Here is a 72,089-nt window from a genome sequence, read left to right as displayed (position 1 = left end):
TTAATTTACTAATAACTTTAAAAAGGTAAAACCCTTAAATATATAAACAATTATCTTTTAACAAAAATTAAAGTTCAGAAATCTAGTAAATAGATTATTATTCTTTTCTGCTGGTGACAGGAAATTTTAGTTAATACATACACAAGTAACAACATTGCTTCATTCACTCAATATTTATGGACTGCCTATCATGAGCCAGAGACTGGTCTAGGTGTTGGAATAAAGCACATAAGAAAAATAAAATATATGCTGGTTCTCCTGCTGCTTATAATCTGGAGAGCAGAAATAGAGAAAAGAAAAACCCCACAAATATTTTGTAAGATAGTGAAAGTGGTATTGAAAAAAATAAAACAAGGGAAGGACACAGAGAATGACAGGATAATAGAGAGTTCACCAGAAACTTTCTTAAGAATTTAAAGTATTGCAACTCAGTAAAAGAAAGCATTTTTTTCAGCTATAAAGATAAATTATTTGGGGTCATCCCTTTCTACGGAGCTCAGAGCAAAGTGTACATTTTCAGTGGAGGGTTGTAGTAGTAGTTGCCTTGCACCAAAATATGCTCCATTGAACAGCTAAAAAATGCTGAAAGATTTTTATTCATGCTTTTAAAGGCATCAGAGATCTGTGGAAGCAATGAGTACTAGGTGAACACCAATGGGACACATCTGTATAATCACCACCCAGGACAAGAAACAGAACATTCCAGCACCTCAGCAATCATCATGTGTCCTTCCAGTCGTCTACTCTCTGTCAAAGAAAACCACTTCCAGTACCTTTTAAAAGCACTTAAGTGGTGGCCCTTTGTGGACCAGGAATATTAGAGGGAAATCCTGATTTTGAAATAGTTTCCTGATTTCAGTGGGGATGAGAAGATTCAAAGGTATCAGAGGTCAAGAAGATGCAATTAACTGCCAGAGATAAAATGGGCATGATTTCCATAATAAGCAGCAGGGCCACCATGAAAAATGAAGTGACCTGACACACAATGATCTTTGACTATAGTGGACTGATCATGGGGTCTGTAAGACTGAAATGGATGGTTAAATTGTCATACACCCAGATCTGGCCACCACAATAGACCTTCATCAAAGTCTTTGATCTGAGCCAGTAAATAGACAGAGGGCTCCTTAAATGGCAGGTAGGTTGAGGAAAAATCTTGAAATGTCAACAGCATGCTCAAAATGTGGACATATGCTGAGTCTTTGTTCTGTATTTCCCAAAGAGATCTGCAACTATTTAACAAGATTCGATTGCAAATGAGAATGGGAAAGACCCAGACCGAAATATTTCAAGGACTGGTGAATATGGCTCAATGCTAACCCATTGACTCCAGGTAAAACTTATGCGGATCAGGTGAAAAATGGAAATATAGCTTGTTAATCTCTGCAATAACACCCAATTTTTTCTAGGTAATTTTTCTGGTTTGAGTTTCCCTTCAATTCCTAAGTACATTATTGGACTATACTTCGCTTGTAGGCAATTTTGGCCATGTGACTGAGTTGTGGCGAAGAAAATATGAGTATTCTATTCAAGTCCTGAGCCACAAAAACTTCTGGCACAATCCCAAATGCCAGCTAAATCAAAAGAGGGTCTAAAGGAGAGTAAAGTTGGAAAAAGCCAAGGTGTTAGGGTCTCATAGAGGCCCTACTGACAGCCACACCGGACTGTGGCATATGAGTAAATACTTTCCGTGTAAAGCTGCAAGATTTGGCACTCACACTTTATCATGGCTAGCACTCCATCACTTGACTACTGCAATACAAATATCTAAGTGGAAGTACTTGATGTTTCTCTTTCCCTATCAAAAATGATGCAAAAGCAACACCACAATCATGAAGACAACACCATTAGTGTCACCATTTTACTGTAAGATTCAAAGATTATGCTATTATACCCTTGTTTAAGTTTTCACTTTGATCATTGTAAAAGGGGGACATACCTTGGAACTAAGGGTAGATGACCAGAAATTCAAGCAGGAGTTACACATATTAGCTGTTATTGGAATCCAGGTGTTCTAACTCCATAGCTCCCATGCTCATTAACTCAATAGGTCAATATTATCACTGAATGTTTGTGACCCCTGCCTTCAAATTCATATGTTGAAATCCTAAACCCAATGTGACGATATGAGAGGGTAGGGCCTTTGGGAGGTAATTAGGTCTTGAGGGTGGAGCCCTCATGAATGGGATTAGAGCTCTTTAAAAGGGATCCCAGAGAGCTCTCTAGCTCTCTTTCTGCCATGTGAGGATACAATAAAAAATCCATCTGCAACTGGAAGAGGGCTCTTACCAGACCCCGGACCATGCTAGCACCCTGATCTCGAACTTCCAGCCTCCAGGACTATGAGAAATAAATTTGCGTTGTTTATAAGCCACCCAGCCTATGATACCCTGTTAAGAGCAGCCCGAGCTGCCTAAGGTACCTTCATAGCAAGGGATCACTAAGTTCAGAAGAACAGAATTGGAACTGTAATTAACAGCCTGGTTGACACTTATATGTAAAGATTATCATCCCCCGTGACTTGACTTTTAAAGGGATGGAAGAGAGTTGCTGGGTTAAGGATGGAAGAAATCATACTATCTCCCACTAAAAGCTTTCCATAAAAGAGTGTAATCAGATGTTACAATAATGATAATTTGTAACATTTAAAAAAATTTAGCAAGTGCTTCTACCTGTATCATCTACCATGAAGTTGACCTAAAATTAGGTACTAAGGATAAAAATACAGACAGTTTGCAGGAGTGAATTGAGTGTGTGAAATGTAGACCTAAGTGACTATTTTGACTTCCAAAAATGTGTTCCAAGTAAGTTGTTTTAAGCTAATTTTCTGGGTGTACAATAGATATTATATATACTACATTTTTGTTATATACCTTTAATTGATTAAAGATGATATCTGTATCTGAAGAGAGTTCTATAAACAAATATAGAAACATGGCCTAATAGTCCATTATCTAAATAATAATAATAATAACTAATAGAAAATATATGGATTGGATTCCCTATGAATATTTCCTAGGGTCTTTTTGAAACCCGCTACTGACTAAGGACAAGTATATATATCAAATATAGGGCCTGCTTGTGCAGTATAGGCAATGACCAAAAACACTGTCTCAGACATACCTTATCTAATAAATATAGTTTAAAGAAATAAGTTGTAAGCTTGATGTAAAGAGAATATCACGACAATTTAATGGCTAAGTAGACACATCCTATTTACACATGCAACTTTGCTCCTGAAATTCCACCAAGTTATTTCAAACTGTATCTTAATTTTTTTAAATGCCACTTTGTAATATGGTTATGTCTTATCACATCTTCTAAACCCAAAATTAGTTCCAATTAACACTGTAACCCCAAAACGCCTAGTATCTTCCTCCATCTTGTGCATACTCAGTAAATAGTTGTAGCTACTCAATAAATAATTTTAGTATTAAACAATTAGTTAATATATTTCAAGGCCTGCATCCTCTTTAAGTTTTCTCTAGTCTCTAGACTGACTAGAGAAAGCTTAAAGAGGATGCAGGCCTTGAACTATAGTCTGACCTACAGGGTTCTCCATCCCTTGTTTTCTGTTGACACAGTCCTGTAGATTTCTAAGTGTAAACTGATCCAGTTTTGCTAAAGAACCCTACTTCAATATATTGACAGACATATCTGTAAGGAAGAATCAATTTTGGAAACAGATAAAACAAAGTTGTACAAAATTTGACTGCTGTACTTTCTCAGGTATTTGAAAATACTAATGTAAATTGTAAATCTCTAACATGAGGATAAAGTATGTACAGTTAACCCTTGAACAATGCAGGGGTTAGGGGAGCCCACCATCCTTGCAGTGGAAAATCTGCATAAAACTTAAAGTCATCCCTCAGTATCAGGTGCTCCTCCATGTCCAAGATTCTGCATCCACGGATTCAAATAACCAAGCATCATGTAGTGCTGTAGAAGGTAGTCAGTGAAAAAAAAAAAAAAAATCTGTGTATAAGCAGACTTGAGCAGTTCTAATCAGTGCGGTTCAAGGACCAACTCTATTGTTTTCCTAAACTATTTGACCTTCAAATAGTATTTGAGAGAACACATCTAGATTGAATACATTACAGCTCATAAGGTGTCTACAGACACATATTGCCCTTTATTATATACATATATATGTCATTATATACATATGTCGTATATATATAAATGTGTCAGGGACGAATGTTACTATGTTCCTTACACCTTGGTGAGACACCCTGGCCAAGATCTCAAGACTAATCAACAATGACTCCAACACTAGCACCTTCTGTTCTCCTGATTTCTATGATTCCGTGCTCTTGATCATTTCTCCATGGGTGAAGTGTGTTGCTCCAACTCTTCTGTAAATCCTTGAAAATATTGGCAATATCTTACTCTGCTTTGCATCTCGAATAATTCCTAATCCATAGTGGACATTCAGAAAAGCTTATAATTTTAGTCATCAAAAGTCCAAGCACCAATTCTAGAAGGAATTATTGTCTTTGAAGAAATTACTTTATGACTCTGGGGGAAATGTATTCCTTTTCAACTAAAACTAAACAAGGAATAAAAAACAACAACTGAGTCTCAGCAGTCTATTTTAAAATTCAGGGATGGGGCTAATTGCGGACTTCGGGAGGGCTCACACTAAGGAGTATCTCCCAGAACTTCTGCTGCCAGTGTCCTTGTCCCTGTGGTGAGCCACAGTCATCCCCCGCCGCTACAGGAGACCCTCCAACACTAGCAGGAAGGACCTTCAAGATGGCGGAGGAATATGACGTGGCGATCACCTTGCTCCCCGCAAATACACCAAAAATACATCTACATGTTGAATGACTCCTACAGAACACCTACTGAACGCTGGCAGAAGACCTCAGACTTCCCAAAAGGCAAGAAACTCCCCACGTACTTGGGTAGGGCAAAAGAAAAAAGAAATAACAGAGACAAAAGAATAGGGACAGGGCCTGCACCAGTGGGAGGGAGCTGTGAAGTAGGAAAGGTTTCCACACACTAGAAGCCCCTTCGCGGGCGGAGACTGCGGGTGGTGGAGGGGGGAAGCTTCAGAGCCACGGAGGAGAGCGCAGCCATAGGGCTGCGGAGGGCAAAGCGGAGTGATTCCCGCACAGAGGATTGGTGCCGAGCAGCACTCACCAGCCCGAGAGGATGGTCTGCTCACCCGCCAGGGCAGGCGGGGGCTGGGAGCTGAGGCTCGGGCTTCGGAGGTCGGATCGCAGGGAGAGGACTGGGGTTGGCGGCGTGAACACAGCCTGAAGGGGTTAGCGCACCCCAGCTAGCTGGGAGGGAGTCCGGGAAAAGGTCTGGAGCTACAGAAGAGGCAAGAGACTTTTTCTTGCCTCTTTGTTTCCTGGTGTGCGAGGAGAGGGGATTAAGGGCGCCGCTTAAAGGAGCTCCAGAGATGGTCGCGAGCCGTGGCTATCAGCGCGGACCCCAGAGAAGGGCATGAGACGCTAACGCTGCTGCTGCCGCCACCAAGAAGCCTGTGTGCAAGCACAGGTCACTACCCATGCCTCCCTTCCCAGGAGCCTGGGCAGCCCGCCACTGGCAGGGTCCCGTGATCCAGGGACAACCTCCCCAGGAGAACGCACAGCGCGCCTCAGGCTGCTGCAATGTCACGCCGGCCTCTGCCACCGCAAGCTCGCCCCGCATCCGTACCCCTCCCTCCCCGTGGCATGAGTGAGCCAGAGACCCCAAAGCAGCTGCTCCTTTAACCCCGTCCTGTGTGAGCGAACAACAGAAGCCCTCAGGCAACCTACATGCAGAGGCGGGTCCAAATCCAAAGCTGAACCCCAGGAGCTGTGCGAACAAAGAAGAGAAAGGGAAATCTCTCCCAGCAGCCTCAGGAGCAGCGGATTAAATCTTCACAATCAACTGGATGTACCCCGCATCTGTGGAATACCTGAATAGACAACGAATCATCCCAAATAGAGGAGGTGGACTTTGGGAGCAACAATATATATATATATATTTTTCCCTTTTTCTTTTTGTGGGAGTGTGTATGTGTATGCTTCTGTGTGTGATTCTTTATAGCTTTGCTTTTACCATTTGTCCTAGGGTTCTGTCTGTCCGGTTTTTTTGTTTGTTTGTTTGTTTTTTAGTATAGTTTTTACCGCTTGTTATCGTTGGTAGATTTATTTTTTGGTTTGGTTGCTCTGTTCTTTTTCTCTTTTTTTTTTATTACTTAAAAAAATTTTATAATAATTATTTTTATTTTAATAACTTTATTTTATTTAAATTTATTTTATCTTCTTCTTTCTTTCTTTCTTATTTTTTCTCCCTTTTATTCTGAGCCGTGTGGAGGACAGGCTCTTGGTGCTCCAGTCAGGCGTCAGGGCTATGCCTCTGAGGTGGGAGAGCAACTTCAGGACACTGGTCCACAAGAGACCTCCCAGCTCCACGTAATATCAAATGGTGAAAATCTCCCAGAGATCTCCATCATAATGACGAGACCCAGCTTCACTCAACGACCAGCAAGCTCCAGTGCTGGACACCCTATGCCAAGCAACTAGCAAAACAGGAACACAACCACACCCATTAGCAGAGAGGCTGCCTAAAATCATAAGAAAGCCACAGACACCCCAAAACACACCACCAGATGTGGACCTGCCCACCAGAAAGACAAGATCAGGCCTCATCCACCAGAACACAGGCACTAGTCCTCTCCACCAGAAAGCCTACACAACCCACCGAACCAACCTTAGCCATTGGGCTAGACACCAAAAACAACAGGAATTACAAACGTGCAGCCTGTGAAAAGGAGACCCCAAACACAGTAAGTTAAGAAAAATGAGAAGACACAGAAACACACAGCAGATGAAGGACTAAGGTAAAAGCCCACCAGACCTAACAAATGAAGAGGAAATAGGCAGTCTACCTAAAAAAGAATTCAGAATAACGATAGTAAAGATGATCCAAAATCTTGGAAATAGAATGGAGAAAATACAAGAAACGTATAACAAGGACATAGAAGAACTAAAGAGCAAACAAACAGTGATGAACAACACAATAAATGAAATTTAAAATTCTCTAGAACGGATCAATAGTAGAATAACTGAGGCAGAAGAACGGATAAGTGACCTGGAAGATAAAATAGTGGAAATAACTACTGCAGAGCAGAATAAAGAAAAACAAAATGAAAAGAATTGAGGACAGTGTCAGAGATCTCTAGGACAACATTAAACACACCAACATTCGAATTATAGGGGTCCCAGAAGAAGAAGAGAAAAAGAAAGGGACTGAGAAAATATTTGAAGAGATTATAGTTGAAAACTTCCCTAATATGGGAAAGGAAATAGTTAATCAAGTCCAGGAAGCACAGAGAGTCCCATACAGGATAAATCCAAGGAGAAACACGCCAAGACCCATATTAATCAAACTGTCAAAAGTTAAATACAAGGAAAAAATATTAAAAGCAGCAAGGAAAAAACAACAAATAACATACAAAGGAATCCCCATAAGGTTAACAGCTGATCTTTCAGCAGAAACTCTGCAAGCCAGAAGGGAGTGGCAGGACATATTTAAAGTGATGTAGGAGAAACACCTACAACCAAGATTATTCTACCCAGCAAGGATCTCACTCAGATTTAACAGAGAAGTTAAAACCTTTACAGACAAGCAAAAGCTAAGAGAATTCGGCACCACGAAACCAGCTTTATAACAAATGCTAAAGGAACTTCTCTAGGCAGGAAACACAACACAAGGAAAAGACCTACAACAGCAAACCCAAAACAATTAAGAAAATGGTAATAGGAACATACATATTGATAATTACCGTAAATGTAAATGGATTAAATGCTCCAACCAAAAGACATAGACCGCTGAATGGTTAGAAAAACAAGACCCATATATATGCTGTCTACAAGAGACCCACTTCAGACCTAGGGACACATACAGACTGAAAGTGAGGGGATGGAAAAAGTATTCTATGCAAATGGAAATCAAAAGAAAGATGGAGTAGCAATTCTCATATCAGTCTCAAAATAGACTTTAAAACAAAGACTATTACAAGAGACATAGACGGACACTACATAATGATCAAGGGATCAATCCAAGATGAAGATTTAACAACTGTAAATATTTATGCACCCAACATACGAGCACCTCAATACATAAGGTAAATACTAACAGCCATAAAAGGAGAAATCGATAGTAACACAATTATAGTAGGGGACTCTAACACCCCACAATCACCAATGGACACATCATGCAAAATGAAAATAACTAAGGATACACAAGCTTTAAATGATACATTAAACAAGATGGACTTAACTGATAATTATAGGACATTCCATCCAAAAACAACAGAATACACTTTCTTCTCAAGTGCCCATGGAACATTCTCCAGGATAGATCATATCTTGGGTCACAAATAAAGCCTTGGTGAATGTAGGAAAATTGAAATGGTATCAAGTATCTTTTCCGACCACAATGCTATGAAACTAGATATCAATTACAGGAAAAAATCTGTAAAAAACACAAACACATGGAGGCTAAACAATACACTACTTAATAACCAAGAGATCACTGAAAAATCAAAGAGGAAATCAAAAAATACCTAGAAACAAATCACAATGAAAACACGATGACTGAAAACCTATGGGATGCAGCAAAAGCAGTTCTAAGAGGGAATTTTATAGCAATACAAACCTACCTTAAGAAACAAGACACATCTCAAATAAACAACCTAACCTTACACCTAAAGCAATTAGAGAAAGAAGAAGAAGAAAACTCCAAAGTTAGCAGAAGGAAAGAAATCATAAAGAGCAGATCAGAAATAAATGAAGAAAACTATAGCAAAGATCAATAAAACTAAAAGCTGGTTCTTTGAGAAGATAAACAAAATTGATAAACCATTAGCCAGACTCATCAAGAAAAAAAGGGAGAAGACTCAAATCAATAAAATTAGAAATGAAAAAAGAGAAGTAACCACTGACACTGCAGAAATACAAAGGATCATGAGAGATTACTACAAGCAACTTTATGCCAATAAAATGGACAACCTGGAAGAAATGGACAAATTCTTAGAAATGCACAACCTTCCAAGACTGAACCAGGAAGAAATAGAAAATATAAACAGACCAATCACAAGCACTGAAATTGAAACTCTGATTAAAAATCTTCCAACAAACAAGAGCCCAGGACCAGATGGCTTCACTGGCGAATTCTATCAAACATTTAGAGAAGAGCTAACACCTATCCTTCTCAAACTCTTCCAAAATATAGCAGAGGGAGGAACTCTCCCAAACTCATTCTACGAGGCCACCATCCCCCTGATACCAAAACCAGACAAAGATGTCACAAAGAAAGAAAAATACAGGCCAATATCACTGATGAACATAGATGCAAAAATCCTCAGCAAAACACTGGCAAGCAGAATCCAAGAGCACATTAAAAGGATCATACACCAGGACCAAGTGGGCTTTATCCCAGGAATGCAAGGATTCTTCAATATATGCAAATCAATCAATGTGATACACCATATTAACAAATTGAAGGATAAAAACCATATGATCATTTCAATAGATGCAGAGAAAGCTTTCGACAAAAGTTAATACCCATTTATGATAGGAACTCTCCAGAAAGTAGGCATAGAGGGAACTTACCTCAACATAATAAAGGCCATATATGACAAACCCACAGCCAACATCGTCCTCAATAGTGAAAAACTGAAACCATTTCCACTAAGATCAGGAACAAGACAAGGTTGTCCACTTTCACCACTATTATTCAACACAGTTTTGGAAGTTTTAGCCACAGCAATCACAGTAGAAAAAGAAATAAAAGGAATCCAAATCAGAAAAGAAGAAGTAAAGCTGTCACTGTTTGCAGATGACATGATACTACACATAGAAAATCCTAAAGATGCTACCAGAAAACTACTGGAGCTAATCAATGAATTTGGTAAAGTAGCAGGATACAAAATTAATGCACAGAAATCTCTTGCAATCCTACACACTAATGATGAAAAATCTGAAAGTGAAATTAAGAAAACACTCGCATTTACCATTGCAACAAAAAGAATAAAATATCTAGGAATAAACCTACCTAAGGAGACAAAAGACCTGTATGCAGAACACTATAAGACACTGATGAAAGAAATTAAAGATGATACAAATAGATGGAGATATATACCGTGTTCTTGGATTGGAAGAATCAACATTGTGAAAATGACTATACTACCCAAAGCAGTCTACAGATTCAATGCAATCCCTATCAAACTACCAATGGTATTTTTCACAGACCTAGAACAAAAAAATCTCACAATTTGTATGGAAACACAAAAGGCCCCGAATAGCCAAAGCAATCTTGAGAAAGAAAAACGGAGCTGGAGGAATCAGGCTCCCTGACTTCAGACTATACTACAAAGCTACAGTAATCAAGACAGTATGGTACTGGCAGAAAAACAGAAATATAGATCAATGGAACAGGATAGAAAGCCCATAGATAAACCCACGCACATATGGTCACCTTATCTTTGATAAAGGAGGCAAGAATATACAGTGGAGAAAAGACAGCCGTTTTCAATAAGTGGTTCTGGGAAAACTGGACAGCTACATGTAAAAGAATGAAATTAGAACACTTCCTAACACCATACACAAAAATAAACTCAAAATGGATTAAAGACCTAAACGTAATGCCAGACACTCTAAAACTCTTAGAGGAAAACATAGGCAGAACACTCTATGACATAAATCACAGCAGGATCCTTTTTGACCCACCTCCTAGAGAAATGGAAATAAAAACACAAATAAACAAATGGGACCTAATGAAACTTAAAAGCTTTTGCACAGCAAAGGCAACCTTAAACAAGACAAAAAGACAACCCTCAGAATGAGAGAAAATATTTGCAAATGAAGCAACTGACAAAGGATTAATCTGCCAAATTTACAAGCAGCTCATGCAGCTTAATATCATAAAAACATACAACCCAATCTAAAAATGGGCAGAAGGCCTAAATAGACATCTCTCCAAAGAAGATATACAGATTGCCAGAAAACACATGAAAGAATGCTCAACATAATTAATCATCAGAGAAATGCAAATCAAAACTACAATGAGATATCATCTCACACTGGTCAGAGAGGCCATCATCAAAAAATCTACAAACAATAAATGCTGGGGAGGGTGTGGAGAAAAGGGAACACTCTTGCACTGTTGGTGGGAATGTAAATTGATACAGCCACTATGGAGAACAGTATGGAGGTTCCTTAAAAAACTAAAAATAGAACTACCATATGACCCAGCAATCCCACTACTGGGCATATACCCTGAGAAAACCATAATTCAAAAAGAGTCATGTACCACAATGTTCACTGCAAATCTGTTTACAATAGCCAGGACATGGAAGCGACCTAAGTGTCCATGAACAGATGAATGGATATAGAAGATGTGGTACATATATACAATGGAATATTACTCAGCCATAAAAAGAAATGAAATTGAGTTATTTGTAGTGAGGTGGATGGACCTAGAGTCTGTCATACAGTGTGAAGTAAGTCAGAAAGAGAAAAACAAATACCGTATGCTAACACATATATATAGAATCTAAGGGGAAAAAAATGGTCATGAAGAGCCTAGGGGCAAGATGGGAATAAAGACGCAGACCTACTAGAGAATGGACTTGAGGATATGGGGAGGGGGAAGGGTATGCTGGGACAAAGTGAGAGAGTGTCATGGACATATATACACTACCAAATGTAAAATAGATAGCTAGTGGGAAGCAGCCGCATAGCACAGGGAGATCAGCTTGGTCCTTTGTGATCACCTAGAGGGGTGGGATAGGGAGCGTCGGAGGGAGGGAGATGCAAGAGGGAAGAGATATGGGGATATATGTATAACTGATTCACTTTGTTATAAAGCAGAAACTAACACACCATTGTAAAGCAATTATACTCCAATAAAGATGTTAGAAAAAAAAAAATTGCTAAGAGTAGGTAGTGTGGGAACAGTGAAGATGAGGCTATGAGGTACCAAAGGGCCTGAGATACTTAGGTCATATCCAGGCTCCCCTTTTTGTTCATCTTTAATAGAAATGGATACTTATTAAAAGGATTGAGTAGGGGAATGAATGTATCAGATCAGCTCTTCAAATCACTACAGCTGCTGTATGAATCATGCCTTGGAATGCTGAATGTTTGGACACTAGGTAGTAAGTGGGGAAAACTGGAGAAAATTGTTCTTTATGCTGAGATGGAACAGGAATTAAGAAACAGGATGGCTTCAAGAGATGTAGTCAGGCAGGAACTGCATTCCTCTTATTTTTGTAGTCTCATGATCTAGCAGGGTACCTGACACATAGTTATTACTAGCATGCCTCTTTCGGGTTTGTTTTTGTTTGTTTGTGGGGTTTTGTTTTCTTTTCTTTTGTTCTGTTTTTTGGTAGTAAGAACTCTTAATGTGAGATCTACCCTCAACCAATTTTTAAGTGTACAATACTGAATTGTTATCTATGGGTACTGTTATACAGCAGACTTCTAGCACTAATTCATCTTGCATATCTGAAATATTTTTTGAAAGCTAGTTGTGATGCCCTCATTACCTAAACCTTCTCCACAAATACACTCTGATGTGCGACTCTCTGCCATCCTTCTTTACTGTTCAGGGTTTTTGGATTCTCCATGTTTCCACATATATTTCAGCTTCCTTTTTGTTCATATTACTTTACCTTAGTACCTTGTATTTAGGAACCATGAAATTGAAAATGGATCCGTACAATGGTTTTACTGGTACAGAGCCCAGTGAGGCTAATGTGACCATATCTCCCTTTGTCCACAAAGAGAGGCCCGCATCGCAGAAAACCCCTCAGTCCTGGGCAAACCCAGAGGGTTGGTCAACCACATGTGAGGCTATGCTTTAAGTCTTCAGCATCTGTGTCCTTTCTCTATTATAATCCACTCTTTCATGGCCATGAATGTAATGTGTTGCAAAAGTTAGCTTTTATTCTCAACACTTTATAAGGCACTTTCACATGTACAATTTCATTTTCTTCTTAAAATTTCTCTGTGAGGCAAGATTTATAACTCAAGCTTCAGAGATGAGAAAAATGAGAATTGGAGACGTTCAGGGATTTGCTTATGTTTGCTTCGCTTTAATAATGTGAAAGCCACGTAGTTTCATCTTCCTTCATCTATTTAAACAGTCATACACACAGGCAGAAAATATATTCAGATATTAATTTGTGTCATATTTTCCTTCCCTTTCCTCCAAAAAGGGAGTCAGGCCTTACCCTCAAGGACATTGTAGGTGTTTGAAGAAAGCAGAAGATGAAATTCTCTTTTGTGAAAATAATCTACTCATTAGCTTACTATTTTCACAAATATTTTTTGAGTATCTGCCATGAGCCAAGGCCATTTCTGGAACTGAATGGAGGGAAATGAGAAAAAAAGGAGGACAAACAAACCAGTATTGAGAAGAACATAAGATAATGCTGAATGTTATACAAAGAATAAAAATAAAGTTATAGCTAACAACCATGAGGCTATGTTAGTTTAGGTGATTGGAGAAGGCTTTTAGGAGATGACGCTATTCAAACTGGTATTTGAACTATAAGATGAAGGCAACTTTTCCATGCCAAGTGTGGGGGAATAGCCTTCCTGGAGGAGAGAATCATATTGCAAAGTTCCTGAGCAGGAATGAACTACTGTGTTTGAGGAACGGAAAGAAGCATAATGGTCAAGAGGTAGACTGACTTAAGATGAAGACACAAAACAAAGCAAGGACAAGATCGTGGAGGGTCAAGTAGGCCAGGGCAATAAATTTAGGATTTTCTCCTAAATCTGATAGACCTTTAAGATTTTAAGCAAGGGAGAGTCATGTTCTAATTTCTGCCACTCTGGCTACTGTGTAGAGGATGTGATTCAAGTAGTTGAGATTAGGTTTAGGTTTTAGAGGTAAAAGTGATAACACTTGCTGATATACTGGATAGAATCCAGGATTGAAGAGTAAGGACAAAAAGGAACAAATAATTTCCTGGTTTCAGGCATGAGAAATTCAGTGTTTGGGACTGGGATTGGGGTGGGGTGAATGGCCAGGCCATCTGGGAAAAAGTTGAGAATGAAGGAGAATTAATGAAGTTTCATTTTGCCCAAGTGACATTTAAGAAACTTAATAGACAGAGATATATCAAAGAAGCAGTTTGCACATAGAAGTCATTCAAAAGATTTTGTCAGATGTCCTGGATGATGAGTGCAGAGAGAAGAGGTGTATGGATACTCCAGAAAGAGGAATAGGTTACCTGAACCTTAGGGAGGGAACATAGCTCTGCAAGACCTGCAAATAGTGAGGAACTGAGAGCTAGACCTACTTCTTTGTAGCACACTGGCTGGGTGTGAGGAGTGTGGACTCAGGGACACTTTTTGTATCTAGTAAGGCTGGATCCCAGTTTCGAGAGCTCCCAGCCCTAGAATATAACTTGCATGCCCATTAAGCAGAAAGAAAGCAACAGAACTTCCAGACCCCAGGTACCCATGTGGACGTAGAAAAGGGGCCTCTCAGAGATAATTTGTGTAGATCAAAGAAAGAATCAAGGGACATTCACAAATGTTCTGAAAAAAATAAAGTTTGAACAAAAGAACATATCACCTAGTCAGAGCCAAATAACCCTTAGAGGGGTCTGCAGAGTCAGTGAGTCCTGATGTGAAAACCAGTGAGCCTTGGTGTATCAATGATATCAGAATAAATAGGACACAGGAAGGGCTCAGGCACAATGTGCCTCATGACCATGACCTATCCCCTCTACCAGCAGGTGTCATGAGCCACATTCCTATGCCCAATTCAGTAAAATAAGCTAAAGGGCAAAGAAATCTGGGAGACCGAGTAGTCATACCTTACAGACTATTAACACTTCTCAGTCACACTAAATTTCAAAGCAAATATAACTAAAATATAATTTCCCTCTAACCAGCAGATGGGAGCCTGGGGAACTACAATTTCTCTGCACACCTGAGGTGTAGGATGAGTGAATTTTATGACCCTGCAACCTGAATAAAGTATATAGAGAGGAAAACTGTGAACTAAACCAGGAAAGGCATACATTTAAGAAGTAGATGGAGGAAAAATAAAATAACAAATAGAGGGCTTAGAGTGAACACAATTTTTATCTTCCAAAAAATAAAAATTAACTTAAGAAAAACGTTAACTATTATGCCCTATGTAATACAGAGACTAAAACTTTATGAAGAAAATTCCTGATCATCTCCGTAGTGCAATGAACCTGTTGGTCTGTGCTTCCTTCCATGAAAAGTGTCATTTAAAGTAGAGTATTAAATTGAGTGGAAAACAAATTAAGCCTAAAGAGAAAAAAATAATAGCTTCAACTAAGAACTTGGTGAATAACTCCATAATCTCATTCTTAGAAGGGATGATGATGCATCAAATTTTAGCCCCCACTTCACCCTAACTCTCTTTCATTCTCATTTTTAGGCACTTTGGCAATGTGTGTGTGTGTGTGTGTGTGTGTGTATATACACATATATATGATCAAATTTGAGTAATCCATCCTTGGAGCTTACTTTACTTATATAGGTTTAGCACACAGAGGGGGCACTTTATCACATATGGCAACAGCTGAAATTTAATAAAACATTAATTAGGCCTAATTTTGTCTTTTAAAAATCCTTAAGCAATTATTTCTATATATGGGAATATAAAGTTATTGGCAACTTAAAAAATCATTTTCTCATAAATCATGTACTTTATTTTCATAACTATTTATATTGTTAGCTCTATGGAATATAGACATAACTACATTTTATTATAGATTCATAGGAAAATAAATTCAACCACTTGTTTTTACTCCCCAAGACCTAGATTTTATATGGAAACATGGAAATAATAGCACTCCTTTTTAAAAATCTCTTATTTAAAAATTTCAGTTTTGTTTCTGCTAGTATATAGTCAGACAGAGAAAGCCTGGCTCAAAAAATAGCCATGATCTCTTTGTATTCAGATAAAAATGTGACCGTGTATTCTTCCTGGAGGTATTCATTCCAGAGTGGCTACTGACAAGTCAGAGTAGCTCTTCAACCAAGAAAGCATTTGCTCAGTGGCTTCTTTCTCTGCCACCTGTGACATTCAAGGCTCTTAGCAGAAGAAAGCCACTTGTGATCAGATGCCTGATACGCCTTTTTTCCCTTTCTATCCATCTGTCCTTGTTAACTTTGCAAATATATACCTAGATTTTTCCTCCCACCCCTACCCTACACTCTTTCTGATCAAATTCACAATCTTTTCTTTTAGGATTTTAGTTAGTATTTGAGGAAACTGTAAAATAAAAAAGAGCTCAGAGAAAATAATGGAAAAACCATTCACAGACAAATAAATGCACATGGCTTTATCACTTCAAAAAATACTCATTCTCACTTATACTGAGATAAACACACTATGGCAAATATCAAAAAGTTGACTAACACAGTATGTTTAGGAGGATATGGGGAACAGGTATGGCTGGTAGAAATGTAAATAGGCACAGCCTTTGTGAACATAATTTGGCAATTCCTATCAAACACAAAATGCACATCAGGGGGACGGTCCAAGATGGTGGCACAGGAAGATCCTGAACTCTACCTCTTCCCATAAGCACACTGAATCTGCAGCTATGTATGGCACATTCCCTCTGAAAAAGACATGAAAGTAAGATGAACAGCTCCTTCACAACAAAAAATAAAAGGGCCACATAGAGACGAGTAGGAGAGGCAGACATAATCTTGCCCAAAACCCCACCCCCACTGTGGCAACCCACAATCAGGAGGAACCTCACAAATCCAGAGCTTCTTCTTGGGGAGTGAGCACTCTGTGCCCCCCACTAAGCATCCCAAACCTTGTAACGTGCACCGGAAAAATGGGCCCCCAAAATGTCTGTCTTTGAAAATCAACAGAGCTTATATCCGAGAGATCCAGAAGGCCATAGGCAACTAAGATACTGCTCTTAAAGAGCTTGTATGCAGATTCACTCACCCTGGGACCCAGTGTAAAAGCAACAGTTTATAAAACACCTAGACTATACATGAAGGAGATTCATTTGCTAATATTAACATGTCTATGGAAAGGGAAGGGGCTTGTTGGGAGTCTCTCTGGGGGTGGAGGCACAGACAGGCACCATTTTTGGGCTGTCTCTCTACTTTGCTAACTCTGACGTGTGCTACAGCCCTGCACTCTCCCAGTGCCTTGCTAATGCTGGCAGCCATGTGCAGTCCACACAGAGGACACTATTTGATCATCTGGCTCCGGTGGCCAGGAAGCATTCCTGGGTCCCATGGGACTATAACAATTCGGAGCAACAGTTCATGGCAGGCTACCACCCAAGGGCACTGCACAGACAGCAGACTGAAACACACCCCCAGGCTTTCTGTGAAAAAGTTCTATTTACTTGTTCAGGACCTTCAGCCTGAGGGGAAGGCCTCAGGTTTGCAACACATCTAGAGGCTACTGGGAAATATGGAATGTAGGCCAGGAGATGCTATCTTTGCTCTCTCCCTCGATCTCTCTACAGCATGCCGGTACCTCCCAGAAAGGCATTTACACACTCATCTGGAGCCCTGATTTTTGCAACTGTTGCCCAGGGGAAATCTACAGATGGCCTGGTCTGCAGGCCAGCAGAGTTCACAATTGCAGTCCCACAGGACTGTATATATTTACCTACTTTAAAAACTGCAGCCTGAGGGTCTGGCTTCCAATCAGCCTGAAACGAGGTGTTGACTGACATTCCTCACTTTGGAACACTGAGAAGTCTTGGAACACCCTCAATGGGTAACTACCAAGAATAAATCTAGCTGCTTAGACAACCAAAAAGATTTGAGAGATAAGCAAGAGCTAGGGCAAGTTTGAACAATAAGGTTCATTTCCTTCAAGGCTGGGAGACGGGCTGTTTCACCTAATAAATAGAAAAGCACAGAAAGTCAAGAAAAATAAAGAAACAGAAGAATATGTTCCAAATTAAAAGAAGAAGATAAAACCTCAGGAAAAAAAAAAAAACAACAAACTTAAGGAAATGAGGATAAGTAATTTACCTGATAAAGAGTTCAAAGTAATGGTCATAAAGATACTCACCAAACATGGGAAAAGAATGGATGAACATGGTGAGAACTTCAACATAGAGATAGAAAATATAAGAAAGTACCAAAGAGAAGTCTCAGAGCTGAAGACACAATAAATGAGCTGAAAAATACACTTGAGGGGTTCAACAGCAGACTAGATGAAGCATGAGAACAAATCAGTGAACTCAAAGACAAGGGAGAGGAACTTACCAAATCAGAGCTGCAGAAAGAAAAAAGGATTAAAGAAAGTGAAGATAGCTTAAGGGACATATGGGAAACGTCAAATGAGCTAACATTCACATTATAGATGTCCCAGAAGAAGAAGAAGAGAGAAAGGGGCAGACAAATTATTTAAGGAAACAATGGCTGAAAACTTTCCTAGCCTGGGAAAGAAAACAGATATTCAGATCCAGGAAGCCCAGAAATTCCAATTATGATGGACCTAAAGAGATCCACACCAAGACACATTATAATTACAATGTCAAAGTTAAATAAAGAAACTTAAAAGCAAGAGAAAAACAACATGTCATATACAAGGGAACCCTCATAAGACTATCAGCAGGTTTTTCAGCAAAATTCTATAGGCCAGAATGGAGAGGCACAATACATTCAAAGTACTAAAATGAAAAACTTCCAACCAAGAATACTCTACCCAGCAAGGTTAACATTCACATTTGAAGGAGAGATAAATAGCTTTCCAGACTAGCAAAAGCTAAAGGAGTTCATCACCACTAAATCTGCCTTACAAGAAATGTTAAAGGAATTCTTTAAGCTGAAAAGAAGGGGCACAAATTAGTAACAAGAAAACATATGAAAGTATAAAACTCACAGGTAAGCATTACCCTAATATCAAAACCAGACAACACACACACACACACACACACACACACACACAATTATAGGCTGATATCTCCAATGAACATAGATGTGAATTCTATGCAAAATCCTTTAAAAAATATTGGCAAACCAAATTCAACAATACTTTAAAATAATCATACACCATGATGAAGTGAAATTTATTCCAGGGATGCAAGGTGGATCAACACCTGCAAATCAATTAATGTCCTTAAACTGCATTTAAAAAAATGAAGGACAAAAATCACATGATCATTTCAATAGATGCCAAAAAAGCATTTGACAGAACTTAACATCCATTCATGATAAAAAAAAAACTCAGTAAGTGGATATAAAGGGAATGTACCTTAACATAACAAAGGCCATATATGACATGCCCACAGCTAACATCATACTCAATGGTGAAAAACTTAAAGTTTTTCCTCTAAGATCAAGAACAAGACAAGGATGTCTACTCTTACCACTTGTATTCAACATAGGATTGGAAGTTCTAGACAGAGCAATTAGGCAAGAAAAAGAAATAAAAGGCATCTGAATCAGAAAGGAAAAAGAAAAACTGTCACTATTTTCAGATAACTTGATATTATATACCAAAAAAAAAAAAAAAAACCCTAAAGAATCTACCAAAAAACTGTTAGAACTAATACATGAACTCAGTAAGGTTTCAGGATACATAAGCAATATACAGATATTTGTTGTGTTTCAATACACAAATAATGAACTACCAGAAGGAGAAATTAAGAAAATAATCCCATTCATAATATCATCAAAAAGAGTAAAATACCTAGTAATAAATTCAACCAAGTAGGTAAAAGACCTGTACACTGAAAACTATAAGACAATGATGAAAGAAATTGAAGACACAAATCAACAAAAGGTTATTCTGTATTCATGGATTCAAAGAATTAATATTGTTAAAATGTCCATACTATCCAAAATGATCTATAGATTCAATTCAATCCCTATCAAAATTCCAATGGCATTTTTCACAAAAATAGAACAAACAATTCTAAAATTTGTATGGAACCACAAAAGACCCAAATGGCCAAAGCGATCTTGAGAAAGATGAGCAAAGCTGGAGGCATCATGCTTCCTGACTTCAAACTATATTACAAAGCTATATTAAACAAAACATTATGATATTGGCATAAAAACAGACACAAAGATCAATGGAACAGAATAGAGAACCCAGAAATGAACCCACATTTATAAGGACAATTAATCTATGACAAAGGGGGCAAGAATATGCAATGGGGAAAGGACAGTCTCTTCAATAAATAGTGTTGAGAAAACTGGACAGCCACATGCAAAAGAATGAAACTAAACTACTATCTTACACAATACACAAAAATTAACTTAAAATGGAGTAAAGACTTGAATGTAAAATCTGAAACCATAAAGCTCCTAAAAGAAAACATAGGTGTTAAGTTCTTGACATTGGTCTTTTTGATGATTTTTTTGGATCTGACTCTAAAAGCAAAGGCACAAAAGCAAAAATAAATAAGTTAGATTCACCAAACTCAAAAGCTTCTGCACAGCACAGAAAACCATCAACAAAATGGAAAGGTAACCTACTGAAAGGGAGAAAATAGTTGCAAATCATATACACATTAAGGAGTTAATATTTAAAATATTTAAAGAACTCATATGACTTGTTAGCAAAAAATAATCTGATTAAAAAATGGCCAGGGGACCTGAATAGACATATTTCCAAAGGAGACATGCAAATAGCCAACAGGCACATGAAAATATGCTCAACATCACTAATCATTAGTGAACTGCAAATCAAAACCACAAACATCACTTCACACTTGTTAGAATGGTTATTTTAAAAAAAGACAAGAAATAATAAGTTTTGGCGAGGATGTAGAGGAAAGGAAACCCTGTACACCATTGGTGGGAATGTAAATTGGTGCAGCCACTAAGGAAAACAATACACAGGGTCCTCAAAAAATTAAAAATAGAACTACCATATGATCCAGCAACTTCACTACTGAGTGTCTATCAATAGAAAACAATAACACTAATTCCAAAAGATATATGCACCCTTGTGTTTGTTGCAGCATTATTTACAATAGCCAAGATATGGAAACAACCTTAGTGCTCATCAGTGAATGAATGGAAAAGATGATGAGGTCTGTGTATATAATGGATATTACTCAGCCAAAAGAAAGAATGAAATCTTGCCATTTGCAACAATGTAGACTGAGACTGAGGGTATGATGCTAAGTGAAGTAAGTCACACAGAGAAAGATGTATACTTTATATTTCACTTAAATGTGGAATCTAAAAACAAAACAAAACAAATGAACGAACAACATAAAACAAATAAAATAGATACAGAGATCAAACTGGTGGTTGCCAGAGGGGAAGGGTACTGGGGGCTGGGAAAAATGAGTAAAGGGGCTTAAGAGGTACAAACTTCCACTTACAAAGTAAGTCATGGGGATGTAATGTACAAAATAGTGACTACAGTCAATCATACTGTAGTGCATGTTTGAAAGTTGCCAGGAGAGTAATTCTTAAAAGTTCTCATCAGGCACACAAAAAATTGTAATTTTGTATGGCGATTGATGGTAACTAGACTTTCTGTGGTGATTATTTCACAGTTTATACAAATACTGAATAATTGTATTGTATACCTGAAACTAATATAATGTTATGTGTCAACTATACCTCAATGAAAAAGAAACCAAAAAAATTCTTTAATGCATATATTTTTGGCAAGTGTACAAAATGACACATGCAAGGCTGTTTGTTGCAACCATGTTTGCAACAGGAAAAGACTGGAAACAACTTGAATCAGTTTTTCACTAAATGAACTACTTTACATGCAACGATTTTACATTACATTATAATGGAACACTATACCACTATCTTTTAAAACATGATTCAGCTCTCTCTATATAGATTGAGATGAATGTATTTCCCAGATAGATGGTTAAGTCAAGGTGTCATGAATCAAGACAGTGGTATAGTGTTCTATCAATTTTGTTTAAAAAAGGAAAAGAAAATATACAATGAATATACCATGAAGGATACTGAGAGCAATACTGAAAAACCATGTGGAGGTGGGTTAAGAATCTGGGGGTTAAAAAATTGGTGGAAGGGAAGGTTTATTTTTTTCCCTAAAGTATATTCTTTTGTACCCTTTGAATGATTTATTATGTGTAAATAATGTCTATTAAACTTATTAAATGAGGGGCTTCCCTGGTGGCGCAGTGGTTGAGAATCTGCCTGCCAATGCAGGGGACACGGGTTCGAGCCCTGGTCTGGGACGATCCCACATGCCGCGGAGCACGTAGACCCGTGAGCCACAACTACTGAGCCTGCACGTCTGGAGCCTGTGCTCCGCAACAAGAGAGGCTGTGATAGTGAGAGGCCTGCACACCGCGATGAAGAGTGGCCCCCACTTGCCGCAACTAGAGAAAGCCCTCGCACAGAAACGAAGACCCAACACAGCCATAAATAAATTAATTAATTAATTAATTAAAAAAATTATTAAATGATTTAATGAGATATACAGAGCACTAACAGTATGCTAAGGAATTTTGTTTACCTGAATGCATTAGGGAGTCACTAAATAGTCTTAGGAAAGGGGATAAGATGATCAGGTGTACATAAATATCATCCTGACAACATCACTGGCATTCGAGTCACAAGAGTCTGGGTGCACAGGGGCTGCTTAGAATAGTGATTCTCCACCTTTACTTCACACTAAAATGCCTGAACTCCAACCCATAGATCCTAATGTAATGGTCTGGGGTGTTGTCAGGGCATCAGGGATTTTTAAACCTCCCTAAATTATTATAATGTATAGCCAAGATTGAGAACCATTGACATAAAAGGCCGTTTAAGTAATTAGGTAATCTCTAACGAAGAAGACTTAGTTAAATAATGCCACAGGGGATGGAAAAGAAAAGACAAATTCTAAAGCTATTAAGAAGAGGAATCTTCAGAACTCATCAACTGATTGGATGAAGGGTGTAAAAGATAAAGGGAGGCAACAAAGACTTAGGCAAACAGGTAATGCCACTAAATGAAACAGGAAAGAGCTGCTTTGTGGGTGGAAAAAAAATGAATTTTGCTTTGGACTAAATGCTCAGTTAAATGCTTGTGAGATATGCAAGTGCAGTGTCACAGGAGAAATTCACTATGACTCCAAAATGAGCATATTGGAGATATGAATGTTACAATTAGTATCAAAGGCTGCTATCTGAAATGAAAAGACAGAAGGTAGTATAGAAAAAGTTACAACAATGGAAGTATCAACAGGGATAGAAAAAAAGGGATTGAAAAAAAGAAGACAAGCATTCAAAGAAGAATGAGGTTTAAAAAAAAGGCCAGAGAGGTAAGAGTAAAAAACAGAAAAAAAAGGGGTTTCAATAGGTCAACAAAATAGTAGCCACATGAAAAGAATTGTTAAAAAAAAAAAAAAGAAAGAAAGAAGTGAATTGTTAACGGGGTTAATCACTATAAGGAAAGACTGGAAAGTCTTTTATAGATTTAGCAACTAGAAGCTGACCTTGGTGAGAACGGTGTCCATGGAATGTGTGGATAGCCCACTGTGTAGATTACAGTGGAGTCCATGGAGTGTGTAGACAGATGACAGTTTGCAATAGAAAGTGGGCGTGACAGGAGGTGAGGAAGGGAAGAGAGCAAATGTCTCCAGAAGATGGCATCTTTCTAGAAGATGGCTACAAATAATAGGGGATTGATAAGATCCGATTACTTTTTAAGACTGAAGAAACAATCTTAATATCTTTATACTTTATACTAAGGAAAGAGTTATTGTGCAATGAAGCTGATGACCCAGGAGAACAATGAGAAAACTGATAGAGAAATTTCCTCAAGGAGGCTGAAAAGGATGGGACCAAGATCTCAGCTAGGAGGTTTTGCCTTGAGCAGGGGTATTGACATACCCTCTTCTGAGGTTGAAACAAAGAAGATTTTAAAAGAGGATGAAGATAAGTTTGTTGGAGTTGAAAAAAAAGGAAGTCTTCCCCTTCTTTTGTAGCCTCTATTTCTTGATGAAGCAGGAGAAGAGGTTGGCTGCAGAGAGTGAGGGAAATGTGTTAAGGAAAATGAAGAAAAATTTAAGTTTAAAATAGCTGGGGTAGGGAGGAGGCTGGGGAGGAAAGATGACCAAGATCCTGCAAAGGAACTTTGAGGAAGGAGTAAAAACCATGCTGGTGTTAGAATCCATCAGACACTCTGTTATCTCACTGAAAACTGAGTACTCATCTAGTTGCTGTTGGCATAAGCAGTGGGAAAGGCAGAGAGAAATCTGAGCCTCAAGAAACTTGAACTGCAATTAGTAGGGCACCCAGACCTGAGGGATCTCCAGGGACACTAACATAGCACTATGTGGCTGTAAATTATAGTAAACCACAAAGAAAAAGAACAGGTGAGGGAAGAGAAAGAAACATGTGATCAGGGAAAGCCTAAAAAAAGAAGGAAGAGTTTTATGAAGAGCATGATTGACTTGGATTAACTGGTAGCACAAAGCAAAGCAATAAAAAAGGGATCCCAGAAACAAAACATGATATTGAAGAATGTGAGCTCCAGAAGGATACAGTGTTCACCACTGTGGACCGAGGACCATAGCAGAGCCTCAACAAAGACTTATGGAATTACAAACAACAACAAAAACTGAAGGGCATGCATAATAAATGAATGAGGGAGCACCGAAGAGGTCAGTTTCCCACTCACATTGCAATAATGAAATCAATGGGGAGGTAGCTCTGGAGCTTACTGAAAGAGCTAGGATTTCCTGGAAAGGCAAAAGGAGGCTGCTCTAAGAGAGTTGGGGCTATGAGTCAATGATCAATAAATGACTTCCTCGTTGGCTTACAAAAGAACAGGTCAAGAAGAAAGCTCTTCTTAAATTCTCTCCAAGGAATGCAGAAACTTCTCTTTTCCCCTACTAGACAGCATCCTACTCTTTGCTTGCTTCTGGTACCCAACTGACCTTTACAAAAAGGTGTATGTGGAAATGTGAGCTACATCTTGGTCAATTAGCCCTATTTCTTCTAAGAGGCAGCCTTGTTAAATCACCAGGGCCCTTCCTCTTCCCGCTGCCCAGCTCTTCTCACAGTGGGATCCCTGTGAGATCACTGAAAAGCTGTGTTAATTCTAGGCAAAAGAAGTATCTGAAGATATTTTATTTTCTCCCTTTATAATCCACCCTCTCTGTTCTACCCGCTCACACATACTTCCTTCAGCCTGTTTTTTTTTTTTTTTTTTTTTTTACGGGGGTGCTCGTATTATACGTCTTTGATTAAAATTGTTATTTAAAAAAAAAAAAGGAAGGATATTTGACTTCTTGCTCAACTCCCAGGACTGAATTCTTTAGAAACGGCTAAAAATAACACTGGGGAAAAATGTTAAGACGCAAACTCTCTCACCTGCCAGAATGAGAGTTGAGGTTTATTTTTCTAGCTTGAAAATTCTTTCAACTGACATATATTTTGCATGCCTGCAACAAACAATGTTCTACTGACAGAGCATGCACTATACTCAGCATCCTATAATTAAGCATTTCTAAAATTTCAATGAATTTTAAATACCACAAAGAGATGCCAAGTTTGTCGCATAAAATATAAAACAGCTTATTAACATTTGCATGAAAAACAAAATAATACCTCCACATTCTAACAAGAAACTATTTCTTTTTGTAAAACCCTCAACTTATATAGTGCCTTTCCTTCTAAGCAATTTGATTAATATTTTCCTGGCTAAAGTGTTCGAGGAAAAGGTGTTAAAATGACCTTCAAGCAATTTAGCCACGTCTAGCTGCTCTGTGTGACAGTAACAAACGGAGTCTTTCTTCCATACTGCAATCTGTCCTCAGAATCACACTACACAATAAATTTGGATATTGATGGGAAAAGTATGTATGCAGCCATTTCAAAAGCATGTTGCAAAAACAAATTTCCTCCCCTCCCCTGCTTTCTCTACCATGGTTTTCCTTGCCCTGAGTATCTTTGCAAATAAATGTCAAGACCGTGCCACAATAAACCTGCTTGAAAATAAATATAGGAATTGGGATTCAACAGGGGAAAGTTTTATTTGATTTTGAAAGTTGTTTCAGGTCTTAGCAATTTTAATTTTTCCTTAATTTATTTTATGTAATTCATTTCTTTTTGTCCTCTATTTTGAGGGGGATTTTTTTTTTCTTTCTTCTATAAACAGTTTAAAACTAAAACATGAACAAATGACATTAGTACCACTACTTCATAAAAATTCGAGAGAGAAGTGTTTTCCTTTGCTACATTTTACACTTTTACACTGTAGCACAGACAGAGGATCTGGTTTCCAGATGGCTTCCAAGGATGGACAGAACTCAGATTGGATTTATTGTTCAATAGAAGGAAAATACCAAGGGAAAAGGGAAGGTTGAAAAACAGATGTAGGATGATGATGAATATGAGATTTGCCCCAAGGAGTATACATGTAAATACAGGGCCATTGACAAATGTTGAACTGAATAAAAGACCCGAAATTAAGGATGCAAATTATAATTTTATAATAAATCCACATTGGTCCCAAGAGGAACACCTTGGCACTGGTGTACCTTTCTCTCTAATAATTAAAGCCAATCTGCTTATGGAGCTGCTCTTGCCTGGATTTCAAGTAAGCACATCAAGTGAGCTAACCGTAGCATACTAATGATGCATTATTACTCAACAGCCATAATCACTCAGGGACTGAAAAAGGTCTAGAAGCATATTCAACATAATTAAAGGACTAAAAGGAGCAAGAGCAATGAACAGACTGTTTTGGATTCTATTTTGCCACCAGGTAGAAGGGTTGATAATGAATATATTCTTCTGGCATTATTAATTTCTTTGCTTAGAATAATAAAATATATGTATTTCGTATGCAGCAAAATTACCAGACATGCATCTACAGAATTTTTAAAAATATTCTTTTTATCCATCACTTTATACTGTCCACAAAGGTAAAGCAGATATGATAAACTAGTATCTGCAATTAATAGTGATTCCACTGTAGCAGAACTTAGTCATCAATCACTGCAGCCTTTCTCTAAAATATGGTGTAGAACCAGAATCCTTTCAAGCAACTCTCTGGGAATCCACTACTGATTCACCTGAATTGGTCCATGAGATACAACATGGCTTAGGGTAATCCTTACACAATAACATCTTTCCTTTCCACCTGCACGTTAGGCCAGGTCTTAGTGAACCAGTCAAAGTGAACCAGTATAGGTATGGTAAAGCCAAAAGGCTCAGTAATCCTGAGTTATTCATTTATTCACTTACAAATATTTATTAAACTCCTTCCATACTCCTGTCACTACGTTAGACTCTGAATTCAATGATAAAATTCAATTTCTGTCAACAAGGAATCCAAAGTTTAATGGGTTTATTCCCAGATTTCCTAACTGAAGAAAAAATGATGGGGAATGGCTAGCAATTTTCCAAATAGTAAATCTGTCCTTCAACTTCATGGTGGCTCTGGATCTACAGAAACAAAGCAAAGGGTTATTACACCTAAGCAATCTTCTCCATGATGCAGCATATGTGTTCACTAGTTTAGCACTGAAAAGTATAAACATAATTTGTGTCAATATATAAAACAAATGTAGAACACCAGTATACCAGGTGCATTGCAGTGCAATGGTAAAACCACAGGTTTGGAGGCAAAAAGATCTCCGTTTGACTCCCACTTCTCTACTTATTAGTTGGGTGACCTTGACCGAGTGACTTAGCTCTCTGAGCTTCAACTATCTCAACTCAAAAATAATATGTAAATTAATACCTATGGTTATGACAAGGGTTAAATTAAATGACACAAAATAAGCCCCTGGCATACAACAGGAAATCAACAAATGTTCATAAAATTGTGATGTCATGTGGTGTCCAGCATGGAACACATCCACTAAGAACACTGTCACAAAAGAAGCTACAGTGAAAAATAATTAGCACTGACTCTCTGGAAAATACCCGACGAAAGATACCAAGACACAGTGTGAGAGGTATTTATCAGGGAATGACCATTTATTTATTAGCAGAAGCCACATTCAGTCTGGAGCAGCTGCTGTGAATGCACCTGCCCCTCTAGCACTGCAAAGGAAATGAGTGACGACTCTTCAGAAAGCTTTTACTACAACAACAGAAGGGGGGAAAAAAACTACCACTGCTTCTCTGGGAATCAGTTTCTCTAGCCTTCCTCCTGTGCTACTTGATCTTTAATTTATGGAGTCAGCAGAAAACCCTGTCTTCAGCAGCACAGATGCTGGACAAATAGCTAGAGCATTGATTTTGGATTTGGCCAAACTGATGGCATCACTATGTTGACTGAATATCACTGTGTCTAATAAAAATGCTTTATGTATAGTCTCAGGGAAGGGAGACGACTGGCTGGCTATAGAGAAAGAAATGTAGTTAAGAAATGGTATTTTCTTTTGGGCCACTTGCCCTCTATGTTTAAGCATTATGTTGTGATTTTTTAATGTTCATTTTCTGCTGTTTATTTTTACTTTTTTAAATTGCATGTTAATACCACCAAACTTTAGGCAAGAGACTGTAAATACAATTTAGTTTTTCGTATCAGACGTGTTTTCAATAAAACAGTTTAAATATTTGATTAAAATATATGCAAAATATGCAACCAAGCTTTTAATTAATTCTATTACCAAAACTAACAGCATTAGCCAAGAATATAACATACATACTCAGAAAAAAAATGAGTTGTAAAAGGTTGCTTCTTCTTAAACCTCCACTGAATCAGGGTTTCCATCCCCCTAAAAGCTAATCCAGGCATATAGCCACAACGTGAAACAATAAATAATAATCGTTAGGACATTAAAGGTATTAGCACAACCAAGTATAGACTAGTGATGGAAAGAAAAAAATAAAGCTACAAGAAACTCAAATACACTTGTAAGTTACAAATAAACTCTAATTTATTAAAAGCTACAGTATGAAAGAATACTTGCTTAAATAACCTTGAAAAGTAGTAGAGAATATAATAAATTTACTTTTGGAGATTCTTTGCTACAATGATTTTCTATCATTACATAAATATGTATATGATGTATTATATATAAATGACCTACCAGCCACAATTTTACTCAGAACATACGGAGCTAGATTACTTAGCACAGGGGCCACACTGCCCTGCAAAATACGCACACATTGAAGCCATAAGCATATCTTACTCAACAATACTAAGTCTTTTTTGCTTTTCTTGATTGATTGCTGAGCCACAGATCAAATCAACAGTTCAGTGATTTGATTCACTGCTTGGAGAGTAAAAGCATAATGACGAAAATACCAATTCACTAGTCTTGCTGCCAAGTGTCACCCACCTTTAATTCACCCTGCATATCACCAGCACATTCACTTTTTTTTTTTTAACAACTTTATTGAGGTGTAATTGCTTTACATTGTTGTGTTAGTTGCTGCTGTATGACAAAGTGAATCAGCTACACATACCCTCATATCCCCTCCCTCTTGCGTCTCCATCCCACCCTCCCTATCTCAACCCTCCAGGTGGTCACAAAGCACCGAGCTGATCTCCCTGTGCTATGCGGCTGCTTCCCACTAGCCATCTATTTTACATTTGGTAGTGTATATATGTCCATGCCACTCTATCACTTCGTCTCAGCTTACCCTTCCCCCTCCCCATGTCCTCAAGTCCACTCTCTACATCTGCATCTTTATTCCGGTCCTGCTCCTAGGTTCCTCAGAACTTTTTTTTTTTTTTTAGACACCATGTATATGTCTTAGCCTACGATATTTGTTTTTCTCTTTCTGACTTACTTCACTCTGTATGACAGAATCTAGGTCCATCCACCTCACTACAAATAACTACAAATAACTCAATTTTGTTTCGTTTTATGGCTGAGCAATATTCCATTGTATATATGTGCCACATCTTCTTTATGCATTCATCTGTAGATGGACACTTAGGTTACTTCCAGGTCCTGGTTATTGTAAATAGTGCTGCAATGAACATTGTAGTACATGACTCTTTTTGAATTATGGTTTTTCTCAGGGTATATGCACAGTAGTTGGATTGCTGGGAAATACAGTAGTTCTATTTTTACTTTTTTAAGGAACCTATATACTGTTCTCCATAGTGGCTGTATCAATTTACATTCCCACCAAGAGTCCAAGAGGGTACCTTTTTCTCCACACCCTCTCCAGTATTTACTGTTTGCAGATATTTTGATGATGGCCATTATGACTGGTGTGAAGTGATACTTCATTGTAGTTTTGATTTGCATTTCTCTAATGATTAGTGATGTGGAGCATCCTTTCATGTGTTTATTGGCAATCTGTGTATCTTCTTTGGAGAAATGTCTATTTAGGTCTTTGGCCCTTTTTTGGATTGGGCTGTTTGTTTTTTTGATATTGAGCAGCATGAGCTGCTTGTATATTTTGGAGATTAATCTTTTGTCAGTTGCTTTGTTTGCAAATATTTTTTCCTATTCTCAGGGTTGTCTTTTCTTCTTGTTTATGGTCTTCTTTGCTGTGCAAAAGCTTTTAAGTTTCATTAGGACTCATTTGTTTATTTTTGTTTCCATTTCTCTAGGAGCTGGGTCAAAAAGGATCTTGCTGTGATTTATGTCATAGAGTGTTCTGCCTATGTTTTCCTCTAAGAGTTTTAGAGTGTCTGGCCTTACATTTAGGTCTTTAATTCATTCTGAGTTTATGTTTGTGTATGGTGTTAGGAAGTGTTCTAATTTCATTCTTTTACATGTAGCTGTCCAGTTTTCCCAGCACCACTTATTGAAGAGGTTGTCTTTTCTCCATTGTATATTCTTGCCTCCTTTATCAAAGATAAGGTGACCATATGTGCGTGGGTGTATCTCTGGGCTTTCTATCCTGTTCCATTGATCTATATTTCTATTTTTGTGCCAGTACCATACTGTCTTGATTACTGTAGCTTTGTAGTATAGTCTGAAGTCAGGGAGCCTGATTCCTCCAGCTCTGTTTTTCTTTCTCAAGATTGCTTTGGCTCTTTGTGGTCTTTTGTGATTCCATACAAATTGTGAGATTTTTTGTTCTAGTTCTGTGAAAAATGCCATTGGTAGTTTGATAGGGATTGCACTGAATCTGTAGACTGCTTTGGGTAATATAGTCATTTTCACAATGTTGATTCTTCCAATCCAAGAAGATGGTATATCTCTCCATCTGTTTCTATCATCTTTAATATCTTTCATCAGTGTCTTATAGTTTTCTGCATACAGGTCTTGGTCTCTGTAGGTAGGTTTATTCCATGGTATTTTATTCTTTTTGCTGCAATGGTAAATGGGAGTGCTTCCTTAATTTCTCTTTCAGGTTTTCATCATTAGTGTATAGGAATGCAAGAGATTTCTGTGCATTAATATTGTATGTGCTACTTTACCAGATTCATTGATTAGCTCTAGGAGTTTTCTGGTAGCATCTTTAGGATTTTCTATGTGTAGTATCATGTCATCTGCAAACAGTGACAGCTTTACTTCTTCTTTTCTGATTTGGATTCCTTTTATTTCTTTTTCTACTGTGATTGCTGTGGCTAAAACTTCCAAAACTGTGTTGAATAATAGTGGTGAAAGTGGACAACCTTGTCTTGTTCCTGATCTTAGTGGAAATGGTTTCAGTTTTTCACTATTGAGGATGATGTTGGCTGTGGGTTTGTCATATATGGCCTTTATTATGTTGAGGTAAGTTCCCTCTATGCCTACTTTCTGCAGGGTTTTTTATCATAAATGGGTGTTCAATTTCGTCGAAAGCTTTTTCTGCATCTATTGAGATGATCATATGGTTTTTCTCCTTCAATTTGTTAATATGGTGTATCACATCGATTGATTTGCGTATATTGAAGAATCCTTGCATTCCTGGGATAAACCCCACTTGATCATGGTGCATGATCCTTTTAATGTGCTGTTGGATTCTGTTTGCTAGTATTTTGTTGAGGATTTTTACATCTATGTTCATCAGTGATATTGGCCTGTAGTTTTCTTTCTTTGTGACATCTTTGTCTGGTTTTGGTATCAGGGTGATGGTGGCCTCGTAGAATGAACTTGGGAGTGTTCCTCCCTCTGCTATATTTTGGAAGAGTTTGAGAAGGATAGATGTTAGCTCTTCTCTAAATGTTTGATAGAATTTGCCTGTGAAGCCATCTGGTCCTGGGCTTTTGTTTGTTGGAAGAATTTTCATCACAGTCTCAATTTCAGTGCTTGTGATTGGTCTGTTTATATTTTCTATTTCTTCCTGGTTCAGTCTTGGAAGGTTGTGCATTTCTAAGAATTTGTCCATTTCTTCCAGGTTGTCCACTTTATTGGCATAGAGTTGCTTGTAGTAATCTCTCATGATCCCTTGTATTTCTGCAGTGTCAGTTGTTATTTCTCCTTTTTCATTTCTAATTCTATTGATTTGAGCCGTATCCCTTTTTTTCTTGATGAGTCTGGCTAATGGTTTATAAATTTTGTTTATCTTCTCACAGAACCAGCTTTTAGTTTCATTGATCTTTGCTATCGTTTCATTTCTTTTTCATTTATTTCTGATCTGATCTTTATGATTTCTTTCCTTCTGCTAACTTTGGGGATTTTTGGTTTTTCTTTCTCTAATTGCTTTAGGTGTAAGGTTAGGTTATTTAAGATTTTTCTTGTTTCTTGAGGTAGAATTGTATTGCTATAAACTTCCCTCTTAGAATTGCTTTTGGTACATCCCATAGGTTTTAGGCCGTCATGTTTTCATGGTCATTTGTTTCTAGGTATTTTTTGATTTCCTCTGATTTCTTCAGTGATCTCTTGGTTATTTAGTATCATATTGTTTAGCCTCCAAGTGTTTCTATTTTTTACCGTTTGTTTTCCTGTAATTGATATCTAGTCTCATAGCATTGTTGTCGGAAAAGATACTTGATACAATTTCAATAATCTTAAATTTACCAAGGCTTGATTTGTGACCCAAGATATGATCCATCCTGGAGACTATTCCGTGAGCACTTGAGAAAAAAGTGCATTCTCTTGTTTTTGGATGGAATGTCCTACAAATATCAATTAATTCCATCTTGTTTAATGCATCATTTAAATCTTGTGTTTCCTTATTTATTTTCATTTTGGTTGATCTGTCCATTGGTGAAATTGGGGTGTTAAACTCCCCTACTATTACTGTGTTACTGTTGATTTCCCCTTTTAAGTCTGTTAGCATTTGCTTTATGTATTGAGGTGCTCCTATGTTGGGGGCATAACACATTTACAATTGTTAAATCTTCATCTTGGATTGATCCCTTGATCATTATGTAGTGTCCTTGTCTCTTATAATAGTCTTTATTTTAAAACCTATTTTTTCTGATATAAGAATTGCCATTCCAGCTTTGTTTTCATTTCCATTTGCATGGAATATCTTTTTCCATTCCCTCACTTTCAGTCTGTATGTGTCTCTAGGTCTGAAGTGGGTCTCTTGTAGACAGCATATATAAGGGTCTTGTTGTATCCATTCAGCCAGTCTATGTCTTTTGGTTGGAGCATTTAATCCATTTATATTTAAGGTAATTATCAATATGTATGTTCCTATTACCATTTTCTTAATTGTTTTGGGTTTGTTATTGTAGGTCTTTTCCTTCTCTTGTGTTTCCCGACTAGAGAAGTTCCTTTAGCATTTGTTGTAAAGCTGGTTTGGTGATGCTGAATTCTCTTAGCTTTTGCTTGTCTGTAAAGGTTCTAATTTCTCTGCTGAATCTGAATGAGATCTTTGCTGTGTAGAGTAATCATGGTTGTAGGTTTCTCCCTTTCATCACTTTAAATATGTCCTGCCACTCCCTTCTGACTTGCAAAGTTTCTGCTGAAAGATCAGCTGTTAACCTTATGGGGATTCCCTTGTATGTTATTTGTTGCTTTTCCCTTGCTGCTTTTAATATTTTTTCTTTGTATTTAATTTTTGATAGTTTGATTAATATGTGTCTTGGCATGTTTCTCCTTGGATTTATCCTGTATGGGAATCTCTGCTCTTCCTGGACTTGATTGACTATTTCCTTTCCCATATTAGGGAAGTTTTCAAATATAATCTCTTCAAATATTTTCTCAGTCCTTTTCTTTTTGTCTTCTTCTTCTGGGACACCTATAATTCGATGTTGGTGCATTTAATGTTGCCCCAGAAGTCTCTGAGACTGTCCTCAATTCTTTTCATTCTTTTTTCTTTATTCTGTTCTGCGGCAGTTAGTTCCACTATTTTATCTTCCAGGTCACTTATCTATTCTTCTGCCTCAGTTATTCTGCTGCTGATTCCTTGTAGAGAATTTTTAATTTCATTTATTGTGTCGTTCACCATTGTTTGTTCGCTCTTTAGTTCTTCTTGGTCCTTGTTTGTATTTTCTCCATTCTATTTCCAAGATTTTAGATCATCTTTACTATCATTACTCTGTATTCTTTTTCAGGTAGACTGCCTATTTCCTCTTTATTTGTTTGGTTTGGTGTGTTTTTACCTTGCTCCTTCATGTGCTGCATACTTCTCTGTCTTCTCATTTTCTTAACTTACTGTGTTTGGGGTCTCCTTTTCACTGGCTGCAGGTTCATAGTTCCCTTTGTTTTTGGTGTCTGCCCCCAGTGGGTAAGGTTAGTTCAGTAGGTTGTGTAGGCTTCCTGGTGGAGGGGACTGGTGTCTGTGTTCTGGTGGATGAGGCTGGATCTTGTCTTTCTGTTGGGCAGTACCACATCCGGTGGTGTGAGTTGGGGTGTCTGTGAACTTAGTATGATTCTAGGCAGCCTCTCTGCTAATGGGTGGGGCTGTGTTCCTGTCTTGCTAGTTGTTCAGCATGGGTTATCCAGCACTGGAGCTTGCTCGTCGTTGAGTGGAGCTGGGTCTTAGACTGAGATGGAAATCTCTGTAAGAGCACTCACCAATTGATATTACATGGGGTCCGGAGGTCTCTGGTGGTCCAATGTCGTGAACTGAGCTCTCCCACCTCAGAGGCTCAGGCCTCACAGCTGGCCGGAGCACTAAGATCCTGTCAGCCACATGGTGTAGACAACTGTGGTAAAAATGTGACTGGTGTCTTGGATTTTTCTTTGTTTGGCGAGTTATCTGAGACAGGGGTTCCCTTTCTCAGAAACAAGCAAACCAAAAGGCTGCAACATCCAAGGTTTGCAGTGAAGACAGGGCTTATTCACAAGACAGCCAAGAAGAAGACAGAAGAACAAATCTCAGATCTGGTGCTCACCTTTTTAAAATACAAATTTTATCCTCTTAATAAACCTGTAGCACGATAATTATGACCTAAGGCCTTGTTGTCAAAAAGGTATATGTTCACATCTCAACTCTGCCACTTTTTAGCTATGAGACTTCCAGCTATCCAATTTTTCTGATTCTGAACTTCAGTAGCCCTGTCTATAAAATGGGGATAAAAGATCATCTTACTGCCATGAGAATTAAATAAGATAATGCATATAATATCCTTCACACTATGACTGGAACATAGTCATTACTCTTTCATGGCATCTCCTTTGATAGTATCATGTTTATGGGGCAAAGTTAAGAATCTTCAGCATGAACATTTTTTATTTTTCATGTTCTAAATCCTGCCTACACATTAGAATCACTTGTGGAGGTTTAATATAATACTAAATCCTAGCCGCCAACTGAATAAGAGCATCATTATTCTGGTCATGGAGCACCATTGTATGTTACCACCCATTATGAGGCCCTGCCCTAACTGTTCCAGTCCACTGACATTTCCCTTCCTCTCACCACCTCTGGCCTTTTACAGGCCTCACCCAGGCACAATCCATGGTCCCAGCAATAACAAAAAGTATTGTATTCCAGATGACGGGCTTCAGGGCAGGCCTCCCCAAGATAGGCCATTCTGGTATGTAGAGTATTTCAGGCTGAAAATAAGTAAAGCCCAAAAGACTCAGGAAGACACTTTGAACTTCCTCCGAACTACCTAAAAGAATTTCATACAGAAGGCATGTTCCAGGAAGAAGCTATCACTATAGATAACTATAGTAAAATATGAACTAGGTGTAGGAGACAGGGAGGAAACTAGCAAGGTCTGTTTGATCAAAGTCCTCCCTGGGTAGTATTGTCTCAAGATGGCCCAGCAAACATTTGTTTACCAAACATCAACTCTTTTCATCTTCCTGTGAATTATTTTAGTTCCCTTTGAAGACCCAGACCCCTACCACCTTCTCCTTAGTACGAGTGACATAAATACTTCATTTTGTCCTACTGTCTTCATAATTATTCATGCTTATGTGAATTCCCTGTACATACATAATAAATTTGATTTCCTTCTGTTAATCTGCCTTATGTCATTTTAATTATTTGACCAGCCAAAAGAACCAAAAAGGATAGGAGTAAAACATTCCCTGCCCCCACACAAACATACTCTGCTCTGGCAAAATTTTATACCTGATTAGAAATTATATTGCAGGCATAAAGATATATGTGATGAAAGCCTAATTCACACTCATCTGAGGAAAAAAGGCAATGTGTTGGCTGATGCAACTGACTGATTGGATTCAGATGCACAAACGATGTCATCAAAGCTCTGTCTTTCTCTCTTCCTGGTCAGGTTCATATGTGGGTAGTATCATGAACCAGGTTGAATGGTGTCTTCAAACAATTTACATCCACCTGGAACTTCAGAATGTGACTTATTTGGAAATGGGGTCTTTGCATATGTAATTAGTTAAGATGAAGTCATACTAGATTAGAGTAGGCTTAAGTATGATGACCTTATAAGAAGAGGAAAGGATGGGCTTCCCTGGTGGTGCAGTGGTTGAGAATCTGCCTGCCAATGCAGGGGACATGGGTTCGAGCCCTGGTCTGGGAAGATCCCACGTGCCGCGGAGCAGCTGGGCCCGTGAGCCACAACTACTGAGCCTGCGCGTCTGGAGCCTGTGCTCCACAACAGGAGAGGCCGCAACAGTGAGAGGCCCGCGCACCGCAATGAAGAGTGGCCCCCGCTTGCCGCAACTGGAGAAGGCCCTCGCACAGAAACGAAGACCCAACACAGCCATAAATAAAATAAATAAACAAATACTTAAAAAAAAAAAAAAGAAGAGGAAAGGAAACACAGAGACATCTTGAGAAGAAGGCCATGTGAAGACAGGCATTAAGATTAGAATGATATAGCTACAAGACAAAGGATGCCAACGATTTCTGGAAGCCACAAGAAGCTAGGAAGAAGTAAGGAAGAATTCTTTCCTGGAGTCTTCAGAGGGAGTGTAGTGCTGACAGCAAGTTCTTTTGGAATTCTTAGCCTCCAGAACTGTGAGAGAATACGTTTCTGTAGTTTTAAGCCACCGAGTTTGTGGTAATTTGTTATGGCAGCCCCAGGAAATGAATACACACCCTAATGATAAGATTAACTTTTGACAGTGGTAGGAAAATAGTTCCAGGTGGCCTCATACTGGCACAGAGTAATGTGAACCCATCTTTAACCAGTCACTGTGGCCAAGAGCAGGGGTAATTCTGGCCAGTACTGGTTCCCTGTCCTCCCTTTCTGCAGGGTCAGTTATAGTTCCCTGCATGATTTGTCCTGATAATCAAGTGGCCCTTTCTTCCTCAGGCCAGTCTGGACCCAGTAATAAGGATTCCCAAGAATGCAATTATCCCCTAATATTGGCCTAAACCTATCACACCATGAGAAGTCTACACCTGGCACAGCTACTATTGATTTTTTCTTCTCAGATTTCATCTCCATCAACTCAACAGTCAGTAGTGAGCAGTACTGGGAAAGATCTTCATGGACGTGGCTGGCTGAGAGAAGCTGTAACCTTCAGTAGAGGAAAGCAGTCATATCCAAATCTTATTCTATGAGACACAAAGGTAGTAAATAGCCCGACTTCACTCTCCTCCCACCCTTCACTCTCAGACCTGTTCTTTCCATTGTCAAATCCACATAGAGACAGGAGAGCAGAGTGAGGCAGTCCATAGAAGTCAGGCTCCTATGGGGTACACAGCAGAGTAGAGAAAGCTGGATTGTGGATCTGGAGGGGCAAACAGAAGACTGCCAGCACAGGAGGCTTGTAAGAAATAATGTAAGAAATGGATTATAGATCTGGTGTGAAATATAAATAGGAAAGGTAAATGGAATGTTTTATTCATTAGTTGTGTCCATGATTTTTAATTAAGGAAATAAGATGATGAATTATAGATTCAGAACTTTCAGGCAAGTCAGCCAAAATACACTGAAACCATCAAAGTATATTTTAACTGACTAGCTTAAAAAGAAGTGAGATTGTACCCCACCTATATCCTTCCTCTTCTGACATCCTCAAGAATTTGATTTCCAAGTATTGCTTCCTCTCTCTGCTATGGTCTTCCAACCAGTCTGCCTCTAAGAAGCTACTAGATTCTTCATTGTCTGAAATTAAATGCAAAGGATGAGTGAGTGGTTCGGAAAACAAAAATGAGCAACAAGCCAGGCTGGCATGATTGATCGTGCTTATATACACATCAGGAAGATCAATCTAGTCTCCTTGAAAAAAAGAATTTTTTAAAAGTTCAAATGACTTTGCCACTAATCCAATATACTATAGTACCTCAGTGAATCCAGCTGAGATGCACAGTAGAGCCTAGTGTACCTGCTTTTGTGAGGAAAATGTTACCTTTCATACAGGTGTTATTAGCCATCGAATAGGTAAGCAGCTAACATTATGTGACAAAAGATAGACCAAAGCAGACATGACCTGAGCAGAGCAGTCATGTCAGCTAATCTTCCACGTTGGAGAAGAGTGCTGCCCTCTGTCCTCCTGAAGGGCTGCTCACGGCTTTCCACAGAGGAGCAGGGGCAGCTTTGTGTGAACAGTATCACACCCATGATTTCAGCTAAACCAGGATCAGAAGGAAAATCAGTTACCTTAGACCTGGTTAGCCAAGGAAACTGCACCTAAAGACAATGGAAGATGCCTTCAAGATGGAAACTTTCAAATCAGACTCAAATTCCTCATTTATTGAATAGACATGTATTGAGAAAATATTTTACCTACCATATCTGAAATAGCATTATTTTACCTGAAATTACCTGAGTAAGTAAAAAACTACTTGAAATTCCGGCAAAGAGATTTTTTTTTTATACCTACATATTGCTTAGGGCTTCCCACAGCCCTAAGTATCTGAAGAATTGCCTCTTTTTTTTTTTAAATGTCATTTTAAATTCAAGGACATTCTCACTGGTACTCTGGCTTCAAACTTCACTGTGTAGAATATATTTGTTAAGCAGTAACTTGGATTAGACAAAGAATGACTTTCAATTATATTCTAAATGGAAAAAAAAATTATCAACAAATTGTAACTGAAGAGTTTAAAAAATCAAGTTTTAAAAAAAGAAGAGCAGGAAAATTAAGGTAAAAAAGGGAAAGCAAATAGTTCTTAGAGGACTGTCTCACTCAAATTTTGGTCCTTAATCTTTGAAAAGTTGTTTATTTTTCCTTTCAAAGGTAGATATTCAAATGTCATCCAAGTTATGAAATTATACCTGTTCTAATACCCAGAAAATACTTCTTTAAAAGAAGGTTTAATTTTACTGCATAAATGTCCTTGTTTCATAAAAATGTCCCCACAGGTACACTGACAGATGTATTTAAGTATTTAAAACTTTAAGAATCAGAAGCTAGATTTCTTGTCAGATGTGTGTAATATAAATTTGCCTAATGCTATTTTAGGCCCATTTCTACAAAAGAGTCATAACAGATTTGAGTGCATTTCAATTCCAGTTTTGGGAGCAACAGCTTGAGAGTAAGATCATTTAGGTTTAATAAAATGACCTGTTCAAGAGCTTATATTGTATTATTCATTAAGTTATTTGTTCTGCAAATATTTATTGAGGGATAAAGTAGGAATCAAGACAGATATGATACCTAATTTTAGGAAATGTACAGTCTAGCATGATATTCAGACAATTTAAGAGACCACTTATGTTAAAATAGTAACAGAAGAAGGAGTTAAGTTCAGAATTTGTGTGATTTATTAATATTTATGAAGACCCAAATTCTCATGTCCATCTTTAAGTGTGGCTAGAAATAGGAAATGTAAATGTGCATAATTTAATCAAAAAGGTCCAAAGACCTGGTATAAAAACTAGTAAAACTGCAGCCCAGAGACCATGAAGATGAGGCTGTCTTCTTCTGCTGGCAGTATAAAAAGGAAATAGCTGGCACAAAAACAGAAATATAGAACAGTGGGACAGGAATCCTCCCAGAAAGCCCACAGATAAACCCACGCACATATAGTCACCTTATCTTTGATAAAGGAGGCAAGCATATACAGTGGAGAAAAGACAGCCTCTTCAATAAGTGGTGCTGGGAAAACTGGACAGCTACATGTAAAAGAATGAAATTAGAACACTTCCTAACACTATACACAAAAATAAACTCAAAATGGATTAAAGACCTAAATGTAAGGCCAGACACTATCAAACTCTTAGAGGAAAACATAGGCAGAACACTCTATGACATAAATCACAGCAAGATACTTTTTAACCCACCTCCTAGAGAAATGGACATAAAAATAAAAATAAACAAATGGGACCTAATGAAACTTAAAAGCTTTTGCACAGCAAAGGAAACCATAAACAAGACAAAAAGACAACCCTGAGAATGGGAGAAAATAGTTGCAAACAAAGCAACTGACAAAGGATTAATCCAAAATATACAAGCAGCTCATGCAGCTCAATATCAAAAAAACAAAGAACCTAATCCAAAAATGGGCAGAAGACCTAAATAGACATTTCTCCAAAGAAGATATACAGACTGCAAACAAACACATGAAAGGATGCTCAACATAATTAATCATCAGAGAAATGCAAATCAAAACTACAATGAGGTATCACCTCACACCAGTCAGAACAGTCATCATCAAAAAATCTACAAACAATAAATGCTGGAGAGGGTGTGGAGAAAAGGGAACCCTCGTGGAGTGTTGGCGGGAATGTAAATTGATACAGCCACTATGGAGAACAGTATGGAGGTTCCTTAAAAAACTAAAAATAGAACTACTAAATGACCCAGCAATCCCACTACTGGGCATATACCCTGAGAAAACCATAATTCAAAAAGAAGCATGTACCACAATGTTCATTGCAGCACTATTTACAATAGCCAGGACGTGGAAGCAACCAAAGTGTCCATCGACAGATGAATGGATAAAGAAGATGTGGCACATATATACAATGGAATATTACTCAGCCATAAAAAGAAATGAAATGGAGGTATTTGTAGTGAGGTGGATGGACCTAGAGTCTGTCATACAGAGTGAAGTCAGTCAGAAAGAGAAAAACAAATACTGTATGCTAACACATATATATGGAATCTAAAAAAAAAAAAAAAAAACGGTTCTGATGAACCTAGAGGCAGGACAGGAATAAAGACGCAGACATAGAGCATGGACGTGAGGATACGGGGAGTGGGAAGGGTAAGCTGGAATGAAGTGAGAGAGTAGCACTGACATATATACACTACCAAATGTAAACTACATAGCTAGTGGGAAGCAGCCGCATAGCACAGGGAGATCAGCTCGATGCTTTGTGACCACCTAGAGGGGTGGCATAGGGAGGGTGGGAAGGAGATGCAAGAGGGAGGGGATATGGGGATATATGTACACGTATAGCTGATTCACTTTGTTATACAGCAGAAACTAATACACCATTGTAAAGCAATTATACTCCAGTAAAGATGTTAAAAAAAAAAAAATTTTACTCATCATTGTAACAGATGTACCACACCAATGCAAGATGTTAATAATAGGGGAAACGGAGGGTGGAGGGTGGGGGAGAGGGATATAAGGCAGGAGCTCCCTGTACTTCCTGCTCAATTTTTCTGTAAACCTAAAACTGCTCTAAAATATGGAGTCTTTGTTAAAAATTAATGATAAGAAAGTCTATTTAAAAAAATTTAAAAAAGGAAATAGGGTTTCTGCTCCTCTGCTCTTGCAATCACAAGGTTTTAAATCCTCCCAGCACTTCAATAGCAGGTCAGATCCCATCTACTTCTACAGCCTTACAGAGGCAGTGTGGACAGATCTGGGTTTAACATCCAGAACCACCATTTTCCTTGAGCAAGTTACTTAATCTCCCTGCATCACAGGCTCCTCTTCAGTAAGACAGAGGTAATTGTGCCTGTCTCATGGGGTTGACATGGAGTTAAAACTAATGAAGGTAAAGCCCCTCAGAATAGTGTGTCTGGCCACATTAAAAAAAAAAAAAAAAAGTGGGGGAGAGTCATGTTATTAGCAGTAAGAGTAGCAGCAGGTATACAGTAATGATAGTTCTGTGGTAATTCTGTGGCAATAATACTAACACTTGTGGTTCTGAAGTAGTAGCAGAAGTAGCTTTAGAAGCCCAGAAACTGAGGGCCTGGCAGTTTGGTGCCTTGACCAAGGTTGAATAGTGGCCAAATTAGCCTAAAACATGACACTCTTGAATCTGACTCCAGTCCTCTTCCCATGATATTATGCTACTCTCCTTCTCTAAAAAGATTGTATTTCTATAAACAATTGGTTGATAAGTGTTATCATCAAAACAAACAGAAAAGCATTCAGTGATGTTAACCCTCTTAATAATTTCAATCAAGACATGCTTGAAAGAGTCAAGCAGTCACTAGACAGGAAAACAGACCTAGGAAAACATCCACCGCAAACAATTGATCTATTATTTACACATAAACAGCACTAGAGATAATTTTAAAAACCAAAAAAACAAAAAACCCTATGTCTATCAAGACAGCTTTTGAAATGTTAAAAGAAATAAACACAAAACCTTTAGCAGGTCATTCTAAACTATTGGAATTGTGACTCTACACTGGCTTATTTTGTATAATGAGACTGCAGCATTATTAAAGGAAAAAGTTTAATTTAGCAGTGTCATTATATTGTACTTACTAGTTTTAGCAGCACTCAGAAAGAAAATGGCTGGTAATATCCATGCTAAGTAACCCCAGAATATAGTTAATTTGCATTAGGAAAAGAACACTATGGCAAATGCTTAGAAACACCTCTCTCCAAAATCTTTTCCTTTCCCTTCCTACAATCATCACCTGGCTTCCAGCCCTCATTATCTTGCATTTCACTCTTGAAATAACCTGCTGTCTTGTCTCTTCCCCCTCACTATTTTGCCTTTCCAATTCACTCCCACACTCTCCTTGCAGGAGAATTTTCCTGAAGCCCTGCTCTGATTATGTCTCATAGCTGTGCTCAGACCTGCAGGGCCACCCCCACTCACCCCCCCCCCGCTGCCCCAAAACTCTGAACACCTGAACCAAACATTTATCTTTCACATGGATCTGCCCCAACCCAGTTGCAACCGCTTTCATAGTCTTACAACATAATAATAATTCTTACATAATAATACATAATAATTACATAATAATTCTTACATAATTCCTACAACAACTTTCATATTCTTAACTGTTGTCCAAACATATCTATTAATTATTTCTTAAATGTTCCCTGAACATTCTCATTTCCACAACTTTTTTCATGTAGCTACCCTTTCCTGTTTTACTCCCAGGCCCATTTCTAAAATCTGAAATCATACACAACACATTAGTATTTATATCCAGGACCTTAAACTGTTGATAGAGAGATAAATAAATCATGGAACAGCAATATGATAGAATGCTATTCAATTTTTCAAAATTATATTCTAGGAATATTTAACAGTCTGTGCAGTACTAATGATACATTATTCTAAAATAATGTATAAAATTATATACATAATGTCATTATACAAAATACATTTTTCAATGTACATATGAGTGAAAGAAAAGCTTATCTGAAATAAATGTTTAAATCTTGATTGTAAGTTTTCCTGGGTGATGGAATTACAGATAACTTTTTATTCTGTCCCACAGATAGATTTTTTTTCAAATGTTTTATATCAACCACACAGCAATTAGCACTTTTATAATTTAAAAATTATTTTTTAAAGTTGGCTCACCTATTAATTCCATTCCAAATAATTCTTCCTTCATAAAATCTTTGGCTATGGCCCAAGTAGATTACATGTTTCCTTCCTTTGAGGTGTTAACATACTGAGAACCTCTCTCACCATATTACCTGGCATATTTTGGACATACATTGGAGGACTAGCTCATATAACTGTGGTTACAAGCCCAGACTCTTTCATAATTGCCTGGTACTCAAGCCACCTAAACCTCCATACCAATATTAGCCTTAAAAGTGAAAAATTAAACAAATGGCACCTAATTAAACTTAAAAGCTTTTGCACAGCAAAAGAAATCATTGACAAAATGAAAAAAAAGACAACCTACTAATTGGGAGAAAATATTTGCAAATGATGTGACTGATAAGGGGTTAATACCTAAAATATATAAGCAGCTCATACAACTCAACACCAAAAAAACCCAAAAAAAACAAATGAAAAATGGGCAGAAGACCTGAACAGACATTTTTCCAAACAAGATATACAGATGGCCAACAGGGACATGAAAATGCTAATCATCAGAGAAATGCAAATCAAAACCACAATGAGATATCACCTCACACCTGTCAAAATGGCTATCATCAAAAATACCACAAATAACAAACGTTGGCAAGGATGTAGAGAAAAGGGAACCCTTGTACACTGTTGGTGGGATTGTAAATTGGTGCAGCCACTAAACAGTATGGAGGTTTGTCAAAAAACTAAAAATAGAACTACACTATGACCCAGCAATTCCACTCCTGGGTATACAGCTGAAGAAAATGAAAACTCTCACTCCAATGTTCATCGCAGCATTATTTATAATAGCCAAGATATGGAAGCAAGCTAAGTGTCTATCAACAGATGAATGGATAAAGAAGATGTTTATATATATATACACACACACACATATACACACACACACACACACACACACACACATCACACAATGGAATATTATACACACAATGGAAAATTACTCAGCCATAAAATATGAAATTCTGCCATTTGCAACAATGTGGGAGAACCTAGAGGGTATTATGCTTAGTGAAATAAGTCAGAGAAAGACCAATACTCTATGTTATCACTTATATGTGGAATCTACAACAAACGAATGAATATAACAAAACAGAAACAGACTCTCAGATATAGAGAACCAACTAGAGGTTACCAGTGGGGACAGCGGAGGGAAGAGGGGCAAGATAAAGGTAGGGGATTAAGAGATACAAACTACTATGTATAAAATAAATACACACTGGGAAATACAGCTATTATTTTGTAATAACTTTAAATGGAGTATAATTTGCAAAAATAAGGAATCACTATTTTGCACATCTGATACTAATATAATATTGTAAATCAACTATACTTCAATTTAAAAAGTAAAAATTAAATCCTAATCCTTTTAGAGAGTATTTTGTTTTAAATAAAAATAATTCACTGCTTTTTTTTCATAAAACCAAGCATACCTTAGAAATTATGTTTCAACCATAAAGCTGTGAAAATAAACCATTAATAAAAATGTTTAACAAGTTTATAAGATGAAATCTTACTGTATAAATGATAACTTGAGTGAAATGCATAAATAAAAAAATTACATTTCTTGGGTTCCTGTCATGTATTGTGCCATTCATCTCTCACTTAGGGATCCCCTTTGGTATTTTTATTATTATTATTATTATTATTGTTATTATTATTATTATTATTATTATTATTATTTTGATATTTATTATTATCAGTAAATTCTAATCTAGTATTAGATAATAATAATACATTTAGTTTATAGTCATGGAATAGACCTTGAAAAAAGGACCCAGTGAAGTATGTGTTTATTTGCTCATAATTCTAGAACTCCTTTCCTGAACATAAATACTTATTTCATGATCACAAATTGGTCTTTTTATAAAAATACATTATTTGTTCAGTCTAGGCATTTCAGCAGGCTAAAATTGCTTCTTTAGGGCTTACATGTCCTAATGCTTTAATTCACCATGCTTATTCGGGAAGAAACTATAAGATTTATTATAAAATAACATCTCCAGTAGGTACTATTGCACAGTGTCAATGCCAGTACTTTCTTCTTCTAAACCTGAGGATTTCAAGAAACACTAGTCTTGTTTTGGAAGTGCTGAGGTCCAGGGTAGGCCACCCCAAAATGTACTTGAATTACATGTTGCTTATTTTGAATTAAAGTTACTTAAGAAATGGCCAGTGAAAGAGGGACACTCTGACCTTCCTGTCTCCCTGAAGGCAGGAAATAAATCTCTCGTTTGAAATGTGCACTGCAGGCAGGCAGAGGTAAAATTAGGACACCGTTAACACCAGAGACAGGGAACTGGAGATGAGAAGTCTGAAACAACAGACCTCGTTACTTCTTTAATTCACTACCCCAAGCCCAAACTCTGCTTAGATTCTTCACTAACTGAGCACCCAAAACCTTAGTTTCTTGGTCCTATCAATTCCTCATAAGTTTATTGTTTCTTCATCCAAAAAGTATAAAAGATGACTGCTTTGGACACTTCTCAGTTCCCATTTCTTTTGTTTCTTTTTTTAATGTATTTATTTAATTTATTTATTTATGGCTGTGTTGGGTCTTCGTTGCCACGTGCAGCCTTTCTCTAGTTGCTGCGAGCGGGGGCTACTCTTTGTTGCAGCGCGCAGGCTTCTCATTGCGGTGGCTTCTCTTGTTGCGGAGCACAGGCTCTAGGTGCGCGGGCTCAGTCGTTGTGGCTCGTGGGCTTAGTAGTTGTGGTGCATGGGCTTAGTTGCTCCACGGCATGTGGGATCTTCCCGGACCAGGGTTGGAACCCATGTTCCCTGCATTGGCAGGCAGATTCTTAACCACTGGCCCACCAGGGAAGCCCCTCAGTTCCCATTTCTAGATCTCCATGTGCATGAATTAAATCTTCTTTTTCTTCTAGTAATCTATCTTGTGTCAATTTTGTTATTAGTCCAGCCACAAGAACTCAGAAGAGGTAGAAGGTGAATGTTCCCCCTCCCCAAGAGAAGAAAATTATAGAATATCTGAGATTACGCTCAAATTTCATTTGTCTTTATACAAAGCGACACAGGAGGGGCAGGATGGTGACCACAGGGCATTAACATTAAATTTATACCATATACCACGTAGTTTTTCTAATTTAATTTACCTTATTGTCAATTAATTCTTTATAAACAATACCATACATAACACATTATTATTTCTATTTTGTATCTCAAGAAATTGAGTATATGAGAGAGTGAAACATGCTAGATCACACAGCTAGAGAATAGCACATCCAGGATTTAATCTAAAACGCCATTGCTCTTGCAAGCATACTGTGATGATGTTTTGATTTGTCAAGGATTATTAAGTGAGAGAGAGAGAGAGAGAGAGAGAGAGAGAGAGAGAGGGAGAGAGAGAAAGCAATCTGACATCATTTCTTGAATGTCTATTGGGCACCTCAAATTTAGCATTTCTGAAAGCTAATGAGCTCTTACTGCCATTCTTTTCCTCCAACCTAGCCTTTTTTCCCCTCTGTTAACATTTGTATCCATCACCCAGTTGGTCAGGCCAATAACAAAGGAACTGACACTGATTCTTTCCTTTCCTCACACACTTCCCATTGAATTTATTAACAAATTTTGTCAACTCCACCTCCAGATATTCATAATGTCTTTGGATACTTCTTAAATTTTGTTACACATATGATTTTTTTAAATATGTTAATACTTGACAAGGGAGCCAAGAGTACTCAATAGGGAAAGGATAGCCTCTTCAATAAATGGAGCTGGGAAACTGGATAACCATATGCAGAAAAATTAAATTGGACCCCTATCTTATAACACTCACAAAAATTAACTCAAAATGGATTAAAGACTTGGACATAAGACTTGAAACTATAAAAGCCATAGAAGAAAACATAGGAGAAAAGCCCTTTGACGTTAGTCTCAGCAATAATCTTTTTGGATATGACTCCAAAAGCACAAACAACAAAAGCCAGAATTACAAAGAGTGACTATATCAAACTAAAACACATTGCACAGCAAAAATAAATAAATTAAAGAAAGAAAAAGAGAAAGAAAGAAAGATAAATCAAGAAAATGAAAAGGCCTCCTACAGAGAGAGAAGATATTGGCAAACCATATGTCTGACAGGGGTTAATATCCAAAATATATAAAGCACTCATACAACTTCAATGACAAATAAACAAACATTTAAAAATGGGCAGAATAGCTGAATAGACATTTTTCAAAGAAGACATACAAGTGGTCAACAGGCACATAAAAAGATGTACAACATCACTAAATATCATGGAACTGCAAGTCAAAACCACAATGAGATATCACCTCACACCTGTTAGAATGGCTAACTACAAGAAGACTTAAGTTTCCATCTACAGATGAATGGATAAAAAAGATATGGTGTATATAAATATATATACCGTACAGTATATATGTGTGTGTGTGTATATATATATATATATATGCACCATATGATACATATGAGTGTGTGTGTATACACACACACACACACACACACACACACACAATGAATACTATTCAGCTACAGGAAAGAAGGAAATCTTGCCATTTTTAACAACATGGATGAACCTTGAGAATATTATGCTAAGTTAGCTAAGTCAGACACAAAAAAGACATAGGCTGTATGATATCACTTATATGTGGGATCTAAAAAAGCTGGATTCTCAGAAAAAAAAAATAGAAGGGTGGTTATCAGGGGCTAGCAAGTGGGAAAATTGGAGAGATGTTGATCAAAGGGTATAAATTTGAAGTTAGAAGATTAATAAAGTTCTGGGGATTTAATGTACTGCAATAGTGATTATAGTGATTCTAATCAATGATTATAATCAATGATATACTGTATTATATACTTGTAAGTTGCAAAGAGACTAGATCTTAAATGTTCTCACCACATTTAAAATTGAAATGTGTAATAATTGTGATGTGATGCAGATGTTAGCTAACACTATAGAGGTAATCATATTGCAATATATAAGTGTATAAAATCAATACGTTGTAGATCTTAAACTTATGCAATGTTCTATGTCAACTATATCACAATAAAAGAAAATAATAATGTCATTTAAAGGAAAATTGATTTTTCAACTAGTAACTTAATGCCAGAAAAACTGGGACTTTATATGTGTGTGTGTGTGTACACACTACATATTACTCTACGATTTATGAACTAAGCCTAAGATAAAGACCAGAGACAGCTTAAGTACCAACAGAGCCTAGGTAGGCTGGAGGGTTAAAATCCCTTTGCATCTTGTAAAAAGTACAAAAGGAGAGCCTTTGTTTCTACTTCCTGCACAGGGATGAGAGACTGCTTCATGAGAGGACCTAAGAAGTTTATCCAAATAAAACAGCTGGAGGGAAGCACACAGAGGAGCCTAAAAAGGCAACCAAGGGACAAAAGGCAGAGGATGAATCCTCAGGATCTATTTGCTCTGGGCCAAGAAGGAAAGCTAGAATGAGAAATCAGTGACTTTGCCCAGTATGTCTATATAGATGCAACGTTGCACATACAGGATGGTGACAGAGTCTTTATTGAGGAATCAGTGATGACGGAAAACAGAGTGAGTTTTAGATGGAGACTGGTGCATCCTGAAACAAAGTTGTGTACAAATCCTGATATACCAAGAGAAGAAAAGTCACTCAGTTGCAATGTGTGTCTGTGTGTGTGTGCGTGCATACGTGTGCAGCTGAAACATACTGGCTTGGATATGTATTTGTGCGTATTAGGAATGCTTATATATTGTGAATATGCAATATTAGATTCGTGTCATTAAAGACTATAAAAATAAGTCTTCCTCCTCCCTTTCATCTTCTAAAGCCCAACTCAAAATTTAATGCAAAGGTAATCTCTGCCCTCTCTGAGTCTGTGTATCAATTCTTCATACATCTCTTACTGTAATTACTATGTTGCATTATAATTATTTGTTACAGGTATTACTCTGTCACTAAAATGTTAGTGTTTAAGAGTAGGAATTTGATCTCCAGGGCTTAGCAAAGTACCTGCCTCATAATAAGCAATGAATAAATGATGAATGAATGAATGAGTACACAGTGTTTTCAGAAATGTAAAATTTATATAGAAGGTCTATTTGGAAAGCCTGACATGCATAGGAAAAAACCTGTATCCATCAAAACAAAGTTTGCTGAATTGTCAAGAGCATAGCCTTAGAATTTGTGGAGTGGGTTCCACACAAACCATCCCTGTGAAGCAGCAGACGATTTAAATGCAAAATTAATGAAATGTGCAGATAATTCTTAACAAGAAAAGAAGTAAACAGGAGAGATGACTGAATTGTTGAATGACAAGCTTGGGGAGACTGGCAGATATAATGAGATGAGATTTAACATGAATACTGCAGGATAATTTACCTAGGGAAAAATCACTGGCAGCTAAGATATAAAATCGAAACCCATTCTCCCTTTGTAAATAAATAATGTTTAAAAAGATTCTGGTTATAGTGGATAATAATTTGTATATGAGGTCAGTTTATAATGCTGTTCCTAACAGCCAACTGCCCTCTCAGGAGGATGAACATAAAGGATCATTTCAACTAGACACATACATGCAAAGGAGAGAAGGTGCCTTCAGGAGCTTTAGAAATCACTTTGATTCTACTGTCTGTAATTGGAACCATTTCAATAGAGAAAGAGCACCTTAAAGTTTAAGGAAAAAGCAATAAACATCATGAAATGAATCGGAGCCCCATTAATTTGGAAAACCTCTAAAGGGCTCAGAGTGAAGGTCATTCTGCCCAGTCCAATGCAATCAGCCTCCAGCTGCCAGACAACAATAAGATGAATTACTGCTAGCATATATTGAGTGCTTACTCTGGGCCAGGCCCTGCCAACTACTTTAAAAGTATTATCACACTTAATTCCCACAGCAGAGCCATGTCATTGCTCCTTGACATTGTATCCATTCTACAGATAAGGAAACTGAGTCTTAGAGACATCAGGGAAGTTGAATATGGTCTGACAGCAATGAAATGACAGAAGCATGGTTAGTACCCTGGCCTCACAGAATCCAAGACTGTGCTCTTTTCTACTCTGTTGTATTTTTAGTACTATTTACAAAACTGTAAGCCCCTGCTCCTCTGCCTGATTTCCATTAAATGAGGTGGCCATTTCCTTTCTCTTTACCCTAATCTCTTTCAGCGCCTCAACCATTACTCTCCCTTGAATTCAGAACTTTCTGACAAATTATGTTCAATCCTATCTGTACACCTTTGCTGTGCTGTAACTAAAGTCCAGAAAATCTCTCTCCACTCAGCCAACTCTTCCAATTCTCTCTATCAGGACCCAGCCTTCTCAGGAAACTTTTAATAGATTATATTCTGGTTTTGAAGTTATCTCCAATTGTTCTGCACACATGTTCACATTTATTTTACTACAGCCGATGTTAACCTTCCCTATCTTTATCTTATTCATAGCCCAGCACCCTATTAGGCACAGAAGTGGCATTCATAATTTCTGTGTGATTGATCAAAAAATGAGAGTTAGGGAGAAAGGGAAGATTTATAAATACCAATACCTCCAAAGTTTGGCATCCAAAGAGAATGGTACTATTCACAGGGAAGAAACTGCGAAGTTTACACGTTTGCTGTTCAACCTGAGTGAAAACAAACTTTTCATGAAAAGAGAAGAATTAGATCTACTAAGGCTAGCTTTAAGAAAATGTACTGACGTTTGACGCTCAGAAATTATCCACTTAAATTCTCAACAATCGCGGTAAGACAGCACCTCTTCTGCCAGACAAGAGTCCTGGGTTATCAAAGTTGTCCATCTGTTTCTGGTTCTGTGTGGTGAAACTCTGGGTATTATGTTCAGAAATTTATTCTGACTTCCACATCTGGAATGTGAGATCAGATTGTGAAAAGGCCATGAGGATTGAATAAATTAAAATGTAATGACCCTCAGCTCTGAAAGTATATCTACCTGGAGGACAACCTGCTCCTGGGAGTAACCCAAGAGCTTAAAATCAGCTGAATGTTAGTGCATTTTACCCCTGTAACCATGGCAAGAAAAATGATGATGAAGCCAACAGCTATCCTATACCACACCCATTTCACTGCCATTGAAAAATGTCCTACATCTGTGTCTTAATGCTGGCATCTGCTTCAAATTACCCTCAGATGAGCTCTACAGCTCTTGCCTAATTGGACACTAACAAAATGGTATGGCTGTTATTGCTTAGCTTCTAGCTGCCCTTTATGCAACAGTCTGGGCTGCTAATGAATCTTCATACGCAAGAGGCTTGCCTTTATCAGAAATTCTAAAAGCAGTATATATCAGCAAGTTGTTCAAAAGATCTTAGGTATCAAATGATTAGTTCTTAACTAAATTTCTTATTGTCTTTTAACTGAGAAGTTTTAAAACCCACTAGTCAGAAGCAGCTGGAAACAAAACAAATGGGAATGAAATCCACCCAGACCTTCAAAGAGTCAGTTTTAGAGAGAATAGCGACCTTTTTTAATACATGAGATGGAGCATCAAGCAAGCAAAATGGTTTTCTCTAGGTCAAATGTTAAACTAGTGGCAGAATCAAGACTAGGACCCAGGTTTCCTTTCAGTACAGGAAACATTCTACTCTCTAGCACTGCCACTCCCTCAGTTATTACTATCACCAGTTAAGATGCCTCTTGTAGTCAGCACAGCAACACGAAAGGGAAGTTGAGTCCATGCACTACTTTTCCTTTCTTCTTGATAAAACTTGACTCAATATTAAGATGGAAGATATCAGGGACCTTTGTTATCACAAAACCCAAGAGTGAAGTTGCAGGGCCTTGAGAAAGTGATAGAGAATTGGAGCATGAAAGCCAGAAGCAAAGTCTGTCTTGAATTTAATGTATGACAAGTCCAAGGGGAGTTGGCACACTGTAGTATTTTTATAAGATGGGCCTCACCGATAAGATGATGGCAGAGTATGAACCATTAGGAGAGCGTTTCAGTATTAATGATGCTCTATCTTGAAAGTAAGTTAAGAAGATATTACCAAAGTCGAATTTATTAAAATTGCTTACATTAAGAAAAATATGGAAAGCTATATTATGTAGAAAATCCATTTCAATAGTGTTCTTAAATTTTGCAATACAATGACATTTTATCTTTACAGATATTTCTTAAAATGTGTAGTCCACAAGTTATGAGTAATATGAATACATTTCATGATAAAATTAATTATTTACTTCTATGCAGTAAATGCAGTGTTGGGTTTCATATCTTGGTGAATAACATCACCATCAACTCAAGTTCCCAAGTGACAATCTTAAATCATCTTCTCCTTCTCCCATACCCTCGATTCTCACACTTTCTTCAAATCTTATTGACTCTGCCTTTGATATACGTTTGCCCCACTTGTCGGCTCACTGTCCCTGCTTCAACTCAACCTCATTTCATCCAAAGACTGAAGAATTAACCAAAAAAGTGGCCTAATATGTCACGGCCTCCACCCTATTTTCCCCAACTCAGTTTATCCTCCTCTTGGCATCAGTGATAAATTTTTCAAATACAAAGTTGTCTGTGTTATGTCTCTGCTTCAGAACCTTCAATAACATCCTTCTACTCACAGACTGAAACTCAAAATCCTTTGAATGGCCTATATGGCCATCAACTTATGGCCACGACTGAGCCTTCTAACCCCATATCCAGGCTCTTTTCCTCACATGGCCTGTCCCTTAAACTGCACTGAATTCTCTGTAGTACTCCAACACACTCATATCTTTGCTAATTATTTTCCTACTAAGTGAATTTACTAGCTTTTCTTATTCACCTGATGAATGTTTAATCACCCTTAATGAATTGGCTTAAATATCAACTGTTCTGTGAAGTTTTTCTGATTCTCCACAACATAAAAATCTGACTTCTTCACTGTTCTATATGTATACCTACTGTCACTCATCACGTTGGATTGTTTCCTTTAATGTATTTGTCTCATTTGTTTTTCAGAATTCCTGGCAGGCAGGGAGTAGGTATACTTGTCTTTTTATTCCCAGTATCTAGCACAATCAATATAGATGCTTACATTTCACAGTAAATGATGAATTTGTTTGCTTAATATTTTGTCATTTTTAATAGTCACAGTGATTGCTCACAGTCTTTACAAAATGTTAGTTATTCATAATATCAATTCCATGATGAACTCTTCATAGCCATATCACATACAGTAGAAATTTCCAGGAGAATAAAAACAAAGAAATGTCTTTGGATTTGGCCATCATGGTGGTCACTGATAACTTTTCAGGGACTAATTCCAGTAGAATTGAAGAGAACCTTAGAGGTTTGAGGAATAAAACGAACACAGCAATAAGTAACATTTTAAGTATTTTCTAAGACTCTTCTCAGTGCTTTACATACCTTATTACATAAACCCTGTAAAGAGGAGAGGCCCTGTCATGTGGTGATGGCTTTAGGCGTGTATACATACACCAAAATGATCAAATCCTACTTTTAAATAGGTGCAGTTAATTGCATGTCTCAATAAAGGTGCTAAAAAAAACAAAAAACATAAACTTCTGAGAAACTTGCCATGATAATCCCCATTTAGCAGATAAGAGTGTTAAGGCACAGAGAAATTAAGGAAAGTACCCAAGTTCACACAGTCAGTCAGCTACAGCTGAGCACAGAACCCAATTGCTCTGACTTCAGAACCTGTACGGGGCTGCTCTCTATTTTGCCATAACAGAAAACCCTCACTTACTCTAGAAGTCCTGCTGTGATACAAAGGGCAGACTGCACAGGAAGGGAGCTGAAGAAACTCAACAGGTTTAAGCAAAGATTTGTTTTTCTTTCAAGTAAATTTTATACCCATTTGGTGTCAGAGATAGAGAGGAAATTCCTAGGAAAAAAATTGACAGAACAAAACTTCACATTTAAGTGGTTTATTTAAAATTATTTTATATTTAATCACCTAATTACAACTTTAAAGCATGCTATCATCAACCCTTACCACTCATGCCTCTGGCAACATGTCACTTTGGTCAACAGCAGACAAAAGTAAAGAGAAACCCCAAAGCAAGAAAGGGGAGGATGATTGAATAGGGGGCCTCCATCCCACTTGCTAAGATCAGAAGCTAAAGAAGCCCCTGGTGACAACAGAATCTGCCTTCTAGGGAGAGGGACACATTTGAGAATGAACTGTGAGAAATCCTTCTTTAAACTGACCCTGCAGGGTAAAGAGTGTGGGTGAAGATAGACAGTCCTTTGATCTTCATTTTCTGAGAAAAAAATTGATGAAATTGTTTCTATGAAGTACAGTGGAATTCATCTTAGATGGAGGCTGGACTCTCAACTCAGCCCACAAGGTAAGGCCATCCTTAAAAAAAAATCACGTAAATTGTGCACAAATATAGTGCAAGTGATTTTATGAATCCAATCTTTTAAGTAATCACTTTATGAATAAACTTTTGAGAGCCAAATATTGAAGGAACTAGAGGAAAGTCTAAGTGTAGAGTTCTGAGCATTTAAACTACTCTGCTTTTCAGATAACTACCAAAGGTCTAGCAATAAATTAGGAATAGGTGGAAAATTCAAAACATTTCTGCTTGCCTGAAGGGTTTACTCCTCTCACTTTTACTGTTTCTATTGCCTTAATACCTTCATTTTGTGAGTTAAGTAAGATGGTTAAGTCGTTCCAACGTTAACTTGTAATGAGAATCTATCATGTCATATTTAGTATACAGTATGTAAAGTATGTAGTAATAAAATAAATATATAGAGAATACAGACTGTACAAAGAATGAAATAATGTAATCACTTCAAATACCTAAATGAGAGACTAAAATTATATATCACCCGGTATGTGAAACAGTGAATGTCTTTCTTGTTCATAAAGCCTCAGGACATCACTTCAATATTTACGAGCTCAAGATCAGTGGTTATTGCAATTTGCCATTCTCTCCCATGTGGAGTAATTGTTGGCATAAATCATTTTTACAAAATTGATGTAATTATATTTTCATCTTTCTACAGGATATTTATGTATGTCTATTTAAAATACAATTACATACTCATAATATATTCCATTTCAACAACAGTGAAAAATTTGCTCCTTGCAAAATAATAGAAAGGTAGAATAAAGTACATCCAAATTTATCAACAAAACCTCATATTCTGCTATTTGTACATACACAAGTATTATTAAATTTCATAAGGTTGCTGAATGATGTCATGAAAAAAAGAATTTTGATATTTTCTTTCTCCACATTTGTTATCATATATAATTGTAAACTATAGTTACTTCATTAATAAATGTGTTTAAATAAGTTTATTAAGTATTTTCAATATGTATACTATTTAGTAAAATTATTTTCCCTGAGTGTAATTCTAAGTCACTTCATATTACTATTGAGTAATAGTCCACATTATTACTCAAAATGGGTAGTGGTTAAGTTAACCACAGTGCTTTTCAACACTGGGGACTTACAGAGCATTTATGCTGAGAAACACAATGGAGTCGATATTTCTTATAAAATACATTTCATTTTTTAAAATATGTTAAAAATGTTTTTTCAATTTTTTGACCACGCTGCATGGCATGTGGGATCTTAGTTCCCCAACCAGGAATCAAACTCATGCCCCCTGCGCTGGAAGCACAGAGTCTTAACCAGTGGACCGCCAGGGAAGTCCCTTACGGGATGCCTAACATAATTCTGAATTGGAAATGTGACGTGCCTTGTATAAACTCCTCTATTTTCAATATCTCTTTAAAAAACTGCATTTTATTTAGCCCCAACCCTAATTTTCATATGATTCATACACTGAAACATTATACTACAAATTATAAGTTCACTTCAATTCTTACTCTTTTCAACGGGGACAAAGAGGCCAGGAAGAGCACATATGTCTTTACAGTGTATCATCTCCTGCCTCGCCAGCTCCCCCTCCTGCGAGGCCTTCAGTGTTCTGTGAGCGGTAACATCTCCCTGCATCAAATTCATCTTCAGCCTCTACCCCTCACACTATCATTTATTCCTCATCCTCACTAATTACTGCAACAGTCACCTCAGCCACTGCATTCTATTCCTATTGCTACTATCTGTATCTTCTGGACTCTATCCCTGCTGCAGTAGTGTTCTGGCAGGGTCTTCTGCCCTGTCTTCCTCCCATGCCAGTGTAAACCACACTTGGATCAATTTTTAAAAGCACAGTTCCAACCAGACCACAAAAAAGCATTGGTTACTCTCCCTCTTGTTCTTCCCATTTCAGGCATACAAAGAGTAGAACTACCAGAGCCACATTCTCTTACTAAGGGTATAAACAGAATGTAGAAGAATAATATAGAAGGCCACTATATATTTTTAAATGAAAATCACAGGTTATAAAATGTGTGTGTGTGTATGCACATGATGAAACAATATTTTAAAAAGTCTGTTTGAAGTGTTTGTCTTTTGGTGGAAGGGATAACCCAACGCTTGCATTGTCATATATCCACACATACATATACATATGTACAATGTTTAAATTCAATGATGTATAAAAACATTAATTTCATATTTAAAATAATTAAAACTGTGATTTAGAGACAAAAATTCCTATTAATCAGTTCCTTGTTTAAACATGTAATTAAAATTGCAGCAATATAATATTTAGAAAATAACAGCGTTAGACATAAAGGAATAAAACACCTTCAATATTAACCCCCCCCCCAAAAAAAGAGTGGAAACTGTGAGACCGATAAAAAGACTGTTTCAGTAGTCCAGTAGTTCACTGAGGATTGGTTTCGAACAGTGGCACTGGAGACAGGAAAGAAGTGGATAGGTTTGAGATCTATATCTTAGAGGTAGAGCTGATAGGACATGGGGATGCACTGAAGTGGGAGGTAAGAGAGAAGTGTCAAAGTTTACAACTGGATTTATAACACAAAAAATGGGTGGTGGTATAGAATTGCTATTTATTGAGATGGGAAATACTGGGGAACAATAAGAAAAGTGAAGTTAAGGGGTTAAGAGATGTCTTCGAGACCTCCAAATGAAAATGTCAAGAACACAGTTTAATCTATGTGTCTGGGAATGAGAAGAGAGATCAGAAATAGAAATAAATGTGAGAGCAGTCACACATCTAGATGGTATTAAAACTCTACTAGCAAATGAGATAAACTAGGAAACGTGTCTAGATTAAGGAGCGAGGAGGCTAACATTCAGATCTGGTAGAGGAAACATCCAATAAAGAAAATGGCAATTGAAAAGTCAGGTTAAGTGGAAGAAATTAGGATAGCATTCTGTATCAGAAGTGGAGAGGGCAGAGGACATTTTTTTTTTCTTTCTTTTTATTCTTTTCTTTTCAGAAGGAAATCAACTATACCCAGTGTTGCTGAGTACAGGGTAAGATAAAGATTAAAAGATACTCATTAAGAGTTCCATTTCTGACAGTGTGGAAAATCTTGAAAATCTTTACACCAAAGATCACCTAGAAATGCTACATAAAGTACAATTAGCACTGAGCTCAGAACAAAGTGAGGGAACTATTAAGGACCAAAATACAAGGATGAAGATGCAAAGCAGAGTAGAAGATGGGTCTTCAGAGGCATTATGCCAAGTGATATAAGGCAGACACAGAAAGACAAATAACTTTATATCACTTATATTTGGAATCTAAAAAGCCAAACTCATAGAAACAGAGTAGAATGGTGGTTGCCAGGGCTGGGGGTAAGGGAAATGGAAGATAAGAGTCAAAGGGTACAAACTTCCAATCAGATGAATACATTCTGTGGATCTAACGTTTAGCATGGTGGCTACGGTTAACAATACTGTATTATATACTTGAAACTTGCTAAGAAAGTAGATCTGAAATGTTCTCATCACAAAAAAGAAATGGGAATTATGTGAGGCGATGGAAGTGTTAACTAACACTCCTGTGGTAATCATTTTGCAATATGTAAGGGTATAAATCATCACACTGTACCCCTTAAACTTACACAATGTTATCTGCTAATTGTATCTCAACAAAGCTGGAAAAAAACATAATAATTTCCCAAAAATGAGGAAGAAAATATAAGCTGGTCTGATAATGATTAATGTGCTGGTTTTCTGCATTTTCTTCTTCCATTTTCCATGTTCCAATGAATTGTTTTCCCTATTGCTTCTCTGTTAAAAGATACTACTGGAAAAATAAATAAAAAGAGAGGAAACAATGGATTTTATGATGTGCACCTGAACATACAGTAAATATAGACTTTACCACTGTCCACTCAGGAGATGTGCTTTTTCCAAATTTTATGGAGTTCCTTATCTCTGCTTTGCAGTTCCTAGGCCCAAAGCTGCCTTCCTTTAAAACAGACAAATTACCACATAATTTTTCTGACTTTTGAAAGTCAGCCTTGCCTTACTGTATTTATATTTAGATGAGCTTTCATATTCACAGACAACTCAATATTTTTCAATTAACCTATCATTTGTTTTTTAGTTTCTCAAATTAAAAGCAAAAGAATCTGTTTAGACATTTCAATCTGGTGGAGCTGTAGATGACCCCACTTTTACTGACTCTTCTCCCTATTATCAAATCTTTGAAATAAATTTCAGCTGTTTTTAAATGTATTAGGTCTTTTCCTTTTGTTCAGTTGTGTGAAATAATGAAGTTAAATAGGAAGTTATAACATTTTGGCTAGACAGGTAATATTATATGAAAGAACAAGAGACACTAAATCAGTTTTAATAGTTGCTAATATGGACTTGGGCACCTGGTGAAAACCTTATCCGCCAAGGATCTTTCAGGACACATGAGAACAGTGCATTTTGATACTTAAATAGATGTCAAAGAAATAAAGGTAAACACACACAAGTGCACATACACACCCCAAAACTCATATATGCCATGAGCTAAAATAATCGACTTCCCGTAGAATCTAAACCATCAAGATTTTCAAATAATCATGTCTGGGATGAGCTCTGGAGTACTGTCCATTCCTGAAGTGCTTTCTGAATCACTCATAATAAACTCCTCAGACTCACTTTCAAGACCTTCACCTCTTTGCATAATTCTTCTTAGTGTCCTGAATCATCAGGAAAATTGTCCAAGACTTGAAACTTGGCAAAAGAGATGGTTCAGCACTACCTAGCAGACCCTCTGCGTCTGATCTTATGGAGTGAAGAGGCTGGGAATCTTTGATGAGACTTGTTACTGACTAGGCTATTTTACAGCTCTTCACAGTTACAAGTTAAGTGACAGAACTGACAGCAATGAGGATGACTCCTGTTCATAGCAAGACAAATTTTTTCTCATACAGAATATAAATCTCTGTAAGACAAATTCTCAACAGGTTTTAATTTGATCGTTCCTTCATAAAGTAATGGGTTGGTAAATCTTTGACACGTTTATTTTATATTTGCATAAGTCATGTTTTTAACTTTTTTGAAAAATTATATGCTGTCAGTCCAACCACCCTCTTTGGAAGGAGATATTGAGACCTCATACATGGGACCCTAATGGGAAACTCAGCATCAAGTTACCTGTGCAGTTGGTCTAGTTCAAGAATGTCCTAAGCCCCACCCTTGTGACTCACATCAGATAATCAGTCTTCTACCTGGCCAGTTCCTAATCTTAGCATAGTCTTGGCAATTTAGCTAGTATTTCAAATGCATCCATAGGATCTTCTAGGTTTCAAGTATCAAAAACAGATTGAGTTTAAACTCAGTGATTGAGCTTTATTGTGAGGAGCTTTACTGTAAGTGAAGGGGGAAAAAAAAAGGGCAAAAAATTATTTCTTCTATTATATATCCAGGACTCATGAAAACTTGATAATTATTAAGAACTGGAAGATCACTTGACATAACATACATATCTCTTCTTACCCAACTGAGATTTCATTGGAGTGATTCATTAATCAATTATCAACAGATAACATTAACTGAGCATTTAACTATCTTTCTGGCACTTTAATAACTTTACACGTATAATCTCTCAACAACACTTTGACGTAGATACTGTATCATAATCATTTTAAAGATAAAGACATAAGGGCTTGTAATGTTTAAGTTCCTTGTGCCACCATCACACAATCTTTGTAAGTAGGAGAGCTGGAAATCAAACTCCAGCTGTTTCGAGCTAAAGCCTTAGCCCCAGAAATTCTATATGTTGCTCCTGCCTCTTCACTTTTCTTTTTCCACTTTACTCTTTTTTCTATTTTATGACAGTGGCAATGTTGAACTTTACCTGGGCCCTGAGCTCCCAGAAAACAGCAACAATTTTAGAAGTCCCCCACTGTTTTGTGTTTCAGGAAATGGTTTACTGCCAAGAGCTATGCTTCACCATATAACTTAGATAACTCACTGTCCTCTTTCTCAGGACCCTTATAAGACTTGTAGATTTTCTTCACCTGTGGCAAGATCAGACACAGGCTTTTCCCCTTTTGCTTTAATCTGCTGACAAGGCTAGATACAGACCTTCCAATTTCCCCTTCTTTGACTGATTAGCTGACACTAGAACTGTTTGTCCCCCTAAAACTAGCTGTGGTAGGAAAAATAATGACCTCCTAAAGATATCCACATCCTAATCCCTAGAACCCATCACTCTGTTAGGTTACATGCAGAGGGGAATTATGGTTGCAGATGCAATTTAAGTTGCTAATAAGATTGCCTTAAAACAGTGAGATTAACCTGGATTATCAGGGTGAATGCAGTATATATAACCACAAGCAACCTTAAATGCAGAGTAGAGGTAGAAAAGGAGAACTAAGGGGATAGCAGCGTGAGAAACACTTGCCCGATGCTACTAGCTCTGAAGATAGAGGAACAGAGCTATGATCCAAGGAATGAAGACAGATGGCTACTAAGAGGTGAAAAAGGAAAGTAAATGAATTATCTCCTAAAGTTTCAACGATAATAAATTTGTGTTGTTTTAAACCACCAAATTTGTGGTAATTTTTTTTAACATCTTTATTGGAGTATAATTGCTTTACAATGTTGTGTTAGTTTCTACTGTGTAACAAAGGGAATCAGCTATACTTATTCTATCCCTATATCTCCTCCCTCTTGCGTCTCCATTCCACCCTCCTTATCCCACCCCTCTAGGTCATCACAAAGCACTGAGCTGATCTCCCTGTGCTCTGCAGCTGCTCCCCACTAGCTATCTATTTTACATTTGGTAGTGTACATATGTCCATGCCACTCTCTTACTTCATCTGTGCCAGCTTACGCTTCCCACTCCCTGTGTCCTCAAGTCCATTCTCTACGTCTGTGTCTTTATTCCTGTCCTGTCCCTAGGTTCTTCAGAACCATTTTTTCTTTTTTTTAGATTCCATATATATGTGTTAGCATATGGTATTTGTTCTCTTTCTGACTTACTTCACTCTGTATGACAGACTCTAGGTCCATCCACCTCACTACAAATAACTCAATTTCATTTTTTTTATGGCTGAGTAATATTCCATTGTACATATGTGCCACATCTTCTTTATCCATCCATCTGTCGCTGGACATTTAGGTTGCTTCCATGTCCTGGCTATTGTAAATAGTGCTGCAATGAACATTTTGGTACATGACTCTTTTTGAATTATGGTTTTCTCTGGGTATATGCCCAGTAGTGGGATTGCTGGGTCATATGGTAGTTCTATTTTTAGTTTTTAAAGGAACCTCTATACTGTTCTCCATAGTGGCTGTATCAATTTACATTCCCACCAACAGTGCAAGAGGGTTCCCTTTTCTCCACACTCTCTCCAGCATTTATTGTTTGTAGATTTTTTGATGATGGCCATTCTGACTGGTGTGAGGTGATACCTCACTGTAGTTTTCATTTTCATTTCTCTAATGATTAATGATGTTGAGCATTCTTTCATGTGTTTGTTGGCAATCTGTATATCTTCTTTGGAGAAATGTCTATTTAGGTCTTCTGCCCATTTTTGGATTGGGTTATTTGTTTTTTTGATATTGAGCTGCATGAGCTGCTTGTAAATTTTGGAGATTAATCCTTTGTCAGTTGCTTCATTTGCAAGTATTTTCTCCCATTCTGAGGGTTGTCTTTTCATCTTGTTTATCATTTCCTTTGCTGTGCAAAACCTTTTAAGTTTCATTAGGTCCCATTTGTTTATTTTTGTTTTTATTTCCATTTCTCTAGGAGGTGGGTTAAAAAGGATCTTGCTGTGATTTATGTCATAGAGTGTTCTACCTATGTTTTCCTCTAAGAATTTGATAGTGTCTGGCCTTACATTTCAGTCTTTAATCCATTTTGAGTTTATGTTTGTGTATGGTGTTAGGGAGTGTTCTAATTTCATTATTTTACATGTAGCTGTCCAGTTTTCCCAGCACCACTTATTGAAGAGGCTGTCTTTTCTCCATTGTATATTCTTGACTCCTTTATCAAAAATAAGGTGACCATATGTGCGTGGGTTTATCTCTGGGCTTTCTATCCCGTTCCATTTACCATTGCAACAAAAAGAATAAAATACCTAGGAATAAACCTACCTAAGGAGACAAAAGACCTGTATGCAGAAAACTATAAGACACTGATGAAAGAAATTAAAGATGATAGAGATGGAGAGATATACCATGTTCTTGGATTGGAAGAATCAAAACTGTGAAAATGACTCTACTACCCAAAGCAATCTGCAGATTCAGTGCAGTCCCTTTCAAACTACCAGTGGCATTTTTCACAGAAATAGAACCAAAATTTCACAATTTGTATGTAAACATAGAAGACCGCAAATAGCCAAAACAATCTTGAGAAAGAAAAATGGAGCTGGAGGAATCAGGCTCCCGGACTTCAGTCTATACTACAAAGCTACAGTAATCAAGACAGTATGGTACTGGCACAAAAACAGAAATGTGGTAATTTTTTAAAACAGCAATAAAACTAATACACTAGCTAACCACAGACAAAAACATTTGCTATTCAGATAACTTACTGAGATTTCCCCTACTTGCAAAACAACCCTAATTATTAATATATAAATCACTCCATCTGTAATTTGTTTGTCCCTCCCTATAAAAGCCTAAGGCAAAACCACTTGTTCTGAGACACTCTCAGTTTTGGATTTGGGATATTCTCACTACTGCAATAATCTGAATAAAATCATCACCTTAATTGTTCAGTGCATTTTGTCTCTGACACTTTGGTGCCATGACTGAGGCAGGACTGGATCTCAACTTTGGATCATTTACTTCCAGGTAATCTTATTCAATCTTGGCTCTTGATCTAGGGATCCAACAGTGAGCCTGACTGTTCCAGACGCTTACCCCTCTATAGAACAATGAGGATTTTGGTCCCTTTTGAGTACTGACTTGATTACTGGTGGTGACTTCTTTTGGTTTGGGTCTGACCATTTGCTGGTCTCTGTAAATGGATTTATGGTACATAGAGATCTTGTCTCTATTGGGTGAAAGAAAACAGAGAATCTGGTTTGCTAATCTTTTCTCATTGTCTTTGGATATTTTGCACTCACAGCAATTTAGAATCCACACCTATTAGAAAGAGAACAATTCTTTGATACGAAACAGTGAATTCTGTAATTCTGCATCTATTCTTGACACAAGACTAAAATTTTATAATTAAAGCTATAAACTCTCTCCCTGTGTCTATATATATGTTTATGTGTCTATAAGTGTGGAATGTGTTTCTATCTCTGGATGGAATTACCAAATTAGATTATAAAGTCTCTTAAAGGAGCTCTGTTCTGATTGGCTTAAGATTAGTAGGTGCTTATAAAAAATTAAATACTCCTAAAATTTGCAAAAATTAAGGAAATTGAACTTCCACTAGTGTTAATATCCTTTAAAATTATATAGAAACTAATCCAAATGCTTTAAGAATTCAAGCTCATGTAATTTAGGTAAACCTTGGCAAATGGACTTGTTTAATATTGTTGGTTTTATAAAAACAGATATGTCTTAAGCATTAGGTATAATACGTGCTTATGTATGTATAACTATGTATATTTGGGTCTGTTAATGAATTTGTTCACCTACCTTCCCAAAGTGAATCCTGAATTATATCTTTTGCACCTAAAATTGCCTTTGAGATTTCTCAGAGGGCCCCTGGAAAACCATAAGGGACTTGTTCTTTTACCTTCCAAAAAGAAAGATGCTAGGTAATTAGGTCAACTTGATGTACTACTATTGGTGAGTTGCATAAAAAGCCTAGCCAAATCAGAAAAGCTATTTAGTCTTCCCTAGGTAACATTTATATGAATAAAATGTTATACATATTTCAGAAATTAGATGCTGTATAGAAAGTCTCTACAGATTTGTCAGTGCTCTAGCTACCAGAGATATGTTTCTACTTATTAGAGTCCTGGTGTTGCTTTGCCTGATAGTACACAATGACAGTGTAGTCTTATTGGCCATAATATCATATATTTTAAAATGTTAACTTTGATGCACCTTTACCTATTTAATTAATATCTGACATCTTCTAGCCTAGAGGTTTTCAAGTAAGGATTCACATCAGATCTTTCCCCTTTGAAAATTATTATTAATAAGTTAACCACAGCCATTTTAAGTCTTTTGTCAGCTACAGATAGTTTTTTTGTTTCATTCTGATGCTTCTCTAAAATCTCTTGTATTCAGCTACAGACCAGAAAGTGTCGACTTTAACAAAGGACAGGTGAAAGAACTATGCCAAGTACTCTTGGACACAGGCATCTGATGGCATTGCTTAAACAACTTTGAAACCGTAACAATGAACTGAGTTAGAATTTGCAGAACTCTAGTCCAAAAGCTGATGGTTTCATGAGACTACTAACCCATGAGCAAGTGGAACAAGAATTAATTATATAGGATTGAATGAACTAATGAGAGATGATTTTTGGTTTTGTTTGGAATATTGTTGATGTTGGAATATTCTATTTTCTGCATATAAGGATATCCATTATCTTTTATCTGTATCTTCTATCTTTAGCTCTGTCTCTTTCTATCTATAACTCATAACAATTTAGTAGACTGTGCTTTTGTAGACAGAAATAAAACACCTTTATCTCCTCGCCTGATCCCTCCAGAATTAAGAACCTCTTATGAAACTCTTACGTATATTATTATTTTCATGGCAATACCATTATTTGAATAGATTCAAAAAGAGTTTGTCTTCCTTATTAACAGCACTTATTGCAAACTATGCTTATGCAAACAATGTTTTGTCTGTAATATATTTGAGAGTGATGCTTATTGAATCAGATATAACTAGACAAGATTAAGGACTTATGGTTGACTTTATGGAGCCAATGATTACTAAGCTCTCTTTTGAAAAGTGGTCAGATAGCTGGCTTACAGAGTTCCTAGCCATAGAGACCAGTAAGGAAGGTCATTTCCAGGAAGGCCCAAAAACTTCATGGTATTTTGGGGACCTTGAGAAGAGATGAATTTATCCAAAATTATAGGTACTGCAGGTAAAATCTGACGGTGAATTTCTGGCTTGGTTTCCTAATCTGAGGAGGCTTTTAAAAGTCCAATCTAAGATTCTTCATGAAACTTCTAGCCAAGCAAATTTAAGAGTGCCCACAGTCTCCAGCACAATGCCTGGAACAACAGCCTTGCCCAACAGTTATTTCTTGAATAAATGAAGAAATGAATGAATCCATAACAATTATGTTAACGATCTTATTCTTTTGTTAATTCAGTAACTATTTAATGAGTTGGTACAGGTTGCTTTCCTAGGTTCTAGAGATACAAGGGTAAATAAGTGAGATATCACAGAAATTACAGTTTAATTCAATCTTTAGATAAGCTTCTAGAAATCAGCCTTTTTCCCTGTCTCTCAAATTTAGCTTCATATAATCATTTTTTCCAGGAAAATATTTGATAGTGTCTTTCCTTAGGGAAAACAACACATTCTGAAATGTAAAGTTATCTCTAAATCTAGATAGACACAGGCAGAAAACATTTTTATGAGAGTTGACCAGGATGTGGAAAGAATTTCAATAAGTAAAAATATTCAAATGATCAAAATTGGCAAAAAGAAAAAAAAAAAAACATGAAGTTTTAATTTTGTCCTTAGTCCAAATCATAAATATATATTAAATAATATTTCTGCATGAGGTCAAATTTAAACCAATCATACAATGAGTATTTTTTACATGCCTGTTTAATTTAATAGACCTGCCAAAATAAACTTGTCTTTTACAATCATTCACAGTATATTTCCTTCAGCCTAATATGAAATTCTTGAAAGTTGGTAGTTATCAGACTTTCTAACAAGTCAAAAAATGATTTGAATGTTTGTTCCAAATAAATGATTTGAATTAAGATGTTTCTTAATCTCCTTGTTCTTTTTTAGGTTAATATTCTCACATATTTCTGCATCCTGGAGATGTGAATGATAATCAGACAGAATATAATTAAGTGAAAGTATCATAGTGAAATAACCAGGGAAAATAAAGCTAGAGACTGCTACACTGAATAAATTTGCTTTGATCACATGTAACATTATTATCTCCATCAGCTTATCAACTTCTAAACAACCACATTACCAACATATTAGCTCGCTCTTTGAACCTCCCAGGACATTTGAATTTTCCTTGACCACATACTGGAAATATTTCTGTTGGTGGAAATTAATGGACTTTAGATGTTAGATGATTGAAACATTATGATTTACTATAATCTTTGTTTGTTTGTGGTTAATTAACATTTCCATTAACTTTTTAGCCTTCCTCCCTTTACAGAAGCATTTCTATAAATTCTCCAAAACAAGCAACTAAGAAAGAGAAAAATGGTACTGCAAAAAATACATATGCCTTTTTCAAATATATGAAACTAAAGCAGGAACAAAAATTATCTAACAATTTTAGAAACAGATGATTCATCTGGACACTGACTTATGAGTACATTTTATTAAAAAACATTTCAAAAAGGTATAACTTTTCAAAGTACTTGCAAGGTCACACATTGCTAAAGGTAAGATCATCTTTAAAACCTTGAATACAATCTAAATTTAAAGACTTCCTAAAATGCAGTTTCCAAAAGTTTCCTCAGTGATTTATTTTTCAAATGTAAAACTCTTATTTTTTCAAATTAAATCCCTTTTGTTGCAATTGATTATTTTGGAGTCTGATTTAGGAAATATGTAGCAGTGGCTACTTTCTTTCAAAAGTCTAAAATTTACTTCTGAATTGAACCTGCAGAGGCTTTTTTTAAAATTTATTTTTATTTGTGAGTCTACATGCTTTTTGCCAAGCAGCAGAGGTTGCTAAAACTTTTATTCAATAAATGACACATGAATAAATGAAAACGATGGAAGACATTCATGCCTATCATACCATTCTGAATTCTACATTTCTTGTGATACATCCCTGACCTAGGCCTGCTCTTTGAACACAGCACTACCTTGCTGATGCTTGACCACTTGGAATTCACTATGACTCCAAAGCAAGCCTAGGATTCCAAATACTGAAAATTTCAATCTGAGGCCTTCGTTCAAAAGAACTTTGTCTCCTATTTCTGCCAGGATAAGATAAGAAACCACAATGGAACAAAGAGATGGGAATTGCTATTTCCGGGTGGGGGGGTGGTTGCAGCGCTTTGTGGCGGGGGGCGGGGGGTGGGGGTGTGGTGGGGGGCAATATCAGCTGCTAAAAAGTCAGGGTTTTATAATACAGGAATTCTCATCCGTTTTCCTGCATCTCAGCACTGAGACCACTTTAGACCAATCTCCTTATCCCTTATCTAATGCTAAGCACCAGCACTGAGTCAAAAAATGCCATACAAATGAATAGATGGAGAAGGAACAGATCTAAAAGCTAACTCCAAAAAAGCACGCAGCCCATAGCCCTCCTTCAAATAATGCATCTTGTGAAATGGGGTTACTCTAAACCAGAGCTCATGTTTGAAAATTGTAAACACTCTCCAGGAAAAGAAGCAATTCACAAGAATGGTTTAATCAACCCTACATAAATCATCATTGAATCCAACTACCTCAAATTTCAGATGCTGGCATCTCACCAGTAAAAAAAAAATCAGACGTGTGATTTTTTCTTGCTTAATGCAAAGAGGAAAAAAACAAAGACAAAAGCAAAACAAATACAAAACATAAAAACCTACCAAAATTAAGTTTGTGAAATCTGATCTGAAGTTAATATATTTCATGGACTTCGAACCAGAACAAGGTGAATATATAACTGCAAATGATGCAAATTTTAAATGTGGAACTATAGAATACCTTTGTTGACCATTATTTAAATTTTTATTTATTTAAACTAGTAAAGTGCTTCAAAAGGATTCTCCTGATTATAGTATATAATTCTATTCTTCACAGATTCTCTTTTCAAATTGTGGTTCTTTGGGGAGGTGCTATCCTTGGCCATTTCTTTTTACATTCATGAATTGGGCTGTTTCACGGCAGCTTCTGACACAGTTGAAGATGCAGCTGTGACTAGCAGGCACTAGTAGAATTGCTGCTGAGCTTTGAAATCCAAGGAAAAACACAAAGGATTCTTCTAACTTTTAATAATTTTATTGGGAAACATTCTTATACCACCTTCATGGTGAGAAACTCACAGGCTAAACTGAGATATTATAGTTGAAAAATTCTCAAATCAAAAAATTGAATTAAATACACTCCTTGTACAAGCTTAAGAGATTGACCATCCATGTGGGAGATGTGCAGGGTATCTGTCTTGAGCACCAAAATGTGGTCATAAATATATATATATATATATATATATATATATATATATATATATATATATATATATATATAGAAGGGCCTCAAATATCAAATATCATTAGGTAACCTAATAAATGTACATCCAAAAGTTACTTATATACCCTTTTCCTAAATCTTAGGAGAAATGCTGGAAGTGAAAAATATGAGTGGCAGAGATAAGCTGCTTCAACCACTAGGACTTAAACCTGTAGACCTATATGAAAAAATAAGTGTTGGCACTTGTATCTCTTATTTCTGGCCTACAAGTTAAGTACAAGAGGGAATAATTATGTGCACTCTAACAAATTGAAAGTAAGTTTATTTTCTAAGCACTAAATTATAGTAACTATGTGAAGTGATGGATGTGCTAATGAACTTGATTGTGGTAATAATTTCATAATGTATACATGAAGTTATCATGTTATATGCCTTAAAAAAAGAATGAAACTATAAAATAATTATACACTGAATGAATGAATTTGAGTCAGCCTATGACAGCTTAGACAAAACAGCTTTCTCACTCTCAAGACTTGACTATAACTTTTGAATATATTAAGGCATCTAAAAAAAACTGTGTGTATCAGAAGGGTGGCAGGTGTCTTTCATAAAAATATAGGAGGTGAAAGAGACACAAGCAAATATTGGTTCCCACCTCAGCCATGCACAAGCAAGAAGGTACCTGGGCAAGCAGACTAGATTCTGAAGATAATGGAAATAATACGTCATTAGAAGTCACAAAGTGGTGATCCAAAGATGAGATATGTTTCCTCTTTTATTCTGAATTTTCTGTGCTTCTGGTTCTCACAATATCAACAAATCAAAACAAAACAAAAACAAAAATATTTTAAGTGTACTTTTCTAAGATATAAAAAAGTAGAGGTTTTATAAAATTTCATATTTACAGCTTCTCTTATAAAATTAGATTATTGGGCAGTAGTGGGTCTATATCCTTTCTTGGCAAGAGCTGAATGGAAATGAGTATTGGCTGCTCTCTATAGATAGAACATTTCATCCTAGGTTCATGAAGTCTCTACCACTTCCCATTTTTTTCTTCACACTAAAGCCGTTTTGACGGCAGTGGCTATCTTTGCCCTTCCACTATTTTCATATTAAACTTTAAAAAATGTCTTTTACCCATATTTCTGTGAAAAGTGGGAAAATGACAGTAGTTACAAGGATGGAAAGCACTGGCCACGCCTTGGTTAACCTCTACTCCAAGTAACATATTTTTAAATAGTCAACTAATAGCATAGTCTTGGCAATGTTTCAGATGTTAGTTGGACTCTTAGTACAACCCATTTTGAGCCACTAACTAGAAGGAAGGACCACACCTACATATTTGTAGAGTGATGAATTCACTCAGTTAATGTCACCTTGTGGAGACTGTACTGGGAATGTTCTTAATTCAGAATTTAGTAAGTTCTTTCCCATTTGTGTGTTGTATTGCAAAACTCCAAAGACACAAGCAACAGCTTATTATTTGACCTGAAATCTGAGTCCAGTTTGGATACATAATTCTATGAATTGTGTTTTTATGGCAAGAAGACCTCCAGGTTTTCTTTTATTTTTTTTTTAATTTAACTTTTATTATTATACAAAGAATACATGTCCAGTGTAGGAATATAAAAAATATAGATAAAAAATGAAAGGGAAAATGAAAGCTACTGATATTTTCATCACCTAGATAGATATAACGCTACTGATACTTTGGTATAGAGTCTTTCAGATATATTTTTAAAGCCTCTAGGTTTATTGTGGGTAAAATAATCTTTGAATTGTCAGTTGTGTCTAAATTTTTAAAAGATAAGTAATGTCCATGCCTATTAGTTAATTGGATTGCTTATGCCAAAGGTATTTCATGACTCTTAGAACCTACTGTGTGGCTCTAGAATATAAAGAACAAAACCAAGAGGCTTTTCTCAATCTCAACCAGATATTGCTAGAATACCAAGGAGTGAAACCAGGAAAGAATTAGACAAGATATTTGAAAAAGAGGAGGAATATCTTATGTTCTGGCTTTCTCTAAACAGTTTCTTTGAGTAAAATTTTGGATTGCTGGACTGAACACATCTAAGTCACGTACTCCTTGATAAATTCTCCCCAAATTAAATCATATTGGGTTGGCAAGTACATTGGAAACCCACTAACTAGCACTATCAACAGATTATAGATATTTTGCCTCATTATATTCTGTTTGGGAAGCTATGAAGTAAATATTTTTTCAAAGTTTAACTACCTCATCTTTAGTAAATATGCTAATATTGCCTCTTTAATTTGAAAACTCTAAACTTGACATCAGAATTTAATGGTGCCATGGTTCCACATAAAAGGTAATCATTTCTTCCTAAACAGCATGCAAATGTTTAATGGTTCTTTGACACCCACAAATATACTTGCTAACTATGCTTTTCAGGTCACATGGTTTTGAAAATAAGCAATAAAATTAACCCATGTTTTTAAATTTGTATAATCTCTTGTTCAATAAAATCCTTACCATATTTGACTAAACATTAAATAGAATAAATGAATAATCTTGTTACATAAAAATGATATTTTTACCTAAGCTGGCAGAATTTTGGAAAAACTCTTCTTTGATTCTGCCAAATTCATCTGGAAGAAAATCAACACACAGTTGTAAAACTCATGAAGTCTAAACAAGTGTGAGTATAAAATAATCTCTCTTTGTTTTTCAGGAATTTGTTTTGAGAACAATTTATCCTACCCCTGTGC

This window comes from Balaenoptera acutorostrata, chromosome 16 (genome assembly GCF_949987535.1).
Source record: "Balaenoptera acutorostrata chromosome 16, mBalAcu1.1, whole genome shotgun sequence".
Classification (NCBI taxonomy): domain Eukaryota; kingdom Metazoa; phylum Chordata; class Mammalia; order Artiodactyla; family Balaenopteridae; genus Balaenoptera; species Balaenoptera acutorostrata.
Note: the sequence above shows the minus strand (reverse complement) of the source record.